This window comes from Peromyscus leucopus, chromosome 1 (genome assembly GCF_004664715.2).
Source record: "Peromyscus leucopus breed LL Stock chromosome 1, UCI_PerLeu_2.1, whole genome shotgun sequence".
In the NCBI taxonomy this organism is placed as follows: domain Eukaryota; kingdom Metazoa; phylum Chordata; class Mammalia; order Rodentia; family Cricetidae; genus Peromyscus; species Peromyscus leucopus.
The window spans coordinates 182,476,356-182,537,407 of NC_051063.1; the positions used below are offsets into that span (position 1 = coordinate 182,476,356).

Below are 61,052 nucleotides of genomic sequence, written 5' to 3' on the forward strand. Positions count from 1 at the left end.
GGGACAGAATTGAAGAAGTAGGAAAGAAAATTGAATTCCAAAGTTATACAGGTCCCCAAAGAAACTTTCACTGATTTCTTACAAAGATTGACTTCAGCAGTAAATAAAATGATACCAAATTCAGAAGCTGGACAAATTATAATTGAGTTTCTGGCTTTTGCAAATGCTAATGCACAATACAAAAGGGTATTTAGGCCATTAAGGGCAAGATCAGCATCCTTCGAGGAATGGATCCAAGATACAATCTACATTGAATCTCATGACCATGATGATGCCTGAATAAAAGAGATGATTTCCAGAGGTTTGAAGAAAAATTGTAATGTCAAATGTTTCAATTGTGGTTAACAAGGTCACTTAAAAAAGGACTATTGCTGGCGGTGGTGGCGCACGCCTTTAATCCCAGCACTTGGGAGGCAGAGCCAGGCAGATCTCTGTGAGTTCAGAGGCCAGCCTGGGCTACAGAGTAAGTTCCAGGAAAGGCACCAAAGCTACACAGAGAAACCTTGTCTCGAAAAACCAATAAATAAATAAATAAGTAAATAAGTAAACAAACAAACAAACAAGCAAATAAGGACTATAAAGAGAAACAATATTTTTGCTAAGAATAATCCCAACAGAACTACCCTCCCTTCTGGATTATGCGGAAGATGTGGCAAAGGCAGCACTGGACTAACAAATATATATCAACAAGGGACAGACAAGGTAATCCCTTCCTTTGTCATCAGGAAATGACCTGAGGGACTTCTCACACTCCCCCATGTCCAATTCCATTCATCATGGAAGAAACTCCTTCCCAGAGCAATTAAAGAACCTAATGCATATTGTAAAAAAAAAAATCATACTGCTCTGGATGGTAGAACAGCTATAGAAGAGAAAGCAGACAATTCAGGAGAAACCATGAATCAAAATTTATAAAGGTTAGATTTGGAAGCTCCCCAAAGTTAGCACTGGGGAAGGGCTTTGTTTTTGTCTTTCAGGAGAATGAAGGCTAAGGAATCTTTAGAACACTGGACAAATGAGACATCTGAAGAAAAAGGACAAATCATTCAGAAAAAAATCTCCCAAGAAAGAGTAAATTGGCCTATTGGTTTATCACATATCTAACAGGATAAAATTTCATAAATCTGTCTAAATGTTTCTGCTGTTCTCTACAGACATATAATGCAAATGGTCTTTATGTAGTCCCAGTTCAATTAAAAATTAAAGCTGGCTTTGGAGTTGGAGAATGGCTCTCTCCTTCCCTAAACCCAAGCATGCTTGTTAAAGGAAAATGCAAAATCTCTGTATCATGTCAGAAGAGCCATCTGCTATGGGACAGAAGAAAAAACAAAATTAAGGGGCTGTTCTATTACTATTAATCTCATGATCCTTTTGTTTTATTTTGACTCTTTAAAACTTTTCTAATGTATGAATTTTATATCAAAATTTATAAGATTTATATATATATATATATTAACTTTTATCATATTACTGGTCATATAGAGTACTAACTAATTCTAGAAAAAAGGCTTCATCTAGCTTCCTGTGCATGATTTCAGGTTTGAGTCTCTATCAGTTTTCTACAGTGAATCATGACCACACCCAACAGTGACTTTTGAAGTCTCCAAAAGGATGATGGGTCCTATGACGAATTCACCAGGACTATGATAAGGCCACTAAGCTGATAAACACCACCTAAAGATCAGCTTTGGATTACAAACTGCTCAGGACAATTTTGAAGTGGATAGCTAAGATGCTACCACCTCACAGACTACTCTAACCATGACTTGAGACAAGCCCTGAACTTTCCCTTATGCAGAAACTGGACAATAAATGATAGAGCTACCTCTCCCAGGACTTGACAATTAACCAAAAATTTTTCCTTTCAGAATATCCTAAAGATGACTTTGCCCCGACAGCAGAATGTAAATTTACAAACACAACACCCACATTCTCTAGAGATAGGGTGGGTAGTTTTTGGTCGTTCAGTGGGTTAAAGATAATTGTCATTTTTTAGGTGGTTGGTTGCAAGTTGTTATTGATAATGGTCAGAAACAATGCTAAACAAAGGAGACTGGATTCCAGGCTTTTGTTTGAGAAAAAAAAAAAACTCACATAGAAATGATAGGATAAAAGGGTAGATTATTAAAACACTCTGAAAAGAAAAAGGGGAGAATATGGATATAAGATAAAAAGGTAATTATTGAATATACTTTTAAAAAGCAACTATTAGTTTTAAACACTGGATTGGATTTGTATATGTGAGATTGATTCAGTCTAAAAGACAAACAGAGCCAGGCAGTGGTGGCACTCACCTTTAATTCCAGCACTTGGAATCATACACCTTTAATCCCAGCACTAGGAAGGTTATTCCAGAAAGTGATATGCTGAGCAGAGAAAGAAAGGAATATAAGGCTGAGGAGTTGGTAAGAGGTAGTGGCTGTGGCTTGTTCTGCTTTTCTGATCTTTCAGCTTTCACCCTGATATCTGGCTCCAGGTTTTTATTAGGACCAATTAGTTTTTATTAGGACCAATTACTTCAACAGAGACCTTAGCTGGGTTCCTTTTAGTCAAAGCTAGCTACTTGCTCAGATTCTAATTATAAAGGGAGGAAGAGAAGCCTCAGCGGGCTCTGGAACATTCATGATTACCTGTAGGGGACAGCAAACAAATATTTGCCTTCCTAGGACAGAATGGACTGATGAAAACAGATGGATATAATGAGATGGCATCCATAAACTTTGGCAGTGACATAACTCAAGAGCCATGAACAGTTTAGAAAGTTGAATACATCCTATAATAATTTCCTATACATGATATTAACTGGGAATCTCCCCTGATAGATAGAATAGACCAGGTTAATCTGCAGGATGATGGGTTCTGCATAAACAGTACTTACTGAGCTTTGCTTTGAAGTGACTATTAGCTTACAAAAGGGAAGAGCAGATTTCTCCCTTGCCATAAGGCTTTTCTCTAGGATGACTTTGTTGTTGTTTTGGTTTTTCAAGACAGGGTTTCTCTGTGTAATAGCCCTAGCTGTCCTGAACTTGCTTTGTAGACTAGGGTGGCCTTGAACTCACATAGATACGCCTGCCTCTGCCTCTCGATTAAAGGTGGAATTAAAGGTGTGCACCACCATGCCTGGCTGAACTATTTTTCATGCTAAACAAGTTTGAGAGGTACAGCGAAGAGGTCACCAAAGCTGTTGCACACACGAGGCCTTTTTTCCATGTGCACTTTCTGGTGTCGTGTAAGATGAGAACTTCTGCTAAAGGCTTTTCCACAATCAGTGCAGACACAGGGCTTTTCTCCAGTGTGAACTCTCTGGTGAACAATGAGGCTAGAATTGCGACTGAAGAATTTCCCACATTCACTGCACTCATAAGGCCTGGCTCCAGTATGAACTTTCTTGTGCTGAACAAGGTGGGAGCTACTAATGTAGGTTTTCCCACAGTCCTTACACACATAAGGCCTCGCTCCAGTATGAACTCTTTGATGTACAATGAGGCTAGAGCTATGACTAAAACATTTCCCACATTCACTGCATTCATAAGGTTTAGCTCCAGTATGAATTCTCTGGTGTACAATAAGTTGGGAACTTTGACGAAAGAATTTCCCGCATTCACCACATTCATAAGGCCTTTCTCCAGTGTGGATATTCTGGTGCTTTACAAGCGTGCCTTTGAGGCGGAAGGCCTTCCCACATTGACTACACTCATAGGGCTTTGTACCAGTGTGAATTTTCTGGTGATGAACAAGTGTGACTTTGTAGCCAAAGGCTTTCCCACACTTGCTGCAAATATAGGGCCCTTCTCCGGTGTGGATTTTCTGGTGCTTTACAAGTGTGTCTTTGTGACTGAAGGCCTTCCCACATTGACTACACTCATATGGCTTTGTACCACTGTGAATTATCTGGTGCTGAACAAAGGTGTCTTTGCAGCCAAAGGCTTTTCCACACTTGCTACAAACATAGGATCTTGCTTTGGTATGGACCCTTTGATGTTTTATAAGGATAGAATTTTGGGTGAAGACTTTCCCACATTCACTACACTGGTAAGGTTTTTCTCCTGTATGACATCTTTGATGTTGAACAAGTGTGTCTTTACGACTGAAGGCTTTGTCACAATCGCTGCACTTAAAAGGTCTTTCCCCTGTGTGAACTCTCTGGTGCTGCATAAGTGTGCTTTTGTGGCTGAAGATCTTCCCACATTCATTACATGGGTAATGACTTTTCCCACTGTGAACTTTCTGGTGTATTTTTAGATGAGACAGGTGAGTAAAGGTCTTGCCACACTCCTTACATACAGAAGCTGTTTCTCTTTTGTGGATGCTTCTTTGATTAAAAAAAGGTGACGTCTCCTTGAACACATTTCCAACTGGCAGACACCTAATGGGTTTCACCTCAGTAAGAGGTGTATGATTGTCACTGCTCAGGGAGGCATTCCCCTTATCACTGCCTGTGAGAGGCATCCCATCACTGTCTCCTTGGTGTTTCCCAAGCCTGGATCTATGTCTGAGAGGCTCGGGGGGCTCAGTCCTTTTGTGCAGATTCACCTCATTGTGCACTGTGCACTGAAGAAGGGTGGAGCTGTTCAGCTGGTCCATCTCTTCTTCTCTGCATGCAAATGGTGTCTCAATCACGTGAACTGCATTCTTCACGCATGACGTTTCTCTGTCTTCCCATCCAATGGGTTTCTCTCCACAGTGCCGCTTCTTGCGCCGGAAAGGTTTTGTAGTGAGTAAGAATCCTCTCGAATTGAGCCCACATCCATGCAGCACCTGCTTAGGGCATAAGCCATGGTGTTCAGCCAGGTGCAGAATGTTCTTCAGGAGTGGGTCATACTTCTCACAGGGGTGGGAAGTTTGCATGGAGAGACTTGATTCAGCAGTCCTGGTCTGTGGTACGGCTTCTCCAGAGATGCTGTGCTCACAAGGAGCCTCCTTGCCATCTGATTCACACCAACAACCTGAAAGCAAAGGAAAGCTGATGACGAGCAGGTTGGCTTTGAGGGGAAGCAGCAGCCTATCACAATGAAAGCCGACCAGCTTGTCTGAGGAGGAAGGATCAGTGTGAGAGTCAGCAGTTGGTATTGGGCATTGAAGGGTCACACAAGGGAGGAACTTTAACACTGAGTAAAGATCTACTAATGGTATGTGGGATACAGAACAGAGGGGGGAGAAACTAGTTTTCATGGGGGTGTGGGGCAAACGGGTTTCAGAAGGATGTTGGCCGCTGGTCTTAAATGAGCTGGGTAGAAGAGTAATTCCACTCTTACAAAAGTCTGCCTCCAAAGGTTTCCCAAATACTCAAACTTGTTTCCCGTTAAGGCAGGAGAGTGTTGTAGAACAACGTAGGTGAGGAAGAGTACATGAGACACAGAAGAAAAAAGCATGAAAATGGCCAAGGGAAGCAAGACAGAAGAGAAGGACAAGTGGGCAGAGAGCCAAGAAAGGGGGAGGAAGAACAGAAGTGACATGACAAGCAATGTTGGCAAGAAACACTGCCAAACACAGAACAAGTTCAAGGCTCAGGCTCGATCTGAAGCCAGCTCTCAGATGACATCTCTGCATCTCTCATCCATGTGGGCCGGACCTTCACCAGGCCTACCCCAGTGTGCCTAAAGTAATCACACTGCTTTTCTCCAAATGAGCATCTCTGCTGTGGGATGTTCTGGATGTCAAATGTGTTGTTCTGATTGATTAATAAATAAAACACTGATTGGCCAGTAGCCAGGCAGGAAGTATAGGTGGGACAAGCAGAGAAGAGAATTCTGGGAAGTGGAAGACTGAGGCAGAGAGACGCTGCATGACAAGCAAGATGTAAGGTACCAGAAGGCCACGAGCCATGTGGCAACTTATAGACTAATAGACATGGGTTAATTTAAGATAGAAGAATTAGATGGCAAGAAGCCTGCCACAGTCATACAGTTTGTAAGCAATATAAGTCTCTGTGTTTACTTGGCTGAGTTTGAACGGCTGTGGGACTGGCGGGTGAGAGAGATTTGTCCTGACTGTGGGCCAGGCAGGACTGGAGAAAAACTCCAGCTACTCATCTCCAAACGAGCACCTCCATGGGACCTTTAAGAAAGAAGCTGGCTGGGTGTTGATGGTGCACATCTTTAATTCCAGCAGAGGGAGGAGAATCTGAGTTCAAGGCCAGCCTGGTCTAGAGAGTGCATTCTAAGACAGTCCAGGGCTACACAGCGGAAAAAAAAAAACAAACAACAAAAACCAACAAAAAAGCTAGAAGGAAAAACAAGGTCAACTGGGTGTAAAGTCCTGGAAAACTGTATCCCTCATTTATGAGAACTGCCCACAGGCTTGTGAGGCTTTTGAGGTAAGGCCAGCAAGATGACTCAATAATTAAGGCACTTGCTGCCAAGCAGCCTGACAGGCTGAGTTGAAGCCCCAGGGACATATGATAGAAAGAGTCCTGCAGGTTGTCCTCTGACCTCATTTATGTTTTATGATACACACGCACGCACGCACGCACGCACACGCACAATAAATAAAATTTCAAAAGAGATGCAGACAGATCCAAGCCTGCTCAGAGTACAATTTCTTAGTAACTTTCTAACAGAAACACAGTCAAGGCTGATGTTAAAATCAGTCAATATCAGAAATGCTCTGTGACGAGGTCAGTGGAAAGCACCCATCAATTGCTCAGGATAAAAGTGGAGACAGTTCAGCCCTAGAGGGCGAGGTATCCCGGACAAGAACAAGAGCTCTGGTGTCATTTCCCATAGAACATACCTGGTATAGGTGAAGAACACGGAGAACAGTTGTGTTGATAGAACACTCTAATGGTTTTTGTTTGTGGTGCACTTAAAAGTGTGTAGACGTGCTAGGCAGTGATGGTGCATGATGCTACTCCCTTGGGAGGCTGAGGCAGGTGGATCTCTGTGCATTCCAGGCCAGCCTGGTCTACAGAGACAGGACAGCCAGGACTGTTACATGGAGAAACTCTATCTCAAAAATCCACCAGCAACAACAACAACAAAATGATGTGGAAGAATGACCAGATCAGGGCGAATCTGTGTCAGCCATGGTGGCTTGCATCCAAGAGGGTACTGGGAGGATCAAGCTGAGTCCCTGCATTCCACCCTCAGCGATGACTCTTAAAGGCTCACCTCCTCCTCTGTAATCTGCCCTGGGCGAGTGAGGGGTTTAACATTCTGATGCCAGGTACTACAAAGCTGTTTGTCCAGAGGATAAGCAGCATCTCCCACAACAGCCAAAGGGCATGCATAAAAGGAGACAGAATAATCATGTAAATAACAAGAACAATAATTTTTTAAATTAAGTTATTAAAAATATGTTTATTTTGTTTGTATGAGTGTGCCTGAGTATATGTATGTACACCATATGCATGCAGGTACCTGGCAAGGTCAGAAGAGAGTGTCACTTCTCCCAGAACTGGAGTTAAAGGTGTAAAGCACTGGATGTGGGTGCTTGAAATTGAACGCAGGTCCTCTGGAGGAGAGTCAAGTGCTCTTTACTGCTGGGCCTTCTCTCCAGCCCCAACAATCTTTTTTTGTTTTTATTTTTTTTTTCTACTAAGGGGCCTGGGAAACAAATCATTAGCCAATTATGTCACCCACAGAAGGGACAGGATTGGATAAGACATTAACCTGGGCTTGTGACAGCACAGCATAGTGACCGAACAGTAAGAACTATATAGAGACCCTGAGTAATCTCTCCCTCCCTCCCTCTCTCTGTCTCTGTCTCTCTCCTCTCTCCCTCCCTCCCTCTCTGACACACACACACACACACACACACACACACACACACCCCTCCCTGAGATATGAGCAAACATTGGCAAAGACATGAGTTGGTAAGAAGTCCTGTGGATGGCAGCCTGAAAGATGGCTGCCACTGATCTCTGCCTGCAAGCGCTATGGCCCTCATGGAAGCCTCTGCCCCTGTCATAGGCTGGACTTACTAACTCGGGTACAAGGAAGGCCACCTTTAAGATCCGTCTCCCAGTCACTTTCTAGAACACAAGTCACCTTCCATGTTCTGAGGCTCATCACACAACAGACATGACTGAGAATCATGCTCCCAGTTCAACATCCTACACATCCTTGTAAGCAGATTCTTCCACAGACAGCTTTTCAGAAGACACCAGAGGTCTACGTGACAGCTTAACTGAAACCCCATCTCACTCTGAACTAAGACGTTTCCACAATCTAAAGGGATTAAAATGGAGCAATAATACCTCACACCCTGTCGCCCCCCGCCAGGCAAGGTTTCTCTGTGTAATGGCCCAGACTGTCCTGGAACTTGCTTTGCAGACCAGGCTGGCCTCAAACCAGAGTGCTGGCATTAAAGGCATGCACCACCACACAGGCTGAGACAACTTTTCAGTGTATTAAGCTATTAAATTTGGAATCTACCAAGTAGCAATGAGACAGACACTTACCAAGTGTGGCCACAAGTGAAAAGTTCTCCAGCATCACATTGAGGTAGAGTAGCCTCTGTGGCTCATCAAGGAGTTCCCACTCCTCCCGGGAGAAGTTGACGTATACATCCTCAAAGGTCACCCGGCCCTAGCATGATGGAAACAGTTAAGCCCACCAGAAGCATCTTCCATAGAAAACACCCTTCAGTCTATCTCATGTACACACATCCCTTTATCCCCCCCCCAAGTCTACCATCTTACAGGATACACTAAGCCATGAAACTACTGATGTCTACTCTTTCCCTGTGTCTCTCATTCCACTGTGTGCAGAACATCAAAGAACCAGGTAATGTGCAAATCGATATCATCTGAACATGGAGTCTTAAGCCAGCAAGATGGCTACTTGCCTGCTTGGTAAGCCTGATGACCTGAGTTTGATGCACATAACCCATGTAAAAACGAAAGAGAAAGTACTCCACAAAGCTGGCCTCTAACCTACACACACACACACACACACACACACACACACACACACACACACACACTCACTCACTCACATTTGCGCTCTGAAGCAAGAGGTCTGCTGTTAAAAGCTGTGCCCCAGCCCCTGCATCTCTGCACTGAATTTCTCAGTCACCCTTGGGAAGGAAACTCGGATCTGAAGTTCTCAAACCTCAACTGGAGCCTGAACCTCGGTTCTCAGAAGGCTTGAGGTTTCTGAAACTCCTCACTGTTACATCTGAGTATTGTTGTCCGCCAATGCTAAGAAGCAGGACCTGGCGTTCCCCTGACTGGGCGCTTATACTCGGGGAGAGGAAGCAAAGAAGCCGAGACGTCCAGCACACACAAACCTCTGTATCTGGGCGAGAATTTCCAATCACCTGAGCACGGTCCATCTGTGAAACAGCCAAGTGCACAGGCAGTGGGGGCGCCCTGTCGCAAACCCACACCTGGGGCGCCCTCAGCCTGCACGGTGCACCAACGCCTACAAGGCTTAGGGGACTGACTCTAGGTGTGACCAGGCTAGGAACTGCCAGCTGATCGCTTCTCGGTCTTTTGGCTAAGATCAAGTGTAGGAACTGCCAGCTGTCACACAGGCATGGAGAAAGATGCTTTGGTTTTGCTGTATTCCCTGCTGGGCTCCAATGTGATCCGGCTAGCCCAACTCCTAAACCAGTTTCGAGGACAGCAGGCAGCAACCCAGACGTCACAATTGTGGCGACGGAAGTCCCGCCTGGTCCAATCTTGCCCTTGGCCTAGGACTGTGGGTAATGTAGTTTCTTCCCTGTACCCTGCTATGTAGCTGATCCTGACTCCTTCAGGCCACTGCCTGGAAAGAAGAAAGATAGAGAAAATAGTATCTTAGTCCACCATCCTCCCCTTGTGTGGAATTCACTGCTACTTGGGTTAATGCCATTACTCAGGTATCTCCAGCACACGCCTTATTTTTTAACCCTCCTGCTTCTGAGGCAGGGAGAGCTGCTTCGCATCTATCAGTCTTGGGGATGGAGGTTTTAGTTTTTCAACACGTAGTGGGCTTCATTCATGGGGCCCTTGCGTTTAAAATGAAATGGTCCTCTAGTTCATAGGCCCCAAATTTGGGTATCTCGGTTGACAGAATAGCGACTTCGAGAGAGAGCTTAGTGTCTAAGAACACTTGCTGCTCTTGCTGAAGACTCAAGTTGAGTTCCCAGCATCCAGCAACATTAGGTTGCTCTTGGCCACCTGTAAAACTCACCCCCGGGGGGTCCTGATGCCCTCCTCTGAAGGCTTGGTTCTGCCTCAGCTGAATGTACCAGGCTCTGCTGACTTCCCAAGGGAGCCTTTATCCTTTTGAAAGAGGTGATGGGGGTATGTCGGAGGCGGGGGATGCTGGTGGGGAGTGGGAGGAGGGATGAGAGGGGGAATCTGGGGTTGATATGTAAAATGAATAAAAAAATTCTTAAATTATTTTAAAAAGTGGGTACCACAGTAATTACTAGTAAGCTTGATGCTGATCTTGCTAAACAGACACATCCCTAGAATAACAGGTATGGAAAGGATGACACATGACTGATATTGAGTACATTTTCACGAGTGTTGGAGCTTCTGAGGTCTTGAATATATTGGGTCTGTAAGGCTACATACATGCCTTTGTGAATATTCACTCTTGATCTCATTAATCAGGTGGTGAGTGGTGAAATGTAGCTGAGCTGAAGGATAGAATTCAATAATTACTTGGTGAACAGGATAGAATGGTCATGTTGAAATTAGTTTGCTTTTAAAATGAGCAATAAATTAAATACAAAACAAAAAGAATACAAACAGGCTAAGAGATGGCTCACAATCATGAGAATTGCTGTTCTTGCAGAAGAACTGAGTCTGGTTCTCAGGACCCATAGTGGATGTTTCTCACAACGATCTGGAGCTCCAGCTGCAGAGGATTCAACATCCTCTTACATGCAAATGTGCAGATACCCAAACACACAAAGAAAAAAAACTTTAAAAAAAAACAAATAAAAACTCAAAAAAGAAAAACAAAAAATCATCAGGCCACTGTGAAAAAGATACAACATAGAAAGCTTGAGACATCCTTTGACCATGCAAATTTCCCTCTTGCTTGGAGTTTGTAACTTAGATTCCAGGTGTTACAGTAGCCCCAGAAGGAGAGTGGCTTGATTCTTGTACCTAAATTGTTTCAACAATGTGGCTCATGTGGAATACCCCCCCCACACACACACACCCTTCTGGAAGTCTAGAATTGGACATATCATATGTTCAAGCCATATCTTAAACAAACTCAGTATGAGTGTCAAATGAGATGTCCTAACAATGATCTCCCACAGTGGTCATGAGTCCCAGATAAGGCTCAAACTGAGCACATCCCAAATGACTTCATTGGGATATTGTTTGGTTTTTCTCTGGACTCCAGCCAATGAGCTTCTTTTGTTTATTGAATCTGTTTCATTGAAAAGTATAAAAACAGAAAGATGGAAAGTGCAACAGTTGACTAGACATGACAAAAGAAAGACATGGTATTTCAGATCAATAGACATTAACCAATATAAAGAGAAAAAGGGAAAGTGAGAGCCCAAGGATGCATGGGACAATAACAAGGTATTTAATCATTTGTATTACTGAAATTCCTGGAAAAAAACAAAAACAAAGAATTCGGATGAAAAAAAGTAACTTTAAATCTCCCAAGTTTGGCAAAGGGCATAAACCTTCATAACAAAAGAAAAATCAACACCAATCAAAATAAACTCTCACAGCTGGGATCCCACTATTCAGGACACTGAGACAGGAAGAGCGCTTCAAGTTCAAAGCTATGCTGGGTTCAGTAGTACAAGATCTGCCCTGACTATATATCAGGACACTATCAAAAAAACAACGAAAAAGAAACTCAAATTTTCCATACCTGGTACACCACAAACTATTGAACATTACAGAGAAAAGCATTTTGAATATACCTCAACTGAAACAACAGATTATGAGCAGTTCAACTGGTAGATTTCTAATCAGAAACCATAGTTGAGAGAAGGAATGAAAGGGATGGAATAATACTGAAAATATTCTCCCAATATGGATCCTATATGGCACAAAAATTACATTCAAGAAAGAAGGGAATGTGAGGCCATCCTTAGATGAAAGAAAATGAGAACGTCACCAGCTTAGCATAGACAAAATTCACTAAATAGAAAGGAAATATTAACAGAAGGTTTGCAATTTCAAGAAGAAAAACAAAACAAAACAACGGAATGGGTCCAGGTAAAAGGGAACTGTGGCAATAAGGCATGTTTACGCCAAAGTGCTAAATGTTATAGTATGCTAAGGTCATGTATTGGTTTGGTTATTTGACAATGACAGTAAACGCATCACTCAGGAAACCAGGGAAAACATCAATAAAACAACAGCAAGGACTAACAACACAAAATCTAAACAAAATTATACACTATGGCTATTCTCAGAATGCAAGTCTGGTTTGACATTCAAAGCTTTATGTGAAGCATTACATCAATAGACTTCAACTCAACACATTGATTAACATGCCTGATGAATTCCAACACCCAGTAACAAAAATACCCCAGCAAAAGGAAATTTCCTACATTTGATTTAACACCCACACACTCCTTACATTTAGCATCACTTATAAGTGTGAACACATCAGGAACCAAGTATAGGTAAATTCTCACTAGTTTTAATGTATACTGAAAGTGCTAGTGCAATACAAAGAACAGAAATACAAGCTATACAGATGAAGCCAGGTAGTGGGGGTGCACGCCTTTAATTCCAGCATGTTGGAGGCAGAGGCAGTCAGATTTCTGAGTTTGAAGCTAGTCTGGTCTACAGAGCAAGGTGCAGGACAGCCGGGGCTACCCAGAGAAACCTTGTCTCAAAAGAAAAGAAAAGAAAAAAAGCTATACAGATGAGAAGGAAGAAAAACTATTTGACTGTTTGCAGACATTTATCTGTTTAATATTTTAAGGATTCTCAAAAATTTTTAAAATGGTTAGAAATACTTCAACAAAGTTGTAGAAGAAAAAAGACCCTTTCTGTACACTATACCAAATTCAATACCAAATAGAAATTCAAAGTTTAAACATCCCAATTATAATTACTAAAAAATAAAAGATATAAATATCCCTTAAAATGTACAGAAGTTATATGCTATAAAAATAGCAATGAAATAAGTCAAGGAATACTTAAATGAAAAGACATACCATGTTGTTGAGCTGGAAGATTTGAAACAAAGATATCAATTCTCAACAAACTGATCCACAGATCTAACTCAACTTCTATTAAAATTTGAACAAGATCTCATTTTTTTACAAAACCAGAAAGACATACGCTGAAATATACAGAGAGATTTAAAAAAATAGTGCTAAATCAATTTTAAATAAAGAATCATCTTATCCCATTTTGATACTTACTATATAGCTTCGGCAATCAAGGAATCCAATAATTGGGAATCAATGAAAATTCTAAGTAGTGTTTGGAATGACACAGTTTTTTTCAGACAAAATCTTAAGTAGTGCATAAAAAAAGTGGCGACAAAAGTCCTGGGTTTAGTCTCAGGAGTGCACACACACACACACACACACACACACACACACACATACACACACACATACACACATACACAGACACACATACACACACATACACACACGTACACACACACACATACACATACACACATACACACACATACACACACACATACACACACACACATACACACACATACACACACACATACACACACACATACACACACACACATACATACACACACATACATACACACACACACACACACATACACACACACACACACACTCTGCCTTACCTTCTTAAAGTATTTCATAACTTAAGCTTTCATAGTTCTCATACAACTAATGTTGTACTAGAGAAATATGTGGAACAAGGGAAACAATAAGTTTCTAGATTTGTTCTCAATTTTTTTAATACTAGACAGCAATGATATACATACATATATATTCATAGTCTCTCTACCCCTGTATATATATAAATAAATGTATGTATGTCTACACAAACACAAGACATATAAAGGGTCATCATCCTTCACTCCTTCACTCTCACCCACATCAGAAATCCATTAGCAAATGGCACAGACTTGGCAGGACAGCGTGAAAGCAGTGCTTAAGTTTTTCATCCCTATGCCACCCCCTTTTCACAGACATTCCTGAACTAACACTACACTGCAAAGTAGGGGAGAGATACACCTGGGAAGGTTTTCACGAATGCAAAATAACCCCTGGGTGTCTCTCCTACATTCTCAGCTGGAAAATAATGCTCAATTTCTAATATGTTTTCATAGGACAAGCAACAATCTGCAACGAGTTTTCTCACAGTGAAGACACTTTCAGGGTTTCTCTTTGGTATGAATTAGCAGGTGCTATACAAGATGTTTCTGCCTGGAAAAGATTTTCCTCAGTGGATACATTAAAGAAGTCATTTCCCAATAGAAGTCCTTGGATGTTGACAGAAGTCTGCCCACTTGTGAAAGGCTTTTCCTCACCTGCTTCACTGGCAGGGTTGCTCTCACTGTGCATCCTTCGATGCTGACTGAGGGATGAGCTGCGGCTGAAGGCCTTTCCGCATTCACTGCATTCATAGGGTTTCTCTCCAGTATGGATGATGGAGTGTCGGATGAGGTTTGTGCTCCAACAAAAGGTTTTCCCACACTCAACACATTCATAAGGTTTCTCCCCACTATGAATCCGCTGGTGCCTTGTGAGTCCTGATCTCCGGTTGAAGGCCTTCCCACATTCTATGCACTCATAGGGCTTCTCTCCAGTGTGGATGCTGAAGTGTCGAATGAGGTCAGCTCTGTTGCTAAAGGCTTTCCCACATTCTCTGCACTCAAAGGGTTTTTCTCCAGTGTGGGCCCTTTTATGCAAGATGAAAGTGGAGCAGTGGGTGAAGGCTTTTCCACACTCACTGCACACGTAAGGCTTCTCCCCAGTGTGAATGCGCTGGTGCCTCTTGAGGTACGACCTGTGGGTGAAGGCTTTGCCACACTCGAGGCACTCAAAGGGCTTCTCCCCAGTGTGGATGACATAGTGGTGGATCAAGGCTGCACTCTCACAAAATGCTTTCCCACACTCACTGCACTCGTACGGCTTCTCCCCAGTATGAGCCCGTTGGTGCCACAGGAGGTAGGACCTGTGCTTGAAGACCTTGCCACACTCAAAGCACTCGTACGGGTTCTCCCCACTGTGGATGATGTAGTGTCGAATGAAGCCTGGCCTATCTCGAAAAGCTTTCCCACATTCTTTACAAACAAAAGGTTTTTCTCCTGTGTGGCTCCTGTTATGTAAGACAAAAGTAGAGCGGTGTGTGAAAGCTCTGCCACATTTATCACACTTATAAGGCTTCTCCCCACTGTGGATCCGCTGGTGCTGGGTAAGGTGGGATTTGCGGTTGAAGGCCTTCTCACACTCCATGCACTTATAGGGCTTCTCCCCACTGTGGACCATGTGGTGGTGAAGAAGGTATGTGCTCTTGCTGAAGGCCTTCCCACACTCCTTACACTCATATGGCTTCACTCCAGAGTGACTCCTTTCATGGAGAGCAAGGAGGCGCTTCTTGCTGAATACTTTGCCACAATCATGACATCTAAAGACACTTTCCTCCTCCTGAATTACAGGGTCCTTATCTGACTCATTCGAGGGACAATTACTGACAGCATTTCCTGAAGAAACGTGCTGTATAACCTCTGAACACATGTCTTCAGCTGTCCCTAAGCTATCACGTCCAAGGCTGACTTTCCCAGGAGGCAGCTTGCTCTGAGGCTCTATCCCTGTTTGAAAGTGTCCTCGCTGCATTTCTGAAGAACCAATCTGACCAGGAGTTTGCACTGACTGCGAGTCCTCTGAGGCTTCTTTGGTCAACTTGCCCTGGCGTGAGACTCCCTTAGATAGGGCTGGCTCACAAGTGGTAAGTTCGGTGGCCTTGGTTTTTCCATTGTTACCTGAAATAAGCCACACACACAGCAGAATAACAGAAACAAGAAAAAATCAAAGTGCCGTGTTAAAGAAAAACATCAGACCTGAAACAGTACCTTGACGTTAACCCTGGTTTGCAATTTCCATTTTTTGTGATTCTTGAATTCTTGACTCTTAAGGGGAGACCAAACTGAAAGTCTAGATGATGGGAAAGAGAGTCTAGGATAGACACTCTCAATTGCTGACTTAAGAGGCCAGCCTGGTCTACAAAGCAAGTTCCAGGACAGTCAGAGCTGTTACACAGAGAAACCCTGTCTCAAAAAAAAAAAAAAAAAAAAAAAAGCAAATAAAAACAACAATAACAAAAAACGAGTTCCTGATGAAAGGGAAAAATCAGTAGCCATCTTGAAAGACCTTTCCCCCTCCCCTCCTCCAAAGGTATTTACTGACCAGCAGTTTTAGAAGTGACCAGAAGTCGAACTTAAAAGGCTGGGACAATAAATCTATGTATCCTGGACTTGGCAAAACAAGACATGGGGAGTAATGGACTCAACTGACCTCGGAAGAGAGTAGGACTGGAACAATAAATCTGAATGTATATATCCTGGGTTCAACAAAAGCAGGACATAAGGAGTAAAAACTTAGGTCTCTGTAGATACCCTGAATCCTGTTAGCCATCAGTAACCTCATGCTTATAGTTCAGCCAGTAACTTCAAAGGAATACCTCACCCCTAACCCCCTCGTCCAATCCCAAGCCACATGTAAACCTTTCCTATATAAACCTCTTAAAGTGAGTGCTCGGGGCTGTTCTCCTCCACCTGCTGTGGCTGTGTTGGATGTTGGATGTGGACCAAGCTTGCTTGTTTTGTTATTAAAAACCTCTGTGTGCTTGCATCGGATAATGGCTCTGTGGTGGTCTTGACTGGGGGTCTTGTGACCTGGGCACAACACTGAATTAGTATTTCCATAAAGGCAGCTCATTCTTAGCTCCTAAACAGTAGCCCAGGGGCTAGTGAGAAGGTTGCAGGGTAAAATCGACTGCCACCAAGCCCGATGACCTCAGGAAAGAACTGACTCCTGACAGTTGTCCTCTCATCTTCACCCACGTTCTGTGGCACATATATACATGAATGAATGCACACACATACAAGAAATAGAAACAACGATAGTCTGCTGTCTCCCAGCACATCAGGAGACCCAGATAAAAGGATCACAAGCTTGAGATCAGCCTGGCTATTTACATAGACAGGCTGAGGGCCAGCCTGACATACCTATAAAAACACTACTTCAAGCTCTGGAAAAATATACTTTTAGCATCTATAACTAATAAAGTATTATGAAGGTGGACTGGGGGGGTGTGACTCAGTAGTAGGCACTTACTAGCATGTCTGAGGTGTTTGAATGAAAGAAAAAAAAAGAAGAAAAAATGTGCAAAGAACTCTGAGCTAATAATGTCTAAAAAAACCTCACTTATCTGAATTATTTCACAGAAGATACGGAATTGCCAAAAATCTTTTAGTAAGCCACTAACCCCTCTTCCCAAAGAGAAAAAATGAAATACTACGGTGTCCCCATCTAATTAGCAAAACCTGAGAAGCACCCACCCTCATAGCATCAAGTGCTGGATAGGCTATGGATCAAAGCAGGACACGCATGCGGACTGGCAAAGAGCTGCTTGCTAAGTGTCGCTCTACAACTCAGAATGAGTGAAAGACGAGCAACGGGGGTAGACAGAGCACAGCTCCAGAGTTCCGAAAGAAACATGAGACTGGAATGAAATTCCCCACCTCAAAACCAAGGCCATAAACAGGCCCAATGATTCAAGAAACCTACCCGCCATGGAATTCCAGAAAACAGCCAACCCCCATCACATATCCACAGGAAATCTGGCTTACATTTCATCCTGTGGTTTATAAAAAACAAACAAACAAACAAACCACAGTTTCTGCCCTTCCTCCCTCCTTACTCTCCACTACAAAAACTAATTCTCAGACCCTGCACAAACCCTTCTCCTGTACCCTCAGATACTGAGGCACAGGGCTTGGGGGCACCAACCTCTCAGACCAGTAAGGGCTGCTCCTGTTATTCTGAGGTCGAACTGAGTCTATTCTTTCCCATTCCCCCATGAGTAAACTTCTTACGAGACATGCTTTGCCACAGTCCCCTACACAGCACGAATGGTAAAGCTTACATTTTGGTTCGTGTTTGGAGACAGGCTCCCACTGGGCAGCCTTGGACGGTCTGGAACTAGCAATGGAAATCAGGCTGGCCCTGAACTCACAGAGATCCACCTGCTTCTGCATCACACACACAAAAAGCTTCCTTTGATGTGTCGCTTTCTTGTCAATCCCCAGTATGAAGGAAAACAAAAGAGGGCTCAGGAGACGACTCAAGTGGGGAAGGAGCTTGCAGCCAAGGCTAATAAACCGAATTTAATAAGCAGACTCCACATAGTGGAAAGAGAGAACCAACTTCCAGCTCCTACAAGTCGTCCTCTGACTCTCATTTGTACATTGTGGCATATATGTGCACATACACACAGAATAAAAAAGGAAGAAGGAAAGAGGTAGAGAAGGAGGAGGAGGAAAGAGAGAGAAGTCTCCAGGAGACTCCACTAGTCCTGACCACATCCCTTACCTGCACAGATGCTTGGGAAAAGGTCTTTCATCACTGGCCACAGCTCCTGCCCATGCTCCAGTCGACACATCAGCTCAGGTCTGGGAACAGGATACCCTTCGAGGAGAGAAAGGTGGACTCATGAATTTTTTTTTTTTTTTCTGAAAAGAGATGAAGACCCTCAATGTCATCTGGGACTTAGGGCCAGAATTTGGCCTTGGAATGAAGCTGCTCTCAGCAATATCAGTGAAGTTAGCATGTGACTTGGAAACTTAAAAGAGTATGCTAAAATCTGTAAAAGGTGGGCCTGGTAGGACAAGACTATAATCCAGCTACTAGAGAGGCTGAGGCAAGAGGACAGCAAGGCCAAGCTGGCCTGGGAAACTTGATGAGACCTTGTTTTCAAATACGAAGGAGGGCTAGGGACACAGCTCAGTGGTAGAGTGTTTTCGGAGACTGTGCAGAGACAAGGACACCCCTTGAACTGGGGGGGGGGGGCAAGTATTTTTATGCAGGTTAGTGTTCGTCAACTTGACACAAACCTAGACACATTTGGGAAGCCAAACCTCCAAGGAGAAAAATGCCTCTAGCAGGATGGCTTGTAGGCAAACCAGTGGGGCATTTTTACACTATTGAAGATGTGGGAGGTTGTGAGTGGTGTCACCCTTGAGCAGGAGGCCTGGGTTCAATAAGAAAGCAGGCTGGGCACCCATGGGGAGCAAGCCAGTAAGCAGCACCCTCAGTGGCCTCTGCATCAGCTCCTGCCTCCTGGTTCCTGCTTGAGTTCCCATCTTGGCTTCTGCTGATGATAGACAATAACCTGTAAGCCAAATGAACCCTGTCCTGCCCAAGCTGACTTTGGTCATGGTGTTTTATCACAGTAATAGAAACCATAACTAAGACATGTTCATAACCAATATTGATAGGGCATCTCAGGGATGTATATTAGGTTAATCCATGATTGAAGAATATTTAAGGGAAAATTTAGGAGTAAAACTGGCATATTCAAAACATCAAGTATTTTCAATTAAAACAGGAATGAGCCGGGCGGTGGTGGCGCACGCGTTTAATCCCAGCACTCAAGAGGCAGAGCCAGGTGGATCATTGTGAGTTCAAGGCCAGCCTGGACTACCAAGTGAGTTCCAGGAAAGGTGCAAAGCACAGAGAAACCCTGTCTCAAAAAAACCAAAAAAAAAAAAAAAACCAAAAAAAACAAACAAACAAAAAAACTAGGAATGGTTATTAATTCATTTTCCTGTGTACAAAGAAATTCTTAAAGCTGGGCAATAATAAAAATCAGAGTCTGGCTGTTGGCTCATACTTTTAATCCTATTATTCAGGAGGCAAAGACACATAGATATCTGTCAGTTCAAGGCCAGCTGTCTAATACTGAGTTCCAGGCCAGCCAAAGCTACACAGTGAGACCCTGTCTAAAAAAAAAACCAAACATACGAAAGGAACAAGCTTGAAATTGGTAATGGTTAGCCCTAAAACATCAGTGTGTTGGCTAGTTTTATATCAATTTGACACAAGCTAGAGCAGTGGTTCTCAACCTTCCTGATGCTGCGACCCTTCAATACAGTTCCTCATGTTGTGGTGTCCTCCATCCATTAAATTATTTTTGTTGCTATTTCATAACTGTAATTATGCTACTGTTATGAATTATAATACAAGTATCTTATGTTTTCTGATGGTCTTAGTTCACCCCTGTGCAAGGGTTGTTCAACCCCAAAGGGGTCTTGAACTGCTGAGCTACAGTCAGTGGAGAGAAGAGAGCCTCAACTGAGAAAATGCCTCCATAAGATCACGCTGTAGGCAAGCCTGTAGGGCATTTTCTTAATTAGTGATTGAGGAGGAGGGCCCAATCCATTGTGGGCGGGGCTATCCCTGGGCTGGAGGTCCTGGGTCCTATAAGAAAGCAGGCTGAGTAAGTCATAGGAAGCAAACTTGTATGCAGCACTCCTCCATGACATCTACATCAGCTCCTGCCTCCAGGTTCCTGCCCTGCATGAGTTCCTGTCCTGACTGCCTTTGATGGACTATGATGTGGAAGTGAGCATAAGCCAAACAAAGCCTTTCTTCCCCAGCTTGCTTTTGGTCATAGAGTTTCATCTAAGCACTTAATTAAGACAACTGGCATTTGGGAGGCTGAGGCAAACAAAAGAATCGCCACAAGTTAGAGGCCGAGCTGGGTTAGACACTAAGTTCTATGCCAGCCTGGGCTATAAAGTGAGACCTTGTCTTAAAAAACAACATACTGGGTGTAAGTGGCCCATTCCTTTATTTCCAGCACTCAGGAAGCAGAGACAAGCGGATCTCTGAGTTCAAGGCCTGCCTCGTCTACACAGTGACCCTGTCTCAAAACAAACAAAAACGTATCCCCAAAATAAAAATAAACAGGGCAACGTAAAGGTGCTTGCCACCAAGCCTGAACCGGACCCTGAGGATCAATGTATCGAGGAGAAGTGAGTCCTCACATTGTCCTCTGAGCTCTATGTATCATAGCACAGGCGTGATACACACTAACACAGTATAATTCTAGCACTTTGGAGACGGGGACAGGATAATAAGGAACGCAAGGTCATCCTCAGCTATATAATGAGTTCAAGGCCAGCCTGGGCTGCATGAGACCAGACCACTTTATAAAAGACAAAAATCAAGTCTATTTAGCTCAGTTTAGAGGCAAGTCTTTCCTGCATCCCCTCTTCCTTTCCTTCCCTCTGTTTCCCCATTTTTCCTCCCTTTATTAGGGTCTCTCTATGTCTCCTAGGGTGGCCCCAAACTCCTGATCCTGTTGACTTGGGTTCCCAAGTGCTACGATTATAGGTAGGTGTGAGCCACCACATTCAATTGGTACTGATGTTCTATAACCCACTGTAACTAAGGCCATGCCAGAACCACATCGATAGTACATTAACCCCTGGAAAGGACAGTGGCCCCAGGAACTTTTGCTTCTCTCCTTCCACATTTATGTGGGTCATGGAGTTAGCACTAGCCACAGAGGGCTGGAGAGATGGCTCAGTGGTTAAGAGCATGTACTACTCTTCCAGAGGACTTGAGTTTTATTTCTAACACCCATGTCTCATGGCTCACAACTTCTTGCAATTCCAAGTCCAGGGTCATTCAATACATCCAGCCACCTCCAGCACCTGCACGCATGTACTGACTCACTCACATATGTAGGAGACATGAGGTCCTTGTGCTCACAGGTAAGTACTAGGGAAACCAGGAATGTTAAATATGCAGGGCTGTCTCTTCAAAGAAAGAGATGCATGACCAGTTTTCCACCCAGAAGCCTGGGAGTGAAGGTGGTTATAGCCTGGTGACCTTGGTACTTTCTGTATGGCCAGGCCACACCTGGCTCCCCCAGACTCACATGTTTATCTCAGTCAATCTATAGTGCTATCTTCTCCCAGACCCTTATCATGAACTGTTTACCTTGAGCCTGCTTTCTTAGTTAATCCACTGATCTTCATGGAAGAGGTCACATGTACTTTACAAAGAGTTTTGATGCAGTCGTGCCTAAGATTTATTGTGCACACAGAATCAAGTACCACCAGGGAACATTCTTCTAAATTGTACAGTACTTTAATATGCCTAAAATAAACTGCCTGGTGTCAAACTCTCACAGTTTGAACCAACACCAGCCACTGAGTCATGTTGAACCAGACTTCCTTCTTGACTCATTAGCATCAACTCTTTGCTGGCCATGGTGTTTGCAGGTACTCATGTACACATACAAATGACTAAAAATAGTGAAAATAAATCTCATGAGGGAAAAAAGCACTGCCTCAAGAAGCTGGAAACTCTACCTCTGGGTTCTACGAAATACCTCTTTCCTTCCACTGCCATCCTCTCTGCATTACCCTTGGAGCCTAAAGGTATAGGTTTCTGGCCCAAAGAAATACAGTATGCCTGGCGGTGGTGGTGCATGCCTTTAATCCCAGCACTCAGGAGGCAGAGGCAGGCGGATCTCTGTGAGTTCGAGGCCAGCCTGGACTATAGAGTGAGTTCCAGGACAGGAACCAAAACTACACAGAGAACCCTGTGTCGAAAAACAAAACAAACAAACAAACAAAAAAGAAATACAACATAGGAAAGGATGAGTCTAGAAAAATGTCTGAAGCAGTGGGAAGAAGAGAAGGCAGGCTCAGAGGACCTCTAAACCATCAAGGCCTGGAACCAGAGGTTAGAATGAAAAGAGCAGATAACCCCATCCCCTGGAAATGGGAGGTCACAAGACTTACCCAGAGAGACCAGAAGCCCACGGTTTTCCAGCATCACCTCCTGGTACAGGGTCCTCTGAGCTGGAGCCAGCTGCCCCCACTCCTCTTGGGTAAAAATTACAGCCACATCCTCAAAGGTGAAAGCCACCTGAAAAGTCACTAAATGCATTAGTGTTGGCCTTGGGCGGCTTGGTAAGATGTCATGTGTGCATTGCTCAAATGGTATATAAAGAAATGAAGGCCCAAACCACACAGCACATCCTGAAGACCATGCTGTTTCCTGGCTCCAAGGGGAGAGATGTGCTGTCGGGGCATGTGATGGCGAGATTTCATCGACAACTTGACACAATCCAGAATCACCTGGGAAGAGAGGCTCAAGGAGGGACTGTCTAGATCCGGCTGGCCTGTGGGCATGTCTGTGGGAGATCATTTTGATTATGTTAAAGTGGGAAGACCCAACCTAAAAGTGATTGACACCATTCCCTGGGTTTGTGCCCTAGACTGCATATAAAAGGAGGAAGTGGAGTCACTGAGTTGCTTATCAGGAAAAGGCCAAGCTTTACAACTTATCTATCCCCTGGGACCTTAAATAGCAAAAGGCAAGAACCCAACTCCCAAAAGTTGTCTCCTCATTTCTAAATGCAAACCCTTTACATACACACACACATACATAAATGAGCAACATAACTTTCCAATAAATAAAAATAAGTGCTGGCCGTGACCACGCACACCTTTTAATCCTAGCACTTCAAGAAGCAGAGATAGACGGGTCTCTGTGAGTTCCAGGCCAGCCAGGGGCTACTTGGTGAGACCCGGCCTCGAGAACAAACGAACGGAGAAAAGGGGAGGCGCACACGCATGCGTGCACCTATGGCTCTCTTTTTCTGACCATGAACGCGCTGTAACCAGTTCTCTCAAACTCCTGCTGCAGTTGACCTCCCTGTCGTGACAGACCCGGGACTGTGAGCCAAATAAACCCTTGCTTCCCTCAACAGCCTTTGCCAGGGTATCTTATCCCAGGAACAGGAACCAAAGCTAAGACGAAGACCGGGCATAATCATGCCAGTGTGAAGGGCAGCTACCCCCGACGCAAGAGCTCTTAGAGAGTAACAAACGAGGAACACCAACTGTGGGTTGTGGGAGAGGTTCTGTCAGGGGTATCGCAGGAGGGACAGAACAATGACAATAACAATGGAACCGATACCAACGACGTTAAGGACAGCAATCCTTGGGCTTCACTGGTCCCGCTAGTTTCCTGCCCATGCTGAATGCTTCACAAGTCCTCAGTTCTGAAGTCAGACTCCTAGAGTTTCAATCCAAGCTCCTGAAACTACCACTCGAGAGCTGTGCAACATGAGGTACCTCACTTCATCTCTGAGCCTCCATTTCCAGATCAATACAGTAATTCTCACTTCATCGACAACAGCTATGGGGGGGGGGACGACAAAACAAAACAGAAAAAGGTAAACATGGGTAAGAAAAAAAAAAACAGCCATGAGATTGAGATGAGATTTTTGAAAAATAAAGCATACCACACCTGAGCCCGGCAGTGGTGCTGCACACCTTGTATCCCAGCACTCAGGAGTCAGAGGCAGGTGGTTCTCTGAGTTCGAGGCCAGCCCGGTCTACAAAGAGAGTTCCAGAGCACTCAGGGTTATTATGCAGAGAAACCCTGTCTCAAAAAACAAAACATACCACACTGTTTCCATTAACTTCTACAGCATGTGGTCACCTATATATCAGTGACTTAGGGCTAAAAGAGGTCCACAAATTCAAGAAGGGTTTCATATCTTTGCTTGTGTTTGTTAAGACAAGGTCACACGTAGTCCAAGCTAGTCTCAAATTTGCTATGTAGCCAGGGCTGACCTTGAACTCCCAATCCTCCTGCTTCTGCCTCTCCAGTGCTGGGACTACAGGAATAACTAAAGGAGTGTGCTATCTGGGCAAATGAGATGGTCTGGAGGGGAAAAGTACTTTCCCCCAAGCCAGGGCACCTGAGTTCGAGCTCCATATAAAAGTATGAGAGGGGGCTGGAGAGGTGGCTCAGAGGTTAAGAGCACTGACTGTTCTTCCAGACGTCCCGAGTTCAATTCCCAGCACCCACATGGTGGCTCACAACCATCTGCAATGAGATCTGGCACCCTCTTCTGTATACATAATAAATAAATAAATAAATAAATAAATAAATAAATAAAAAAAAATAAAAAAAAAAAATAAAAAGCAAGAGAGATCCAATTCTGGAAAACTGTCCTTTGACCTCAAACTCATTGCTTGCACACAATCAAGCTTGCACACAAAATTTTATATTTTTAAAAAGTGACCTCTGAGCAGAAATGTCAGAGAATGGTCTTGCAGGGATCTGAGGATGATCTGAGACAGAGGGAACTGCAAGGGTTAATGACTGGAGAAGTAGAGAGAAGTTTTGGTCAGGTGGGTACACCTGAATAGCAGTGAGCCAGAGGGGAAAAGGAAACAAGATCGTAAGTGGTCAACCAGGAAGAATAAGAGACTTAGAGACCATGTATGTTTGGATTATGAGTTGATGAAAGTCTTTAGCCTGGAGCTTCACTCACCTTTCAGTCCCTTAAATACCTATTGGAGGCCTGACATTCACTCACCTTTCAGTTCCTTAAATACCTATTGGAGGCCTGACATTCATTCACCTTTCAGTCCCTTAAATACCTATTGGAGGCCTGACATTCATTCACCTTTCAGTACCTTAAATACCTTTTGGAGGCCTGACATTCTTGGCATGAGCAAGCTGTAAGGGGGCTAACTAGCAAAGGGTCATCCTGGAAACTGAGGGCCATGTGTGTCCTTTATTAGAGGCAGAAACAACTACAACAAGCAGGAACTAGTTATTAAGCCAAATTCTAGTCATCTGTTGCCTATTGTTACAGTTATGTGTAGGACTCTTGATTATCAAGAAAAATAGTCATCTGGCTAACTGTAGATATGACTTACAGGCTGACTTCCAAGGTGTTTTGTTACAGAAAAGGTGGCAGGTTGCTCAGATTATAGCTCAAAGTCCTACTTCTTTAGGTATGGCCTTCACTGTCCATGTGTATAAATGACCCTCTCGGGTACTAAGTGAATAAAAAAAGAAAGGAAAGGAGATGACAGTTCCTAGGTGTGGTAGAGGAGAAAGTTTATTATGGATATGTGGAGGAGCGTAGCTAGAGACAGGGACATCACAGAAAGTCCAGAGTGGACATGACCCTGAGCCATGCGAGGAGAGGGGGAGGGAGACCAGGTGCAGCAGTCAGAAGCCCAAAACAAGAGGGGTAACCAAAATGGTTGGATTATATAGGGACGGTGAGCTGGGGGAAGGGCTGCCCAGCCCCTGGACTGGAGATGTTTAGGGTGGAGGGCGGGTACTCCAACCAAGAGGACCCTGTAACAGGTAGGGACTGCGGGATGCTCGAAGATCCTGGCAGCCAGGTCCGCTTTGGTGTGTTAAATAAGCTCCTCAGCCGTTTGTCTCGGCTTTGAGACCTAACACCAAGACTGGAGATGAATTGGGTGACCATCCAGAGCCACTTTCCTAAACAAGCACAACTACAAAGACAAACCGAGAGGCTCTCTTGACTGACAGGCTTTCGGAACCGAGGAGACGTCAAACATCTCCGTCAACCCACCTGCCCGGCGTCCACAGGCGCGGACGCCATCCTGAGACCCCCCGTGGGCTGTGGACCCGGTGGATCTGGTGGGCTTCGTGCCCCGGGCAGGAGACCTTGGCTGACGGCGGCTCGGTTCACCGCCTGATGTCCAGGATTGCCTGTCAGAGGAGACGCCCCTCAGGCCCTTTAGGAAGGCTGCTAGGATTTCCACAGCCGGCCTAGACCACACCGTCGTGCAAGAATGACATCACGGCACGGGGACAGTAAGTCCCACCGCCCGGCTCCTCGACTATATTAGGTTTTTCATTTGCCAAGCAAGCCGCCTGACTCGTGTGCTGTGCCTTCTGGGTAATGTAGTTCTTCCTCTGCTGCCTACCCCTCTCTCCTCCCACCCCCTCCCCACCCCCATTGGAGTGCTTTGGTGTTTTCCTGGACTATAGACCCAGCGCTGTGTCTTGGACATACCTATTGTTATTATCTGACATTGTTTCACTTTTAATTTTTGGGACGGTCTCAATAAATTGGCCAGGTTGGCCTTGAAATTCTTCGGCAGCCCAGGCAGGCTTTGAAATCATCCTGCCTCAGTCTCCTGAGTACTCTAAGATTGTAGGCATGGGCCACCAGGCCTGGCTTCAGACCCACCCGGTAACGATGCACACAGCTTGGGCACTGGGTGAGACTGCCATTTTTTTCAATGTAAAATGTAGACTAGAGAGGGTTGAGGGTGGGTCTGCAACCTTGGCCAAAAATCTGGGCAAATGTAAAGATGAGAAGAAACTGGGCACTCTGGAGGACCCCAGACGTCTACACATACATCGACTCTCCTTATCCACCCCCTTTTTCACTTATTACTTATTTTGTATATGTGTGGTGCAGGCGTGGCTCTGTACATGAGTGGAAGTTCAAGGATTACAATCCCCACCACCCTGGTACAAGCTGGGCACAATGATGTGCATCTGTGATCTTAGCGTTGGGGAGCTGGAGATGGGAGGCTCAGTGTTCCTTGACCAGCCAGCCTAGCCAAATCAGTTGAGTTTCATGTTCAGTTCAGAGACCGACCATCTCAAAACATGAGATGAAAGCCGGGCATGGTGGTGCACGCCTTTAATCCCCAAACCTGGGAGGCAGAGTCAGGTGGATCTCTAAGTTCGAGGCCAGTCTGGTTGACAACTGGAGTTCCAGGACAGCCAAGGCTGTTAACACAGAAAACCTGTCTCGAAAAAAAAAACCAACCAAACCAAAAATGAGATGGAGGGCAATAGATTATCTACCTGATGTGGACCCTTCGCCTTCACCATCCCCCACCCCCTTCACCCCCGCCTCCACCACACAGTTAAGACAAAAGATTCTACCAAATTGACGTACCAACTCACACAAACAAAAAGATATTAAATCAGGTTTAATTAGCATCTTCAATGAGAAAACAAGCAAAACAGATGAGGTAACAGAGCCTGGAGAGCTCCCTGAATAAACACAAAGGAATAGGGGCAGGGCTCAGGAGGCAGGCTGACTACAAGGAGGCAGGATCCTACGAGAGTGGGCCCGGACCCAGGGGTGCTTCAGGATCTGGGCCAGGTCCAGCCGATCGGAGGGATGGTACCTCAGAAGCTTGGAGATCAAGTCTTGGGCCCCCACAGGCACTGAATGAGGAAACCTCAAATCCACCTAATGAGGCCGGGGAAGAAGAATGAGAATCTAGTTAATCTCTTTGCTTAGTTCTCTCCTTGTTCTGTCAGTCTCTTCAGGGTACCTGTGGTGATATTTTATTTGTGCTTTAACAAATAAAGCTTGCCTGGAGACCAGAGGAAAAAGCCAGCCACTATATTAAACATAGAGGCCAGACAGTGGTAGCACAAGCCTTTAATCCTAGCATTTGAGAGGCAGAGATTTATCTAGATCTCTGTGAGTTCAAGGCCATCCTTCCTGGCCTAATAAGACACTGTCTCAAAAAAAAAAAAAAGCTAACCATAACACAAATTGCTAACCAGTATTATTAATTTAAAAAAAAAAAAACAAAAAACAAAAAACCTGGAGCCAGGTATTGGGTTGAAAGCTGAAAGATCAGAGAGCAAGCCAGCCATGTCTTACCTCTAGGAACTCCTCAGCCCAAGAGCTCTATCACTTCCTGTCTGTCTGTACAGACCTCCAGACCTCTGCAGTTAACTAGTGATAGGATTAAAGGTGTGTGCTACACTGTCTGGCCTCTCTGTCTAATCTAGTGGCTGTCTCTGTCCTCTGATCCCCATAAGCTTTATTTGTTAGAGCACAAATAAAAATTACCACCACAGGTACCCTTCTGGCTATAGCAGATATAGTCTTTTGTAAACACTCCAACCCTCAAAGGCCCAGGAGCTCTCACTGTCTGCCTCCCTGATGAATGCCCCACATGTGGCCGTCTCACCTTGAGGATGCGTTTGTATGTCTCGCTGTGAGTGCTACTCTCGAAGGGTGGATTTCCCACCAGCAGCTCATAGCAGAGCACCCCAATACACCACAGATCCACCTTCTCATTATATGTCCTCCCTTCGATCATTTCTGGGGGCAAGTAGTCCAGAGTCCCGCACATTGTCTTTCTCCTAGGGCAGGACAGAGAAGGGAGTGCTGTGTGTGCATAGACTCAGAATGAGGGAAATCCCCGTCCCGCCCCACTCAGCTTCCAAGGAAATGGGAGACCTAGGGACATCCTAAAGAGTCCCCTCCTGGGCAGGCAAGGTTTCAGAAACACCATTGTTAATATGGATCAAGATTCAGCGCGGCTGTGGGAGGTGACTCCGTGGGTAAAGCATGTGCACTGAAAGTCCCGAGGACCAGAGTTCTATCCCCAGAACCCACATAAAGCTGGGTGCATGTCTATAGTCCCAGTCTCTGAGAGTGAGATGGGAGGCAGAGGAGAATCCCTGGAAGCCTGCAGGCCAGTAGGCCAGCTAGCCTGACTATGAGCAGCCAACAAGAGACCCTGTCTCAAATAGGATGGAAGGTGAAGAGCCACACGCGAGGTTGTGCTCCGACATTCCCCCATACACACACACACACAACACGGCACACATGTGCCTGCACTCATACATGTGAACACACGTGCAGACTTTTAAGATTCAGGGAAGGCAGATGGGTCTAGTGGTGCACATCTCTAATCCTAGCACTTGGGGAGGTTTAGGTAGGAAAGAGTACTATGTGTGTGAGGCTAGAATGAGCTACAGGCCAGACACCATGAGAAACTGTTAATCAGAAGGGAGGGGGGGCTGTTCTTCTAAAGGACCCTAAGAACCCTAGATGGATTTCCCAGCACCCATATGGCAGCTCACAACCATATACAACTCCAGTTCCAGTGGATCTGATGCCTTCTTCTGGTCTCCACAGGCACTGGGTATGATAAGCGGTGTACAAGACATACATGCAGGCAAAACACATAGTGTGGGATAATGCTCCTGTACACTGTAAAGATTTGTCACTACCACTGGTTTAATAAAACGCTGATTGGCCAGCAGCCAGGCAGGAAGTGTAGGTGGGATTACCAGATGAGGAAAAGGCTGGGAAGAGGAAAGGCAGAGACAGAGTCGCCACCCAGAGGCAGAGGAATTAAGATGAGAATGCTGGACTGAAAAAAGGCACCAAACCAGGTGGCTAAACATAGATAAGAATTATGGGCCGGGCGGTGGTGGCACACGCCTTTAATCCCAGCACTCGGGAGGCAGAGCCAGGCAGATCTCTGTGAGTTCGAGGCCAGCCTGGGCTACCAAGTGAGCTCCAGGAAAGGCGCAAAACTACGCAGAGAAACCCTGTCTTGAAAAACAAAAAAAAAAAAAAAAAAAAAAAGAATTATGGGTTAATTTAAGCATAAGAGCTAGAGTTAGTTATAAGCCTGAGCAATAGGCAAAACAGTCTTATTAATATAAGTCTCTGTGTGTTTACTTGGGTCTGATTGGCTATGGGACCAGGTGGGACAGAAAATTTCATTTACAACACCCATGCACATAAGATTAAAAATGAAAAAACCAAAACCCCAAACAAACCCAGAGAAGGCAAATACTGTAAGGGAAAATACACTAACCCCATGCTTTCAAATGATTCAGTTAGGGTGTAGTAAATCACACTGAGATAGGATGACTGCTCTAAGTTTGAAGCCAGCCTGGTCTACAGAGTGAGGAGGGAAGATTTGGAACATAATGATGGTATATCAAGAGGACCCAGGCAAATGTAGTTTATCAACACAGAAAAGTACATTTCTGGAATGCTTACTAATTTTACACAGAGGAATCTTATGGGCAAAGGCAAATACTAATAAAAACCAGAAAAGGTCTGGTTGGGCCTTGTTTGTGTGTGTGTGCATGCCTACACATGCACGCGCACAAACACACACACACACACACACACACACACACACACACACACACACACACGACATTCGGTGTCTCTATTGCTCTCCAGTTTGTTCCTTGAAGGCAAGGTTTCTCACTGAACCTATACCAGTCATTTTTGCCAGGCTGGCTGCCAGCAAGCTTCCAGGATCCGCCTGTTTCCACCCCTCAATTTCGTGCTTACACAGGAAGTGCTCTTACTCAGAGTCACCACTCCACCCAATTCTTTCAGTCTGCCAATGCACTAAAGGTCTGCATTTGGAAAAGACGGTGTCCAAATACAAGCCCCTGTTTGAATCTGGGTCTTACATGTGAGGAGAATTCACCCAGGTGAAAACTCCTCAAAGGTTTGAGGGTCCCACCCCGATCCCATGTGGCCTACCTGAGAGAGGGGGTATGCACAGACCAACCAAAGTCCGCGATCTTCACCTCACCCCTGAACCCCAGCAGGAGATTCTCCGGCTTGATGTCCCTGTGAATCACCTTCTTCTCATGACAGTAGGTCAGGGCATCTGCCAACTCCTCTATTATCTGTGTGAACAAAAGCAATCTGGTGGGGGAAAGACTTTTACAGCCTCCCTGCGAGGTAGAATAAGCATTATGAATTTTAAGACCGCAATGGAAGCTCACTTCTTGAGGTAATTCCAATATTTCCTTTTTTTTTTTTTTTTAAGATTTATTTATTTATTATGTATACAGAAGAGGGTGCCAGATCTTATTACAGATGGTTGTGAGCCACTGAGTGGGTGCTGGGAATTGAACTCAGGACCTCTGGAAGAGCAGTCGTGCTCTTAACCTCTGAGCCATCTCTCCAGCCCACAATATTTCTTTGTGTGTATACACATGCATATGTGGAACCCAAGGACAGTCTTCAGTGTGGCTACTTATTGTCCACCTTGTCTGTTGTTTTTAAGACAAGGTCTCACTGTATAGCCCAGGTTAGCCTTGAACTCATGAGCTCCGCATGCCTCTGCTTCCTGAGTTTAGGATTAAAGGTATGCACCGCTATGCTATGCCCTCTTGGTTCCCCCATATCTTTAATGTAACACCATGGTTATAGCTTTGAATGGACACTAAAATGGACTGGTCCTCCCCGTGGACTTGGCAGAACAAGTAGCCAGATACAGAACCTGTGCTTAGCCAATCAGAACTTTCCCCAAAGAATCAGTCTCAAGGGAAGGCTAAAGGAATCACTCATTTTGCTGTCCAGTTGACCCAACTACTGCTGATGGGATAATGGCTGCTTATGGCTTCCCTTTTAGCGCCCTATACATTTCTAGGTAACTTTTTTTTTTTTTTTTTTTTTTTTTTGAGATAGAGTTTCACTATGTAACCCTACTGGCCTAGAACTTGATATGAACCAGGCTGACCTGAATCCTATCTTCTGCTCAGCTTCAAGTGCTGGAATTAAAGGTCTGCAAAACTACATCCAGCTAGCCTTCCAATATATGTTTATGGTTCCATTTTCTGTATGACAGAGTTGGACCTTTTATATACTATTCTTTTTTTTTTTTTGGTTTTTCAAGACAGGGTTTCTCTGCGTAGTTTTGCGCCTTTCCTGGAGCTCACTTGGTAGCCCAGGCTGGCCTCCAACTCACAGAGATCCGCCTGGCTCTGCCTTCCGAGTGCTGGGATTAAAGGCGTGCGCCACCACTGCCCGGCTAATATACTATTCTTATTACATTTATTTATTGTTTTTTGTGTGGTTGTATGTATGTGAGTGCATGCACAGGTCCCAGGCTACCTTCTGGATTTGTTCTCCTTCTACCATGTGGACCCCAGGAGGCCAAACTTACATGATCAGCCTAGGCAGCAAGTATACATACCCCTGAGCCAGCTTTCCAACCTAAGTTAGAATCTGATGCTTGGTAATAAAGACTCCAGGTATGGTGCAGTATGACAGCTGTGTCAGGTATCAGAGGCAAGAGGATCTCTGAGTTTGAGGCCAGTCTGGACTACATATATAGCATTCCAGGTCAAGGCTACTGTCTTAGTTAGGGTTTCTATTGCTGCAATGAAACACCATGACCAAAGAGCAAGTTGGCGAGGAAAGGGTTTCTTTGGCTTACACTTCAGCATTGCTGTTCATCACTGAAGGAAGTCAGGACAGAAACTCAAAACAAGGCAGGATCCTGGAAGCAGCAGCTGATGCAGAGGCCATGGATGGGGTACTGTTCACTGGTTTGCTTCCCATGGCTTGCTCAGCCTGCTTTCTTATAGAACCCAGGACCAGCAGCCCAGAGATGGCACCACCCACCATGGTCTGGGCCCTCCCCCATTGATCACTAAATGAGAAAAGGCCTTAGAGCTGCATCTCAAGGAGGCATTTCCTCAACTGAGGCTCTTTCCTCTGATGACTCTAGCTGGTGTCAAGATGACACACAAAACCACCCAGCTAGTTGAGACCCTCTCTCAAAAAAATAAAATAAAATAAAATCCAAACTATGAACACTAGTATTCTAGAACTACTACCAAGGGCCACACACGAGAAACTGGACCACCAAGTTATATCTCAGCACCCCAGAAAAAAAAATTTTTTTAATGGAAACAGTCCAAAGCTGGGTGCGGTGGCAGATGCCCGTCTTCCTAGCAACTCAGGATGCTGCAAGTTCAAGCCAGCTTGGGCTATACAGGAGTTCCAAGTCATTCTCGGCTATATAGCAAGACCCTGCCTCAGGAAAAATACAGCACCCTGAGCCAGGCATAATGGCCTATGTCTATAGCACTTGTGAGGCTCTCCCAGGAGAATCACACATTTCAGATCAGCCTGGAGATTCTGGGAAAGCCTGAGCTAGCCTGGGTTACAAGATTCCCCCAACTGAAAAAAAAAAAGGTGGGTGGTGGTGGTGGTGGAATGAAGGCCAGCAAGATGGCTCAGTGGGTAAGGAAGCTTTGCTGTGCAAGCCTGGTGACCTGAGTTCCATCCCCGTCTCCCATGCAAAGGTGGAAAAAAGAAAGCAGACTATTCCCCTCCAAGCTGTCTCATGACTTCCACAGAGGCAGCACTGTGGTATGTATGTCGTCCCCATCCCCCCCACATCACACACAAACACACACAGTGAATTAAGAAAAAGTGGGAAGGGGATATTGGCAGGCACAAGCAATAACTCATCATCACAGGCCGAGCCCCGGCCCCAGAGCTACCGCCCTCACCGTGGCTGTCCGCTGCTCATCTAACGTGTGGTTCCTCTGAAGCTCCTTATAGAGCTCGCCCCGTGGGGCATATTCCAGGACTAAGTACACCCGGCGAGCATCGTGGAAGTAGTTGTACAGGCGCAGGATATTCGGATGTCTGAGGGAGGGATGAAGCGTCAGGGCAGATGGCATGGAGAGCACAAGCGTTTTACTAATGCCAACCTAAGTTCCACCCCCAGAATCCACATGGCAGAGGGGGAGAACCAACGCCTGCAAGTTGTTCTCCACACTGTGACACACGGGCCCATGTGCCACACCACCCCCAATTCAAAAAAAAAAAAAACTACTTTTACCTGGGTGGGGGTGGCACTTGCCTTTAATCCCAGCATTTGGGAGGCAGAGGCAGGTGGATCTCTGTGAATTTAAGGACAGCCAGGCAACACAGAGAAACCTGTCTTGAGAAACAAAACAAACAAAATCAACTATTTGTGTCTCATTGTGTAACCCTGGTTGGTCTTGAACTCACTGTAGACACCAGGCTGGCCTTAAACTCAGTGATCTACCTGCTTCTGCCTCCCAGGTGCTGGGGATAAAGGAATGATTAAAAAAAAAAATGTCACCGAGGAGCAACAAACGGAGGTCTGACATCTGACCTGCACAAGTGTACACACACAAGACTGGTGTGTCCACACTGGGAGAGAATGTTACATGCTCTAACTGGAATGAGCTACAGAGAAAAATCTTCAAGGTGAAAACAAAGTTCTTATTTGGGGCTCGTGGAGAAGGCCAAGTTCAGGTCAGGCTAGCAAGAGGGAAGCAGGAGCTTGAAATTCCCACCTGGGAGTCCCGCACAGACCATGCTTACTGTAGGTGCGCCTGGATCTCCACTTCCCTTCGAAGCTGGTGCTCCAATCCCTCCTTCTCTATCTGGGACTTGAAGAGGACCTTCAGGGCCACAATGAAATGGTTTTCCTTGAGCCGAGCCAGGTACACATTGCCAAATTTCCCCTTGCCCAGAGGACGCCCGATTTCAAAGTCATCGATGGTGAAAAGCCTCCTGAACAGAAGGAAGAGATGACCACATCTCAGAGACTAGGAGAGTTAGGGACCCCCAACTACTTACTCCCCCCCTTCCTCATTCACTCTGCTCCCAGGCCCAGCACTGGGAGTTCAATGGGGGAAAACAGCATCTTGGATTCATCAGCCAAAGCTCCACTGGCCCAGCTTGCTCTTCACCCGAGTGAGTCTTTTTTCTTCTAGATACCGTGGCGAGGCACTCACCTGGTTGAGGCGCTGGGCTCCATCTGGCCAGTGGCTAAAGGAAAGAGGGAAAAAAAAAAACCCTGCAATCCTTGTCTGTGGGGGGTGGGAGGTAGGACGGTCACAAGTTCAAAGTCACCCTCCGCTACATAGCAGCTTTGAGGCCACTTGGGCTCCAAGAGACCCTGTCAGAGACTGCAAGATGGAGAGGTTAAGAATATAAGAGAAGTGTGTGTGGGGGGGGAGTTGGAGGAAAGGACAAGGAAGGGAAAGAGGAAAAGAGGGAGGGGAAGGAGAAAGAGAAGGACTGCAGAAGGAGAGGAAAGCGGGGAGGGAAGAGAGATAGAACCGAAGAGGAGGGACCGGAAAGGGAAGGCTGAAATCTCCAGTGCCCATGCACCCCACCTGACGGCGGATCCCAGTCCTTTCTGCCCTTCCTCTCTCTAGTATCCTGTTTCTGTTTAAGACAGGGTTTCATGGTAGTCCAAACTGGCCTCTAACCGCGTCCATCCCCTGCCTCGGCCTCCCCTGTGTTGGGATGGCACACACCAGCTACCACCACCCTGGTTTTGGATCCCGGTTCCTATCCCTCTTACTTGTGGGCGAGGCTGTCCCCGAGGGAGGTCACCGTCTCGGCTAAACTCTGGGGAAGAGGTGACCGCAAGCTGAAGTCCCGCTGGCTGCTTGGGTCCAGGGGCCCCTGGAAAGGGGTGGGCGAGCAACGCTCCGGCTGCGGCCTCTCCAATCGCCCAGAATGCCCCACCACGCCCAGGACACGGGCGACTCACCTAGCAGCAAAATCCGCTGGAACAGCGGCGCTCAAGCCGTTTGTAGAACGCGCCTGGTCCGGGACTAGCTGACTTCGCCTGATCCCGGTTGGTTGATCTTTCTGACGACAACCGCATACCCAATAGGGTAGAGCCCCGATGGTGCTCGGCCAGTAGGATGGTGGGGGCGGGACCAGAGGATCTCTGGGAGCCTAAAGTCTCTGGGAAGGAAGGTACGTAAGCGAGGTTTGCAGAGATCAGCAAGCGGCGCGGTGGGTGTGTCAGTGCCCGTACAAATGAATGTCCATCAACTTCAGGGACCTCGCTGTTAGAAATACTAATATGTCTTTTCTGTAAGTACTACAAAATTTGTGTTTATTAAGATAGGGAGTTAAGGGTTGGGGATTTAGCTCAGTGGTAGAGCGCTTGCCTAGTAAGCACAAGGGTTCGGTCCTCAGCTCCAGAAAAAATAAATAATAATAATTAAAAAAAAAAAGATAGGGAATTAAAACCTTAAAAAAAAAAAAAAAGGTGGTGGCGCACGCCTTTAAACCCATTGGGAGGCAGAGCCAGGGGGATCTCTGTGAGTTCGAGGCCAGCCTGGTCTACAGAGCGAGATCCAAGACAGGCACCAAAACTACACAGAGAAACCCTGTCTCGAAAAACAAACAGACAAAAACAAAACAAAACAAAACAAATCCCATCCATGTAGGGCGGTGGTGGAGCACGCCTTTAATCCCAGCACTCGGGAGGCAAAGGCAGGCGGATCTCTGAATTCGAAGCCAACTCGGTTCGAGCAAGTCCCAGGACAGCCAGGGTTACACTGAGAAACCCTATCTGGAAGAACAAAACAGATAAACGAAAATCCTACCTACTCTGTACTTTTGTTCAAGTGTTTTTGTTTGTAGTTTTGTTTCCACCACCACGCTTTTTTCCCCCCTCGGGACACAGTTGCGTTATGTAGCTCTGGGGTCCTGATGCTCATGTAGACCAGGCTGGCCTCGAATTCACACGGAGATCAGCCTGCCTCTGCCTCCCAAACCCTGGAATCAAAAGCATGTGCTCCACTATCCCTGGCCTATCCAAGTGTTTTAATTCTCCCTTCCTAGTAAAACTTTTGTTTACGCAAAGGCTCACTGCTTGCTTTAGGAATTTGATGACCTGGAACAGTAACCCATCACTTTCCTCTATTTCTTCTTTTCAGACTAGCCAATTTGAGTAAGATTGCAAAGTCTAACCCCAGCCAATGGGGCAGGGGTGGGGTGTGGGGGGACGACACACAAATACAATAACAAAAAACACCACCTGAGTGAGAATGAAGAAGCAATTACATTTCTTGTCTCCACATGTGTGGGATTTTCCAAGCCCACCCAGTTAATCAAAGTGTTGGAACCAGGACCAGGAAGGAGCAGAATGAGAATCCTGAGTGCTTGTGAGAACACTCCAAGGAAACGAGTCTTGTGACCTGAGGAATTATTCTTGGCATGTGTTTTCATGCCCCTCCCAGGTGTAGTGGATAGGAGTGAGTTTACCTCAAAAACACTTCAAATTGAATTCATTCAGACCAGGAACAAGACAAATTTTGCAGCACATCAATTGAAAACACAGCAAGATTTCGAGAGGTGGTGGTGCATGCCTTTAATCCCAGCACTCAGGAGGCAGAGGCAAGTGGATCTCTGAGTTCAAGGCCAGCCTGGTCTACAGAGCGAGTTCCAGGACAGCCATGTAAAAAGACTGTCTCAAAGAAATTTAGCAAGATGATTTCTGATAGGCAGTGATAACTGCTGTGAACAGAGGAGAAAACCTCTCCAGAATTTACACATACCTGTTGTAAAGGAAAGGAGGAAGGATGGTGTCTCCTGTGTGGTGCTGGGAATTGAACACAGGCTTGTGTTACACTCTATAGATAAGAACTCCCTGGCTCTCTATTTATTTATTTATTTGGTTTTTTGAGTCAGGGTGTCTCTGTGTAGCTTTTGGAGTCTGTCCTGGAACTTGCTCTGTAGACCAGGCTGGCCTTGAATTCACAGAGATCCGCCTGGCTCTGCTTTCCAAATGCTATGATTAAAGGCATGTACCACCACTGCCCCACTCCATTTATTTATGTTTAAAAATTCTTTTTATTAATTTTACTTACATGTATTTTGCCTGCATGTATGTCTATGTGCCACATGGCTACACTATGCCCTTGGGAACCACACAAGAGAGCATTGGATCACCTAGGAGGAGAGTTACAGATGTTGTGAGCTGCCACGTGGGTGCTGGGAATAGAACCTGGATCCTCTGGAAGAGTAGCTAGTACTTGTAAGCACTGAGTCAATATTCATGGGTGCGTGCATGTGTGTGTGTGTGTGTGTGTACCAAGGCCTCATTCATGATAGTCAAACATTCTCACTGACACACATCCCCAACCCTTGTCCTCTTAATTTTAAGTAAGACAGATTGTCTTCCTTTTCCTTAAACATAGATTACCCATGTAAGTTACTTATGAGGCAGGATAGACTGACAAGCATTAGCCAAGCCTCCTTTGTGGGGCAGGTCTGTAATCCCACATATTGGAGAAGCTGAGGCAGCAAGATAAAAAGGTCACGTGAGAGGGCTCAGTGGATACAAGTGCTTGCTGCCTGGTCACCTGAGTTAGACCACAGGAACCCACTTGTGGGAGGGGATAATCCCACAGAGATGTCTTCTGACCTCCACACACCACCTTGGCACATGTACCCACATGCAACACACACACACACACACACACACACACACACACACACAAATAATTTGTTTTTAATGTGTTCAGATGTTTTGCCTGAATGTATGTTTGTGCACCACATGCATGCCTAGTGCCTGAAGTGGCCAGAACAGGTTTTCTGATCCTGTGGTGAGCTGCCACGTTAGTGCTGATAATTAAATCAGGGGCCTCTGGAAGAAGAGACAGTGCTCATAACTACGGAACCATCTCTCCAGCCCCATGAAAGCAAGAAAGAAAGTTCAAGTCTAGCCTGGGCAACTTAGTAAGAACCTGTCTCAAAAGAGAGTTAGGAAGTCAGGGTGTAGCTCAGGGGTGCGGTGCTTACCTAGCACGAGCACATAGTAACTCAACAGCAACAAATGAACAGAGAAGACACAAAAGGGCGAAGGCCTTTTACCTCCGAAACACCCACCTCACTCCAAGTAAACAGAGGAACTGACATCAAAGTGTCATAGATTTGTCAGGGAGACCTGGGAGACCTGTTTTTATTTTGGTCTACATCTGCTCCTTTGTGAAACAATTCCTGAGAGAACACTGTAATGTAAACTAGGAGAGAGACACGGCTGAAGCTTTTCCTATATGAAAACAAAACAAAATCCCAAACCCCCATACCATGGGTCTCTTCCCTGAGTGAATTTTCATGGAAAATAAGGCTACAAAACTGGGGTCTGCTGCCAATGTTGGTCTTCAGATGACGAAGAATATTCTGCGACAGGAGCTCTTTTATTTCTCTCTCTCTCTTCAGTCAAGACACTTGTGGAGTTTCTCTTTGGTATAAACAATCAGATGCTGAGGAATTTGTTTCCTGTGACAAAAGATTTCCCTCAGAGGTTAAATTCAAGAAGTCTTTTCCTAGAAGGAGTTCTCGGAGGGTAACGGAGGTGTGTGTGATTGTGAAAGGGCTTCCCTCATGTGACACACTGCTACAGTTTCTCTCACTGTGCATCCTTTGATGCTGACTGAGGGATGAGCTGCGGCTGAAAGCCTTTCCGCATTCACTGCACTTATACGGCTTCTCCCCGGTGTGTATAATGGCATGACGAATGAGGTTTGTGCTCCAGCAGAAGGATTTCCCACACTCAATACATTCAAAAGGCTTTTCCCCACTATGAATCCGCTTGTGCCTCGTAAGGCCTGACATACGAGCAAAGGCCTTCCCACACTCCACACACTCATAGGGCTTCTCTCCAGTGTGGATGCTGAAATGACGAATAAGGTCTTTCCGATTGCTAAAGGCTTTCCCACATTCTCTGCACTCAAAGGGTTTTTCTCCAGTGTGGGCCCTTTTATGCAAGATGAAAGTGGAGCAGTGGGTGAAGGCTTTTCCACACTCACTGCACACAAAAGGCTTCTCCCCAGTGTGAATGCGCTGGTGTCTCTTGAGGTACGACCTGTGGGTGAAGGCTTTGCCACACTCGAGGCACTCAAAGGGCTTCTCCCCAGTGTGGATGACATAGTGGTGGATCAAGGCTGCACTCTCAAGGAAGACTTTCCCACACTCACTGCATTCGTAAGGCTTCTTTCCAGTGTGCGTCTGCTGGTGCCACAGGAGGTAGGACCTGTGCTTAAAGACCTGTCCACACTCAAAGCACTCGTACGGATTCTCCCCACCATGAATGACACAGTGTCTAAGGAAACCTCCCCTATGTCGAAAGACTTGTCCGCATTCTGTACACACGAAAGACTTCTCTCGCGTATGTCTCCTGCCATGCAAGACAAAGTTGGAGCGGTGTGTGAAGGACTTCCCACATTCACTGCACTTATAAGGCTTCTCCCCACTGTGGATCCGCTGGTGCTGGGTAAGGTACGACTTGCGGTTGAAAGCCTTTCCACATTCCAGGCACTCGTAGGGCCTCTCTCCAGTGTGGATCATCTGGTGCTGAAGGAGATGAGTGCTCTTTATGAAGGTCTTCCCACATTCTGTACACTCATAAGGCTTCACTCCAGAGTGGATTTTCTCATGTCCAGCAAGGAGGTGTTTCTTATTAAATACCTTCCCACAGTCACTGCATTTGAAGACAGTTTCCTCTTCCTCCTGTGTGGGCGTTGGGCACAATTCCTCAGCTGTCCCTACATCATCTGGTACAGGACCCATTTTCCCAGGAAGTTTCTCCACCTGGGCCTCTGTCTCTTGTATGAAGAGTCTTTTCTGAACTTGTGATGGATCATTGTGGCCTTTGGTTTGCACCCATTGCAAGCCTCCTGGGGTTCTTATTGTTGACTTTTCCTGGAATGAGATTCCCTCAGACAGTTTTGGCTTGTAAGTGGTAGATCCTATGGACTTGGTTTTTCCACTGTCACCTAAAACAAATTCAATGCACAACAGGGAATGTGAGTAATAACATCATAGAAAAAACAAAACCATGCTATTGAAAATACATGAGCACACCCTGCCTTCCAAGAAGATAAAAATAGTTCCTCTCTGCCTACTATATTATCTCCAAAGCCTAGGTTAGCAACTTTTTTTTCTGGTCCTTGGATTCTAAATGCTGTGAAAGGGAGATGTCGAGGGAGAAACTGGGTCAGGTCTTTCAAGGAGTTGTTTTCAAAATTACAGGCTGGATGTGGCTTGTCAGAGTGATACTGACACCTTGAGGAAAAATTTCTCTAAGTGAACCAACTAATACTGTCTCCATGGAAGACATGGAATATATATGATGAGAAAGAAAGCACCCACTGGGAGCTCAGCTTTTTGTTCAGCATCATAGGAAATAACCTTCAAGTACCAGAGGTGTTCAGAATTCCTTTTCAAATTCATTATGCATTCCTAAAACTGGTAAGTGGTGTTATGATATTGTCAGTGGGAGGTCCTGGCGGGTAGAGCCAAGGTGCCCCATTGTGGGTGAGAGACAGAGATGCCATGCAGAGAGCACTCAGGGAAGAGTTTCATTTGGTGAGGGGGAAGAGAGAGGGGAGAGAGAGAGAGATAGGGAGAGAGAAGGGAGAGGGGTTCAAGAGGTGCACACCTCGTGGGAGGAAAGCAGAAGAGAGAGAGGAAGGGGGGGTGTTTTTTCCTTAGAATGAGGCTTTTACTTCAGTATGCAGGGCGGTGCCAAAGGGCTGGGATTTCAAGGGGCAGGTCAGACTATTAAGAAGTGATTTTTCTTTTCTTTTTGTTTTTCCACATAGGTACTTCATTTCTGGCCGACAAGCAATTTACACAGAAGAGATGACTCAGCAAAAGGCATGGCTATACAAGAAAAGCAAATAAACTGGGCGGTGGTGGCGCACACCTTTAATCCTAACACTTGGGAGGCAGAGGCAGGCGGATCTCTGTGAGTTCAAGGCCAGCCTGGTCTAGAGAGTTGAGTTCCAGGAGAGCCAGGGGTACACAGAGAAACCCTGTTTGGGGAGGAAAAGGGGGTTGGGAAAGAAAAGCAGATTATATGATTAAAAGGTTTGGAAAGCCAGACATAATGGTGGATTCCTTTAATCCCAGCACTTGGGAGGGACAGGCAGGTGGATCTCTGGAGTCTGAGGCCAGCCTGGTCTACAGAGTGAGTTACAGGACAGCCAGGGCTACATGATAGAAACCCTGTCTCAAACCCAAACAAACAAAAAACCAAGGTTTCATTTGGGCTGGAGATACTGTTCAGAGAGTAAAGACACTGCTGGCTGTACAATCCAGATGAGAAAACTATCTTTGGAAGAGGAAGGAGAAAACCAACTCCACAAAGTTGTTCTCTGGCCTTCACACATGTGCTACCCCTCTCTAATAATAAATTTTAAAAATTAAAAAAGCAATTAAGGGCTGGAGAGATGGCTCAGTGGTTAAGAGCACCGACTGTTCTTCCAGAGGTCCTGAGTTCAGTTCCCAGCAACCACATGGTGGGCTCACAACCACTTGTAATGAGATCTGGTGCCCTGTTCTGGCCTGCAAGGACACATGCAAGCAGAATACTATATACATAATAAATAAATAAATCTTTAAAAAAAATTATCAGCCTAAGCCTGGGCTACAGAGTGAGTTCCAGGAAAGGTGCAAAACTATACAGAGAAACCCTGTCTTGAAAAAAACAAAACAAAACTGTGGATGGTACCTAGCTTTAACAACTCCAGGGTAGAACATAGTAGGAAGACAGGGGCAAGGGATTGACTTTTAGTGTCTGAAGGACTCTCATGAACAAGATTGGAAAGGGTAGTAGAGAGAACAGAGTTGTGGATGGAAATCAGCAGAATAAGAAAGGACACCTTTCCCCTCGGTGTCTGGAAGGAAATGGGAGGAACAGTTACTAGGTATGACTAATGTGAGACAAAGGCCATGCATACCCTCTTCCACATGGGCTGCACAGGTGCATTAGAACTCTCCAGGAGCCGGGTGGCAGTGGCGCACGCCTTTAGTCCCAGCACTCGGGAGGCAGAGCCAGGCGGATCTCTGTGAGTTCGAGGCCAGCCTGGTCTACAGAGTGAGATCCAGGACAGGCTCCAAAATTACACAGAGAAACCCTGTCTCAAAAAAGCAAAAAAAAAAAAAAAAAAAAAACAACAATAGGCAGATGACAGATGTGCCAGTCCCTGAACAGCTGAGTGACACAAAGCTCCCAGCTGTCCACTCAGACAATGGAATGAGTGAGAAAAAACCACTGAGTCTGGAGTTAATGCTAACTTAGTCATACTTATTGTCAGTCGTGGTTTGAATGGCAGTGTCCCCCACAGGCATTTGAATATGTGGTCTCCAGTTGGTGGCACTCTTTAGGGAGGCTTAGGGGGTGTGGCATTGCTGGAGGAAGCACATCACTAGGGGCAGGTTTTGAGGTTTCAAACACATCCCCAGTGTGTTCATTGCTTCCTGATTGTGACTCAAGATAGGAGCTTCTCTAGGTGCCAGTTCTGCTGCTTGCCATCTCGCTTCCCTGCCATGGTGGACTCTTCTCCCTCATGAACCTTAGCCAAGTAAGTGCTTCCTTTTATAAGTTGCCCTTGTGATGGTGTTTTATCATAGCAATAGAAAAGCAGGCAGAGGGGGTCCCGAGACAGTAGCTTCTGAGGAGCAGTAACAAATGGGGCAGGGCGGGAGAATCAAAAGAGCCACAGATCGCAGGGTTCCATGGCTTCAGATCCTGAAGTGATACACTAAGTATCCCAGCAGGCTGGAGAGATGGCTCAGTAGTTAAGAACACTTGGTCTGAGGAGATGGCTCAGAGGTTAAGAGCACTGGCTGCTCTTCCAGAGGTCCTGAGTTCAATTCCCAGCAACCACATGGTGGTTCACAACCATCTGTAATAAGATCTGGTGCCCTCTTCTGGCCTGCAGGCATTTATGCAAGCAGAGAATACTATATACATAATAAATAAATCTTTATTTATTTATTTATTTTTATTTTTTGATTTTTCGAGACAGGGTTTCTGTGTGTAGCTTTGTGCCTTTCCTGGAACTCACTCTGTAGGCCAGGCTGGCCTCGAACTCACAGAGATCCACCTGGCTCTGCCTCCCGAGTGCTGGGATTAAAGGTGTGCACCACCACCGCCCACCACCCGGCTAATAAATAAATCTTAAAAAAAAATGAACATTTGGTCTTTCAAAGGATCTGAGTTCAGTTCTCAACACTCCCATCAGGCAGCTCCTAACAACAGCCTGTAACTTCAGCTGCAGGGGATCGGTGCCCTCTTCTGGCCTTTGAGGGCACCTTCACTCCTGTGGCAAATACTCACAGACACATAAATAAAAAGAAGCTTCCCGGCGGGCGTGGTGGCGCACGCCTTTAATCCCAGCACTTGGGAGGCAGAGGCAGGCGGATCTTTGTGAGTTCGAGGCCAGCCTGGGCTACCAAGTGAGCTCCAGGAAAGGCGCAAAGCTACACAGAGAAACCCTGTCTCGAAAAAACAAAAACCAAAAAAAAAAAAAAAAAGAAGAAAAAAAAAAAAAAAAGAAGCTTCCCAGGAGACCCCTGGTCCAGACCTGCAGGCCCTTCCACTGGACTCTTACCTGAGCGGGTACTTTGGGAGAGGGACTTTGCCACTGCCCACGGTTCCTGCCCTTGCTCCAGCTGGCACAGCAGCTCCAGTTTGGGAACAGGATACCCTTCAGGGAGAACAAAAAAGCACACGGAGATTTTGGTGAAACAAGATAAAGACCCTCCATCTCACTGGATTTGGTCTGGATCTTGGATGAAGCTGCTCCCATCTACACAAAAAAAAGTGAAACATAACTTAGAAGCTAGAAGTTTGCTAACCCACACTAAACAGTCCATCAGGAACTAATACTTGGCTGGCAAGATCACTCAGTAAGTAAAGGCACCTGCTGCCCAAACCGAGAACCTGAGTTTGATCCCTGGGACTCACAAGGTGGGAGGAAGAGAACCAACTCCCACCATTTGTTCTCTGATCTTCGCACACTGTAGCATGCATGTACATGTATGCACACATTTTTAAAATGTAATACATTTTTTATTTGATTTTTCTCTCTCTCTCTCTCTCCTCCTCCTCCTCCCTCCTCCTCCTCCTTCTTCTTCTCTCTCTCTCTCTCTCTCTCTCTCTCTCTCTCTCTCTCTCTCTCTCTCTGTCTCTGACACTAGGTTTCTCTGTGTAACAGCCTGGCTGTCCTGGAACTCACTTTGTTGACCAGGCTGGCATTGAACTCACAGAGATCTGCTCGCCTCTGCCTCCCAAGTGCTGGGAGTAAACCATGTGCCACCATGGCAGGCTTGTTTTGTTTTTTTCAAGACAGAGTCTCACTATGTAGCTCTGGCTATCCTGGATCTCACTATGTGGACCAGGCTAGGCTCGAACTCACAAAGATCTGTAGCATGAATTCTAATTGGTCTTATTACTAAAAAACCAAAGCCAGATATTGGGATAAATGCTGAAAGATCAGAGGAAATAAGTCACAGCCACTTCTCATCTCGCCAACTCCTCAGCCGAGAGGGGAAGATCCTGTATCCACAAATCCTCAGACTGAATGCCCATGAGTCCTTGGCCAAAAATACTGAGTTCCTGTCTCTCCTGCCTTATATGCCTTCTCTGCCCAGCCATATCACTTCCTGTCCTAACCTTCCTAGTGCTGGGATTAAAGGCATATGACTCCCAAATACTGGGATTAAAGTTGTGAGCCATCACTGCCTGGCTCTGTTTCTCCTTTAGATTGGATTAATCTCTTGTAGTCTAGGATGGCCTTGAACTCACAGAGATCCAGATGGATCTCTGCCTCCCAAGAGCTAAGATTAAAGGTGTGTGCTACCACTGCCTGGCCTCTATGTTTAATCTAGTGGCTGGCTCTGTCCTCTGATCTTCAGGCAAATTTTATTTATTAGAATACAAACAAATTATCACCACATTTCCCCTTTTTTGTCTAAAATAAAAGGTTATAACTAATATAAAACTATATACAATAAGTACAATAACTATTATTATATATATATACATATACATACATACATATATACATACATATATATATATATATATATATATATATATATATACAGTCAAGAATTACATTAACAATGACCAGTCCAGTAACACTGAATTTGACAAATTTAGAGAAAATACTCCATTTTTTATCCTATTTTGGTGAATCCAAAATGTTGTACCTAATTCACTTTCTATCCTAACTTGTATTACCAACCAAAAACTATCTTTTGATGTCTTTCAAACTTATATACTTTATACCTCTTTAGTGAGTTTCTTTTCTAAATTGTTAACAAGGAAAACTAAACTATCTAGTCTTCAACTCCATCAAAGACTCAAGAAGGAAATAATACTGAGTAAGCAGGAAGTGCAAACAAGCGACTTCCAAAAAATGTGAGAAATGACAGAAACAGCTGGCTGCTTGAACAGTCACACAAAGTTCCTCTGCAACACTGGGGCATCCATCTTCAGCCTACAGGCCTAGAATATCTGACAGAATTATCTGTGAAGGATTTTCTGAAGGGCTGTCCCACCTTGTCTTGGCAAAGTTTCAGGGAAGCCTGTCTATGCAAGAAAAATCTGCCTCAAAAACCAGAACAAACAAACAAACAAAACAAATAAGTTATCTGTATTAGTCTGTTTTTTTTCTGCTGTAACGAAAGGATAATACAGTGAACAATATATAAGATACCAGGTTTAACTCACTCTTGAAGACTGATAGTCTACCTCAGTAATCCCACTGGTTTGCTCCCATGGTTGAGGAGAAGCTGGAGCAGATGGATGATGAGGCAGGTATGACACAGCAGACAGGAACAGTCATACCCTTTATAACTGCCCACTCTCACAGCATCTAGCTGGGCTCCCAAAAGAACAACAGTGGGCGAAGGAATCTATTAACCACTACTGTGATGGTTAGCTCTGTCAACTCAACACTATGTACAATTACCTAGGAAGAGAATCTCATGAGGTATTATATACACTGGGTTGGCCTATGAACATGCTTGTCAGAGGATTGTCTTAATTAAGTTAACTGATGTGGAAAGACTCAGCTCAGTGTGGAGGCAGCAGTCCTGAGCTGTAATGAGCTACAACCCCATTCTTCTTTTTTTTGTTTTTTTTGTTTGTTTGTTTGTTTGTTTTGTTTTTTTTCAAGACAGGATTTCTCTGTGTAGCTTTGGTGCCTGTCCTGGATCTCACTCTGTAGACCAGGCTGGCGTTGAACTCACAGAGATCCACCTAGCTCCAGAGTGCTGGGATTCAAGGTGCGCCACCACCACCTGGCAACATCCTCATTCTTAAAGTTCCCACTATCTCAACAACTTCGTGTGGAAGGACAATCCTGCCCTCACAAAAGCCTGGCACACAAAGCCAGTATGCATCTTCGCTGATGGAAGTTTTTAGTAGATGCAATGCAAAGTTTTGAGATGTGCATGGTGATGTATATATATGCCTGTAACCCCAGCACCTGTAAGGCTGAAGCAGGAAAATCACTACAAGTATGAGGGTAGGCTAGCCGGGACTATCACTGTAGATAGTTTCACCTCAAAAAATGGAGGTGTGTGTGTGTGTGTGTGTGTGTGTGTGTGTGTGTTGGGGGGGGGGGAAATGAACAAAGTTTTATAGTGTTCTTCCTATAAGCCAAGGACTCAATATGGATTCTATTTCAGAATTTTCTCACAGCATCATAACCATTATCAAGACCATTTTATACATGGACAAGCCAAGGCTCAGGTTTCACCACAGGGGGGTTGTGAGGGAGAATGGATAAGACAGAATCCTAGGCCCAGCCATCTCTTTTCTACCTGCTGTTTACCCATGAGTGCAGGCACAACTGGGATGCTAATCATGAGGCTCTTAGTAATGGCAGTGGTGCCTGGGACCCAAATGGCTGACAGACACACATGGAGACTGTAGTGCCACGCTGTTCTGAACCCTCTCCTGTAAGGACTTATTTACACTGACAAGAGCCATGGAAACGGACATTCAGTATGTTCACATCTAAACAGATGATGCTGGGACACGGGGGAGTCGGATAGCAGGTCCAGGGGGACACGGTTTTAAGGAGCAGAGCTGGGGACTGGAGAGAGAGCTCAGTGGTTAAAGCACTCACTGTTCTTGCAGAGGACCTCGGTTTAGTTCCCAGCACCCACATGGCAGCTCAGAGCTGCCTGTAACTCCAGTTTCAGGGGATCCAACATCCTCTTCTGGCCTCCATGGGCACTGCTTGCACGTGGTGCACATATTGACAGGAGGGATATACACATGGACACAAATTTTAAAAATAATTGGAAGGTGAAAAAACCAAGGAGCATCGCTGGGCCTGGACACCAGAGACCTGGCTGCAGACTCTGGACTCCCAAGTACCACAAAATGGAGAGAGCCACAGACACCCCAGGGGGGCTCAACAACGGAGATAGGGTAGTAGGTGGAGATGCGGCAGGGCCTCAGACAGGCAGATAAATTATCTTCAGTAGCAGAGGTCAGAGAGGGACACACTCGGTGATCACGCTGCAACACTTCACTTCAATTTTAAGAAAACTGTACATTTAAGCCAGGTGGTGGTGATGGTGGCGGCGGCGGCGGCGGCGGCGGCGGCGGCGGCGGCGGCGGCGGCGGCGGCGGCGCACACCTTTAATCCCAGCACTCAGGAGGCAGAGGCGGGTGGATCTCTGAGTTTGAGGCCAGCCTGGTGTACAGAATGAATTCCAGGACAGATGGGATACACAGAATAACCCCTTCTCAAAAAAAAAAAAAAAAAGTTTTTGTATCTGTTGGGGGTGGCGTGTCATGATGTGTGTGTACATGAAGGGCAATAAGAAGACAAATTGTGGGGCTCAGTCCACCATGTGAGATCTGAGAATCAAACTCAGGTCACCAGGCTCGGTGGCAAGCACCTTTACCACTGAGCCACATCACAGGTCAGAATATTTAATGGTCGGGAAAGATCTTGTGAGAAGATGCCGACTGTGCTGAGAAATGGTAGCCACGTGAAATGCCGCATCATGCTAAGAACTCCCTGAACAAAGGAAAATGCCTAGTGTGCTACCTTGATGGGGAGCAGGGAAGCCAGAAAGACTGCCACAGGGTGAGTCTCAGGCTGATGTGAACATGTGAAAGGAGACCATAAGATCTTATTTATTTATTTGTTTGTTTGTTAAGATTTACTGTGTTGTTTATGTGTGTATCTGTTACTTCTCTTTTGTTGTGATAAAATACCATGACCAAGGCAACTTATAGAAGGAAGAGTTCATTTCAACGGGGTAAGAGTTCGCAGTAGTAGAGAGACATGGCAGCAGGCAGGCATGGTAGTATGGGTAGGAAGCTGAAAAATCCTATCGCTAGCTATAAGCATGAAGCAGAGTGAATCGGAAGGAGGGTAAGGCCTTAAACTCTCATAGCCCAACCTCAGTGATGTGCTTCCTCTAGCAAGGCTGCACTTTCCCATAACCTCTCCAAACAGCATCACCAACCAAGGACCAACTTCAAATGCCTGAGTCTATGGGGACATTTCTCACTTAAACCACAGTGTGTGAGTGCGTGCATGCATGCATGTAATTCCAAAAGGACTGCCTGTGAGTTTGAGGTCACAGTGTGATTCCAGGTCAGCCCGAACTGCAGAGTGAGAAGATCCTGCTTTTAAAAAGCTGGGGTAGGGTAGGGTGGGGGGCTTGCGAGCTGGCTAAGTGGGTAAAGTTGCTTGTCACCAAGGCTGGCAACTTGAGTTTGAGTCCTAGGACTCTTATTCTGGGAGGAAAGCACTAGTTTCTGCAAGTTGCCCTTTGACTCCCACACATGTGTGTGCCTGTTAACACATTTATACATATGTGTACAAAATAAATAAAATATATTTTTAAAATATTTTTTAAAGTAGAGTAGAAAGCCTTACCCAGAGAGACCAGGAACCCAGAGATTTCCAGCATCACCTCCTGGTAGAGAGTCTTTTGAGCAGGGTCCAGCTGCCCCCACTCCTCCTGGGTGAAAGCCACAGCCACATCTTCAAAGGTCAGAGACACCTTGCAAAGTCAAACAGAGGCATCAGTGTTAGCCTTGGGGTTCGATGAGAGGAGCTGGCCCATGACTCACGGAAGCAGATTAAGAGGGACGAAGGCCCAAACCACACAGGGCATCTTCACGCCCATGTTCCACTGTGGGTTTTGGGGGGTTAGGGAGAAAATGCCTGGAGAACACAGAGGTGTAAGGAGACAAGGATCCTGTGTTAAGAGTCATCAGAGCCTGGCAGCTCACACCTATAACCTCAGAACTTCAAGGCTGAAGGTAGGATGATTGCTATTATTTCAAAGCCGACCTGGGCTGCACAGTAAGCTCAAGGCCAGTCTGGACTACATGAGTCTCTCTCAAAACAAAAAAGAAAACAACTGGGCTGGCAAATTGGCTCAGTGGGCTAGGGCACCTGCTGCTAAGTTTGCTCACCTGAGTTTGATACCTGGGACTCATATGGTAGAAAGAGTACTGACTTCCTGAAGTCCTTTGACCTCTGCACTCAGGCTGTGACATGTATGCACACACACGCCCCATAAATAAGAAAAGTAAAAAAAAAAAAAAAAAAAAAAAAAAAACCAACAAAAAATATACCATAAATAAATAAATACACATGAAAAAGATCACTACCCCAAACAAAGTCAGAAGGACAGACAACAAAAACATGTGGACTACAAGATGTGGACAGTAGGATTCTAGAAAATCAGAAGAATGAAGACATGAAGGTAATACAGAGACAGGTACAAGCAGAGCCTCTCCATGATGTTTCTCTAGGGCTGCCAGGGTGGCTCAATGGGTAAAAGCACCTGCTGTCATGCTGTTCCAATCTTAGATGGTCTTTTAATAAGAAAACCCAGAGCCAGATATCAGGGTGAGAGCTGAAAAATCAGAGTAGCAGAACAGCCAGCCACTAGTTCTCACCTCTACGAAATCCTCAGCTTAAGGAGAGTGCGTTCCTGTTCCCTCATGCCTTATATACCTTTCTCTGCCCTGCCATAGTACTTCCTGGGATTAACGGCATGTGTGCTTCCCAAGCAAAGACATGAGACCTCAAGTGCTGGGATTAAAGCTGTGTGCCACCACAGCCTGGCTCTGTGTCTAATCTAGTGGCTGGCTCTGTCCTCTGATCCTCAGGCAAGTTTATTAGGGTACACAATATATCACATGTCAAGCCTGATGATCTAAATTCCATCCCTGAAACTGACATGGTAGAAAATGAGACACAACTCCCTTAAGCTATCCTCTGATCTCCTTACCCACGCACACACATGAATGCATACACACTGAATAAATGTACAAACAAAACAAAAACAGTTCTATCCGACAATAGGATTTTTTTCATTTACTTATTTTTATGTGCACAGATGTTTTTGCCTGCATTGATGTCTGTCTGTCTGTATGAGGGTGCCAGATCCTCCAGAACTGGAGTTACAGACTGTTGTGAGCTTTCAGGTGGGTGCTGGGAATTAAACCCAGGTCTCCTAGAAGAACAGCTGGTGCTCTTAACCACTGAGCCATCTCTCCAGCCCCCAACAATAGGAATTTTTAAAAGAGAAATTCTCCAATGCTCATTGTGAAAATTGTCTTAATTTCCCATGGCCTTTGAGGTCACCATCATCAGATGATGTGAGTAACTCGAGTGACAGTGAGTGACTCGAGGCTAAAGGAGCTTTACCAGCTCACCTGGAGCCACTCAGTACTACCAAAGGCAGGGACCACACACTGGCTTAAGGTTGTTGTAACAGTAATTCTGACACTCCATTAACAGCAAAGAGAATCTAAAGTGACAAGCTCATTCCAAAAAGGAGTTGCAGAGCTGGAGAGCTGGCTCAGTGGCTAACAACAGTGGACCTGAGTTTGGCTCCCAGCAACCGCTGACGAATTAAGTCTCCCCCCCACCCCCACCGTATCCAAAAGAATGACAGCGGTAGAGCTCCATCCAGGGGGGCTGTCTCGGTTCCCTGAGCAGAGATTTAAAGCTCACAGGCCACTCACCTGCGTGTGGTCCTTCCCGGCCGCCATAGTCGGACTTTTCGGGGGAAACCGAGGGCCTTGCAGACCTGGGCCGAATCTCCCCAAGCGCGTCCGGCCTTGGCCCGGTAACCACGGAAACCGGCCGTACTCAGGACCGCGGGGTCTTCCGTGGAAATGACAAACCTGCCCTCAGCCGTTGCCCTTGGGGGCTGCAGGCTGAGGGACGAGGGCTGAGAGGACCAGACCACACAGATTCGGACCGGCTTCTGGGGAGAATTCTTATGTTCCGGTCCTTTTCGAATTCGGCCCCAGGCCTGAACACTGACCCTAAGGTTCCCGATGTGCAATTAACTTAAACCCCTTGGGAACCGATGTGCGGAGACAAAAAGCGTCCGTGGTGAGCAACCCGGAAGTGCTATCCGTTCTGGTCCATTATTGGGCCCGCGTGCAGCACAGTCTTCTGGGTAATGTAGTTTTGATAATGTTTCCCACTATGTCCTACCAAACTGGGAGCTCTTCACCCAGTAAGTGTGAGAGGCGCATAAAGGTCCCAGTTTCTCGCAAATGCGGAGAAAACTAGAGGACGAAGTCTGTGGGGAAGGACCCAGGAACAAGGGTAAGATCGCCGTGCTTCGTCCGGGGAAATCGAGGCTTGCGAGGCAAAAGGATTCGCCCATCTTAGGGTTAATGCAACTGTGTGTGGATCCTGACGCTGAGCTCATCTCTCGATTTGTGCCTTTCAGATACTTTCTACCAAGAATGTTTTTCTGAGCTGGTGATAGAAAATGTAGCTGAACATTTTTCGTGGGGAGGATGCTGGAATCCTTATCTCAACATATTCCATCATTCATCCTCAGGTATTTTGTGGCCCAAGACAGCCTCCACAAAGACACGGACTTCTGGGTCACTAGATCATTGGCTTTGCGGTCTCCTGATGTGTGAAGGCTGAAAGGGTAGGAGGTTTAGGGGCCTCAGTTAATCTGGTAAGTCTCTAAGATAGAAAAGTAAACAGTCATATAGGCAAGTCAGCCTATGTCTGAACACGGGGAATGGACCTAAGCCTGGGCATATAAATTTGGGAGTTGTGAGCCCTATGTGGTTGTTCACACTTACAGTCCCAGCGTTCAGGAGAGTGATGCAGGAGAATTGCCGTAAACACCATGGCAGCCTGGGCTACAGAGTTCTCCCTCCCCATCTATTCCCTCTTTCTTTTTTGAGATATATAAACTCTATACTCCCGACTTCCAGCCAGCCACGTGCTTTCCTGTGATTTCAGCACGTGAGAAGTGGAGATCAGGAGTTTGAAGTCATACTCAGCCCTTTGGTAAGTATGAGGTCAGCCTGGGCTACGTGAGATCTTGTCTCAAAAAGACCAAAAACCAACAACAGAAAAATCTCCAATTAATAACTTTTTGGGGTTCTGAACATGAATGTGATTATCCAGATTTGGTGGCTGATTTAAGTCACTTAACATAATAGCCTTTGGTTCCTTCCATGTTGTAGCAGTTGACAAGATTTAATTATTTTATGTGACTGAATAGTATTCTGTTATATGTTCACACTATTGGGGTCCGAGGAAACACTGAAGAAAAACTCCAGACTCAAATAGTATACATGCGGGGTTGTTCACCTGTACAAAATGGTGACGAGCCTGAGAGGAGCATGCAGGCTCCTTTTAAGCACAGCTAGGGGAATTTCAGGGATGGTTAGGTCATCTAACATAATTGGTTAAGCAAGCAGCAGTTACATTAGTATTCTTTCAGTTGACTGAGGTTTTGTCTTTGGATATGCTTTGGTAAATTTCAAGGGGGTTGCAGGAACTGTCCTTGAGACATTGTGGGGCTGAAGACAATCAGGCCGAGTTCATGCTTTCTCCGTTGTCCCTCAATATAAGGGTGTTTGTTTGATAGCCCTTTGTTTAAGAGACTGAAATTTCCCACAAAGACACATGCTCAACTATGTTCATAGCAGCACTATTTCTAATAGCCAGAACCTGGAAGCAACCTAGATGCCCCTCTACTGAAGAATGGATTAAGAAAATGTGGTACATATACACAATGGAGTACTACTCAGCAGAGAAAAACAGCGACATCATGGAATTTGCAGGCAAATGGATGGAACTAGAAAAGATCATCCTGAGTGAGGTAACCCAGACTCAGAAGGACAAACATGGTATGTACTCACTCATAAGTGGATACTAGATATAAAGCAAAGGACAGTCAGATTGCAACCCACGGTTCCAGGGAGGCTACCTAGCAAGGGGACCTTAGGATGACTGTGGCTTATAATAAGTTTTAGTTTTGCTCAATCACTGGGCAAGCTTTAGTGAAACATTTCACTGTTAAGATAAGAAATTGTACTGTATCAAGCTGGGGGGAAAAAAGTCCTCACAGGTAAAATCCTGAGAGAGAGAGAGAGAGAGAGAGAGAGAGAGAGAGAGAGAGAGAGAGAGAGAGAGTGAAATTTTGACCCAGCTTGTAAAATGGAGGAAGTTTAGACCTCTCACATACCACATTTTTTTTTTTTTTTTTTTTTTTTGGTTTTTCAAGACAGGGTTTCTCTGCGTAGCTTTGCGCCTTTCCTGGAGCTCACTTGGTAGCCCAGGCTGGCCTCGAACTCACAGAGATCTGCCTGGCTCTGCCTCCCGAGTGCTGGGATTAAAGGCGTGCACCACCACCGCCCGGCACCACATTTTATTTATCCATGAACATATAGGTTGATTCCATTTCCTGTCTATTCTGAATGGTACTGTAACAAATCTTGGAGTATAGATATTTCTTCACCCTCTTGATTTTATTTCCTGGGGTATTTTTGTTGTTGTTGGTGGTGGTGAGTTCTTGTGGGTTTTTTTATTTTGTTTTTTGGTTTTGTTTGTTTGGTTTTTCAAGACAAGGTTTCTCTGTGTAACAGCCCTGGCTGTCCTGGAACTCACTCTGTAGACCATACTTGCCTTGAACTTACAGAGGTCTGCCAGTTCTGCCTCCAGAGTGCTGGGATTAAAGCACACCATGTGTGGCTTTGTTTGTTTTATTTATTAAGGTCAGAGTCTTGCTACCTAGCTCAGGTTGGCCTAAAACATACAATTCTCCTGTCTCTCGTCTTCAGTGCTTGAATTTGAGGAATGCGCCATTAAGCCCAGTTCTGATCCTGTTTCCTTTGGATATATAACTAGAAGTGGGATGCTTGATTTTACTTTTGGTTCTTTTGAGACAGGATCTCGAACTGTTCCCAGCTGGGCCTTCCAAACTCCTATGTAGAGCAGGCTGACCTGGAACTCACACTCACCCTCCTGTCAGCCTCTCCACTGTTGGAATTAGAGATTTAAAACATCTAGAGATTTACTGTCCATTTGTACTTTGTCCCGCTTCCTTTTGTGGATGCTTTTTGGGTCTTTTACATCTATACATATATTATGTACCTATTATATATTTTATATATAACATAAAATGTTCATATATGTGCACATGTATTGTTGATCATATATTCAATATATTAACATGTTAATCATAACAATATGTATACATTAATAACTATATAACATGTAAGTGATAAATATAATAGTAATAAAATAATTATTATGTTGCTAATGTTATGTATTTCATATATAATATGTGATAGTATATAGTGTATGTACCATATATGCACTTAAGAGTTATAAGTAAGAGCCTGGAGAGACGGCTCAGCGGTTAAGAGCACTGGCTGCTCTTCCAAAGGTCCTGAGTTCAATACCCAGCACCCACATGGTGGCTTACAACCATCCGTAATGAGATCTGGTGCCCTCTTCTGGCCTGTAGCCATATATGCTGGCAGAACACTGTATACATAATAAATAAATAAATCTAAAAAAAAAAAAAAGAGTTATATGTAAGAAAGGAGGGTGTCAGGGCCAGTGAGATGGCTCAGGAGGTTAAGTTACTTGCCAACAAACCTATCAACCTGAGTCTGATCCCCGAGACCCATTGCCCATCGTCATAGAAAGGGAAAACAGATTCTTAGCAAGTTGCCCTCTGCCCACATGTGTACCATGGTGTGCCTGCACACCACCCATGTGCAAATACAGAATAAATGATCTAATTAAAGAAGTAAATAAATGTAATTTTAAAAAAAAATGAGGAAAAACAAAAGGGAAGGTATTACATTTGACTGTGTAACGTCCCCCCACAGGATCGTATGCTTTTACAAAAATTACATTTTCGCCAGGCGGTGGTGGCGCACGCCTTTAATCCCAGCACTCGGGAGGCAGAGCCAGGCGATCGCTGTGAGTTCGAGGCCAGCCTGGGCTACCAAGTGAGTTCCAGGAAAGGCGCAAAACTACACAGAGAAACCCTGTCTCGAAAAACCAAAAAAAAAAAAGGAAAAAAAAATTACATTTTTTTTCTTTCTTTCTTTTGTGTGTACCTGTGAGCGTGGGTGAATATGTGATAGGTGTGTGCATGCCAAGGCCCAAACGTAGCAGTTAGAGCACAACCTGGAGGAGTTGGTTCTCTCCTCCCGTGTGGGTTCTCAGGGGTCAAACTCGGAGCGTCAGGCTTGCCCTGAGTCCCTCTGCCTGCTGAGCCATCTCACCAGGCCCCGCTATCACGCACCGGCAGTTCTACAGCAGCAATGGCGCTGTCTCCGAAGGCTGTGGAACCGTTAAGCACTGTGGTCTGGCTGGAGACCAGGAGAAAAGTCACTAGTACAGGGGGACAAAACAGAGGACTGGGGTGGGGAGGATGGCACATTCCAGAGAAATTCTGATCTTTCGTGGCTCCCCTCCCCCCCAGTTACAAGCAAATCTTCCTCCCCAGGGTTGTCTTGACTTGAAAAGAACAAGAAATGAGTGATTCCAAGGTGAGTTTTTATATTTATTTATTTATATTTATTTTGCACAGGACCACGAATCTAGTGTACGGCAAATAGCTTTTTACTACAGAGTTGTATCACCAGCCCCTCTGGTGAGTTTTATTAAAACTTGAAATCAGGAGGCCTGAAGAGATGGCTCAGAGGTTGAGAGCACTTACTGCTCTTGTAGAGGACGTGGGTTCAATTCCCAGTGTCCGAATGGTGGCTCACAGCCACCGACAGCTGCAGTTCTAGGGAATTCGGTGTCCCATTCTGACTTCTGCAAGCACCAGGCAAGCACGTGGCACACACACATATGTGTAGCTAAGCATTCACACACACAAAATAAGTCTAAACAACAACAAAAACCTTGGAAATTAGCTGGGGGTGGTGATGCACACTTGTAATTCTAGCACTTGGTGGGTCGAAGCACGAGAATCAGACAGTGAAGACTTTGGCTGTGTAGTAAGTTCAGTGCCATTCTGGGCTACGTGAGACCCTGTCTCAAACAAAATAACAGCAAAAATAGTAGCAAGCAAGGTGGCTGAGGCTGCAGATGGCTCAGTGGGTAGTGGTTCTTGCTGACCAGCAGGCTGTTGGCCTGAGTTCCATCCATCCCTGGAGTCACATGGTAGGAGGAGAGAACCAAATCCGGCAGGTGCCCTCTGACCTCTACACCCACACATGAATACAAGATAAATAAATAAATGAGCAAAATGTAATAATGACTTTTACAAATTTAAAATCCCTCCAAAAAAAAAAAAAAACCATGTCACTCATACTCCTGTTGTTCACAGTTAGCCTCTCCTATTGAGTTGCCCATGTTTTCTTCCTTGCCTTTATTAAAATCAACATATACTCTGATTTTTTTTTTTTTTTTTTTGGTTTTTCGAGACAGGGTTTCTCTTGTGTAGCTTTGCGCCTTTCCTGGAACTCACTTGGTAGCCCAGGCTGGCCTCGAACTCACAGAGATCTGCCTGCCTCTGCCTCCCGAGTGCTGGGATTAAAGGCGTGCGCCACCACCGCCCGGCCTGATTTTTTTTTTTTTGTTTTGTTTTGTTTTGTTTTGTTTTGTTTTTTGTTTTTTGTTTTTCGAGACAGGGTTTCTCTATGTAACAGTCCTGGCTGTCCTGGAACTCGCTTTGTAGACCAGGCTGGCCTCCAACTCACAGAGATCCGCCTGGCTATGCCTCCCAGAGTGCTGGGATTAAAGGTGTGCACCATCACCTCCCGGCTCCTCTTCTATATTTTTCAATTTGGGACAAAGTCTTGCTGAGTGACCCAGTCTGGCTTTGAATTTACTCTGTAGCTCAGCCAGGCATTGAACTCTTGATCTTCTTCACTCAGGCTCCTGAGCAGCTGAGGTTACAGGCCTATACCTCAGCCAATTTTCTCTTTTTTGTGAAAGTGAAAAACTTTGCCAGATGGTCCTGGTGCATGCCTTTGATCCCAGCACTCAGGGAGGCAGAGGCAGGTGGATCTGAGTAAGAGGCCAGCTTGGTCTACAGAGCAATTTCCAGGACAGCTAGGGATACAAAAAGAAACCCTGTCTCAAAAAACAAACCAAAGCAAAACAAAAACAAGATAGATGGATGGAGGGATGGAGGGATGGATGGATGGATGGATGGATGGATGGATGGATGGATACAGAGGGGAAGAACAAAACATTTTTCTTTCTTTTCTTTTTTTTTTTTAAAGATTTATTTATTTATTATGTATACAGAAGAGGGTACCAGATCTCATTACAGATGGTTGTGAGCCACCATGTGGGTGCTGGGAATTGAACTCAGGACCTCTGGAAGAGCAGTCGGTGCTCTTAACCTCTGAGCCATCTCTCCAGCCCCAAGAAAACATTTCTAGTAAAGCTGAATGTCTTAGTTTTCCCCCTCGAGACAGGGTTTCTCTGTGTAGCTTTGTGCCTTTTCTTGGAACTCACTCTGTAGCCCAAAAGCTGAATATCTTTAAATTAAAAAAAAAATATTATTTACTTTTGAGACAGGGATTCTCTGTGTATCACTGGATGACCTGAAACTCACTCTGTAGACCACGGTGGCCTCCAACTAACAGAGATCTGCCTGCCTCTGCCTCTGCCTCTGCCTTAATCTTCTGAGATTAAAGTCATGCTCAAACCATTATCTGAGGCAGAACTTTGCTTTGCAGCCCAGGCTGGCCTGTAACTCTCGATCCTGCTGGTTCTGTCTCCCGAGTGCTGGGATTAAAGGTGTACAAAACCATGTCTAGCCAAAGTGAACATCATTTGGTCACTGCCACCACCCACTTTGTCTAAAATCCACCTCCAGATATATCACTGAAATATAAATTTTCTGGAGTCTTTTCTTTTAACAGAGTTCAGTAAGATGGATGCATGAATAATCCTCAGGATTTTAATTAGATTGCATATATTTAAAAATTCAATTTGTTTTCTACCAGATCATAGTATTCAGTAAACTCAGCACACAAGGCATTGGGCACATTTTTTTATATTTCTAGTCCTCAGAAGCAATTGGAATCTTTTTGTTATCAGGTTTGTTTGCTTGGTTTGTTTTTTGTTTGTTTTGTTTTTGTTGTTATTGTTTTGTTTTTTGAGACAGGATCTTGCTGTGTAATCCTGGCTGACATGAAACTAAAAATTTAGATTACCAGGCTGGCCTTGAACTCAGAGATCCTACTGCTTCTGCCTCCCGAGTGCTGGGATTAAAGGTGTGCACCACAAGCCCAGCCTTGTTATCATTTTGAGACAGGGTCTCACACTGCACTGGAACCTCATATCTAGCCCTGTTTGGCGTCTCACTCACAGCAATCCTCCCTCCCCAGCCTTGTGAACACTGAGTTCCTAGGCATTAGGCACCACACCTGCCTTCAGTGATGGATTCCTACAGATGGGGATTTGCTGTTACAGGGAGAGTGACCTTTGAGGACATCACTGTGACCTTCACCCCAGAGGAGTGGCAGGGTTTGAACGCTGAGCACAGACACTTGTATAAGGATGAGATGTTGTAGAACTACAGCAACCTGGCCTCTGTGGGTGAGGAGGACTTTGGGACTGGGAAGGGGGTGATGGCCTGAAGTCTGAAATAGACAAGGACCTTTTCCAGGTTGAGCAGGTTTGTTTCTGGTCCACTTGTCACTGTTGGGGTATCCTATGCGAGTCAGGATTAGGATTAAGCAGGAAAGGAGTGTGGTGTCAAGTTTTGTGGTTGTGTTACTGTTTCTCCCCTATTTTCTTGTGTGTGTGTGTGTGTGTGTGTGTGTCTGTATACCTATATCTATGTCTATGAATGAACGTGGGCATGTTCATGTCATGGCATGCCAGGTGGAGGTCAGAGGACATTTGGAGGTTCAGCCTCATTTCACCCTTTGACTGTGTTGGAGACCAGGTCTCTCATTCACTCCTGAATACAACTGACTAGCTGGTCCACGAGCCTTTGGGAATTCTCCAGTCTCTGCTTTGCTGACATTACAGAAGTGTCTCTGCCATGTCAGTTTATACCTGAGTCCTGGGGATTCAAACTCAGGTCCTAACACTCTCACAGCCAGGACTTTACCACAAGCCATCACCACATAGACCATTTGTTGTTTTTGTTTAAGGATAATTTTTCTAAATTGTGTGTGTGTGTGTGTGTGTGTGTGTGTGTGTGTGTGTGTGTGAGTGTATGCCACATGTATTCAGGTGGCCATGAAGGCGATGAGATGGCATCAGATTCCCTGAATCTGGGGTTGTAGGCATTATGGGCCCCCAGAAGTGGGTGCTTGGAGCCTAACTGGGGTCCTCTGGAAGAGCAGCAAATGTCCTGAACTGCTGAGCTGATTTATTTTTATTTTTAGTTATGTGTATCTGTGTGTCTGCATGTTCATGAGTCCAGAAGAGGGATTCTCTCCAGCCCCTTTCACAGTCTCTTGACTAGTACTACTGGTAGTTAGTCCCTGGTAGCCCATCTGCTTGGTGGCACAGCCGATCAGATACTTCCTCTGGGAGGCTAGACGAAGTCCAATTCCCTGAGACCAGAATGGTCCCACTTGGTGATTTCTAGCATCTTCATCTCAAATCACAAGTGTGGAAGGTTTCTCATATAACATTTCTCTGTAATACATTTCAGAAAAAGACTAGGATATTGAAAGGCAAGTTGGGATGAACATAAATTTGGAGAAAAGTCTCAAGAGAGGAGTTGTATCCATACACAAGAAAACATTCACTAAGCAAAAAGGTACCACACATAAAAAGATATTTCTCCCAAGCAACGATGATGTTTCTTCAAGATTGAGGCTCTCACAATATGATCTAATTGGAAGGCATTTGAAGCATTGTTTTGATAGGAATCCTTGCATAAAAAATAATTCTAATGAATATAGAAA

The 61,052-nt window shown here is 45.3% G+C and overlaps 3 protein-coding genes and 1 long non-coding RNA gene across 11 annotated transcripts; 1 reads left to right on the forward strand and 3 right to left on the reverse strand.

Annotated features, from left to right (window-relative positions):
• Positions 1 to 2,400: 2,400 nt before the first annotated feature.
• Positions 2,401 to 26,559, reverse strand: LOC114684473 (zinc finger protein 805-like). Of its 5 annotated transcripts, XM_028859065.2 has the most exons (4): positions 26,312 to 26,559; positions 22,695 to 22,821; positions 18,469 to 18,564; positions 13,631 to 15,857 (listed from the first exon to the last, which is right to left on the reverse strand). In XM_028859065.2, exons 1-4 carry the CDS (start codon positions 26,339 to 26,341, stop codon positions 14,230 to 14,232), a joined length of 1,881 nt encoding a protein of 626 aa, XP_028714898.1. In that variant the 5' UTR covers positions 26,342 to 26,559; the 3' UTR covers positions 13,631 to 14,229. The 5 variants fall into 5 exon arrangements, with proteins under 5 accessions (XP_028714890.1, XP_028714889.1, XP_028714898.1 ...); XM_028859057.2 differs by lacking the exons at positions 13,631 to 15,857; positions 18,469 to 18,564; positions 22,695 to 22,821; positions 26,312 to 26,559 and adding exons at positions 2,401 to 4,946; positions 8,402 to 8,528; positions 9,262 to 12,697; XM_028859056.2 differs by lacking the exons at positions 13,631 to 15,857; positions 18,469 to 18,564; positions 22,695 to 22,821; positions 26,312 to 26,559 and adding exons at positions 2,401 to 4,946; positions 8,402 to 8,528; positions 9,232 to 12,697.
• A 1,114-nt stretch (positions 26,560 to 27,673) lies between these two features.
• On the reverse strand, positions 27,674 to 36,273 carry Aurkc (aurora kinase C). 3 transcript variants are annotated; one of them, XM_037202106.1, is made up of 8 exons: positions 35,832 to 36,273; positions 35,640 to 35,743; positions 35,065 to 35,098; positions 34,649 to 34,840; positions 33,802 to 33,940; positions 31,031 to 31,179; positions 28,695 to 28,869; positions 27,674 to 27,958 (listed from the first exon to the last, which is right to left on the reverse strand). In XM_037202106.1, the coding sequence occupies exons 3-8, from the start codon at positions 35,085 to 35,087 to the stop codon at positions 27,788 to 27,790; spliced, it is 849 nt and encodes a 282-aa protein (XP_037058001.1). In that variant the 5' UTR covers positions 35,088 to 35,098; positions 35,640 to 35,743; positions 35,832 to 36,273; the 3' UTR covers positions 27,674 to 27,787. The 3 variants fall into 3 exon arrangements, with proteins under 3 accessions (XP_037058001.1, XP_028714904.1, XP_028714903.1); XM_028859071.2 differs by lacking the exon at positions 35,640 to 35,743; XM_028859070.2 differs by having other exon boundaries at positions 35,640 to 36,273.
• Positions 36,274 to 38,932: 2,659 nt separating this feature from the next.
• On the reverse strand, positions 38,933 to 52,259 carry LOC114684474 (zinc finger protein 264-like). 2 transcript variants are annotated; one of them, XM_028859068.2, is made up of 4 exons: positions 51,897 to 52,259; positions 49,789 to 49,915; positions 44,482 to 44,577; positions 38,933 to 40,857 (listed from the first exon to the last, which is right to left on the reverse strand). In XM_028859068.2, exons 1-4 carry the CDS (start codon positions 51,921 to 51,923, stop codon positions 39,302 to 39,304), a joined length of 1,806 nt encoding a protein of 601 aa, XP_028714901.1. In that variant the 5' UTR covers positions 51,924 to 52,259; the 3' UTR covers positions 38,933 to 39,301. The 2 variants fall into 2 exon arrangements, with proteins under 2 accessions (XP_028714901.1, XP_028714902.1); XM_028859069.2 differs by lacking the exon at positions 44,482 to 44,577.
• A 71-nt stretch (positions 52,260 to 52,330) lies between these two features.
• Positions 52,331 to 53,900, forward strand: LOC119087299. Its single transcript, XR_005090721.1, has 3 exons — positions 52,331 to 52,491; positions 52,619 to 53,199; positions 53,862 to 53,900. It is a non-coding gene; the product is annotated as an uncharacterized LOC119087299 (long non-coding RNA).
• Positions 53,901 to 61,052: the final 7,152 nt, after the last annotated feature.

Bases quoted from the DNA above. Each gene is read 5' to 3' on its own strand.
- LOC114684473 (XM_028859064.2), bottom strand. From the start codon at position 23,103: ATGATCTCCCACAGACATGCCCACAGGCCAGCCGGATCTAGACAGTCC. The intron at 18,565-22,694 runs GTAAGTCTTGTG...CTCTCCTCGAAG, and splicing joins TGGGCTTCTGGTCTCTCTGG to GGTATCCTGTTCCCAGACCT. The intron at 15,858-18,468 runs GTAAGGGATGTG...GGCTTATTTCAG, and splicing joins TTTCCCAAGCATCTGTGCAG to GTAACAATGGAAAAACCAAG.
- Aurkc (XM_028859071.2), bottom strand. From the start codon at position 35,087: ATGGAGCCCAGCGCCTCAACCAG. The intron at 33,941-34,648 runs GTAAGCATGGTC...TCCCTCCCTCAG, and splicing joins GAGATCCAGGCGCACCTACA to ACATCCGAATATCCTGCGCC. The intron at 31,180-33,801 runs GTGAGGGCGGTA...TTGTTCACACAG, and splicing joins ATGAGCAGCGGACAGCCACG to ATAATAGAGGAGTTGGCAGA.
- LOC114684474 (XM_028859068.2), bottom strand. From the start codon at position 51,923: ATGGCGGCCGGGAAGGACCACACGCAG. The intron at 49,916-51,896 runs GTGAGTGGCCTG...TGACTTTGCAAG, and splicing joins CCGGGAAGGACCACACGCAG to GTGTCTCTGACCTTTGAAGA. The intron at 40,858-44,481 runs GTAAGAGTCCAG...AATTTGTTTTAG, and splicing joins CTCCCAAAGTACCCGCTCAG to GTGACAGTGGAAAAACCAAG.